The sequence below is a fragment of the Vicugna pacos genome, chromosome 6 (genome assembly GCF_048564905.1).
Source record: "Vicugna pacos chromosome 6, VicPac4, whole genome shotgun sequence".
In the NCBI taxonomy this organism is placed as follows: Eukaryota; Metazoa; Chordata; class Mammalia; order Artiodactyla; family Camelidae; genus Vicugna; species Vicugna pacos.
Genome location: NC_132992.1, coordinates 45,896,493 through 45,968,581, shown reverse-complemented (window position 1 = coordinate 45,968,581; position 72,089 = coordinate 45,896,493). Strand labels below are relative to the sequence as shown.

Sequence of the window (72,089 nt, the reverse complement as noted above, 5' to 3'; positions counted from 1 at the left end):
TTTATAAGTATCAGATACTATATTGTGAAAATGCATGACCAGTGTATTCAAATATATTTCTGTCAGTAATCCTTAAAGGCCTTTTATGCTAATATATTAGTGGAAGGAAATGTGTAAACCTCTTCATTATGTGGTGAGTTTCATGCAGCTTCAAACTTAATTAATAGTCAATCTAATTTCTGTAAATTTTGCCCAAAAGCTAGGAGCAATAGTAGCAGCTGGTAGCTTTGGGGACTCTTCCAGTTTCCATGTGCAAATATGCTAACTCATTGGATAATTTCAGATTTTGCTTATAGTTTCAGAAGTGTTATGAATAGGGTTTTCAGATAGGCTGCTTGTTACTCTCAGACTAGATATTGGATATCTGGATCCTAAAGAACGAATGATAAACTTTGGATCCTACTAGAGGTTTGAAGCAAGTTACCAGGATTTTTTGAAATTAGCATAGCTTCCCACCTTGATTTGGACTTATATTTTGATTAAAATTTTCTCCACTTTGCTACTCTAGAATCCCTTCAGAAGCATTAGAGAAACAAGTTAATCCATATTTTACTAAAATTTTGTTTCAGACATTTTCCTTTCACTCCAATAAACCAATGTGAGGAGTAATATTTATGTGTGGTTATCAAAAGGAAAAAATATGATCTGGATCACAAAATCTAGCCATGTAAATATCACAAGACACACACACACACACAATATCAATGGTTATCGAAGGGACAGAATTATAACCTGAATGAAACAAATGGATTGATATATGTAATTCTAAAGAAATCATTCTTAGGTCCACAGCATATATTTTCACAAGCGTAGAGCACATTATTTAAGGAAAACATGCAACACTTACTAAATTCATTTGAGAGATTAATCACAGAAGTAAGTTCTCAGTAACTGAAGAATTTGAAGACACATACCCGATATAAACTCACATGCACGTGCCCCAGTCATCATATATAAGAATATCTATTGGGATATCAATAGCAATGGCCAGAAAATGCAAACAATCCAAATATACATCTAATGGTAGAATGGAAAAGAAGAATAAATTATGGAATATTCAAAAGTAAAAAATTATATATTAATATCAAATCATACTAAAAAGCTATTCTAAGTAAAACAGGGTGGTACGAGCACATGGATACAAAAAAATACCAACAGAATGAAACTGAAAATCCAAAAATTATTCAAGTCCATAAAGAAGTTTATCATATGATAAAGTGGCAATTCATATCAATAGACAAAAATGGACATTTTTAAAAAATAGGATCAGAAAATGGATAACTATATGGTAAAAATAGAAAAAATTGGATTATACATACGAAAAATTGAGTATGGATCAGAAATCTAAATGTTAATAGTAAAGCCATACAAATACTGGAAAAAATTTAGGATTAATTACTCTATAAACTGAGTATGGGGCTAGGTTTACTTAGCCTGATTAAAAGAAATATGACTACAGAGACTATTTTCATGGCAAAATATATTTATATTTGTATATGTCCAGGAGAAAATATTTGTAACATATACTACAAAAGGGCCAATATCTCTAATATAAAAATAATCTTTAAAATGGAAGAAAAGCATAAAGCAAAAATCTTAGTGAAAATGAACATGGGCAAAAGATAAAATCAATCAATACATTAAAAAAGAAAACTGTAAAAATGGCCCTAGGAAATGTTATTCCTCTTCACTCATAATCGTAAGACTTGCAAATTCAACCCTTAAGTGAGAGAATTTGATAATATCTAACAAAACTATAAAATTACATTTGCATTTATTCTTTAACTGAGAAACCTCCTTTCTAAGTATTTACCCCAACGATACACTCAATCATACAAAAATACATATGCACAAAGTTATCCATTGCAATGATACTTTTAATAGAAAAATGGTAAAAAACCTAAGTTCTCATGCATACGAAATTGTTTGAAAACACTTAGATTTAACCATACAATTGAGCACTGCACATCTGCAAAAAACATAAGGAAGATCTCCATGAAGTGAAATGGAAGGATTTCTAGGATATATTAAGTTTAAAAAGTGCACCTAAATATATATTTATATATAAAATGATGTTTTTCACTATAAAGAAAGAAAATTTAAAAATACAAAGTACTTCCCTTATCTATTCTTATTCAAAAGTAAAAATAACTGCAAATAAATCTAGAACTCTAATTGGTATGTTTGACTTTTGAATTGATACTGGTGTAGCCATTCTGAAATTGCTGTTTTATAGGATTGCAAGTGAGTAATTCTGAGAAGCTGGTGGGAGTCTAGTTCCTTCTATTGGAGAAAGGAAGTTTCTCCAATAGGCAACTTGGACCTGACAAACACAAAGAAAACATTTGCACTGAAATAAGAACTACTTTCACATATTGGGCTGAACTGGTAACATTTTAATCTTTCTTCTCTTTGTCCACAGAAGCAAAAACACTCAACTAGCAATAACTACAACCAGGACACAGATATTTGTTTGTAAATATCGTTCACCAATAAAATAAACACAAGTCTCCTTGGAATCTTGGAGAAATTAGTGACTCCAAGGCTGGAGCAAGAAATAAACACTATGAGCCTTAAAAGTCTTTAAAAAGAAGTAAGAAAATGCTGAAAAAAATGATGGGACCATGTAAAAGAAATGTGGGGATAGTTTGAAAGGGACTACTACTGTCCAATTAGGCAAGATTTGAAGATCAAAATGAATAATGACAGTAATAGACTATAATCCACTGAATAAATTACTAATCCAACAACAAATACTGATAAAAAATAGATAAAGGCAGATGATACATAGATAGGTGGGTAGCTAGACAGATAGCTCAATCAATTGATCAGAGATAAGGAAAAATCTCTTTTTTAAACAACAGAATGCTAAATCATAAATATATACTGAATGACAGCTTTAGAAAATCATTATTTCACAAACATCATAGTAATTGATTCAGGTAAGAGTCATCAATGGAGATCAAGATTAGTGGGTAAATAGTCTAAAAATAAATCTCCCCACATGTTACTTACAAAGGAAGAAATGCTAATTTTACAGTGTAAAAATCTGGTGGACAGCAATTTAACTGGATGATCAAACTTTTTCCCCCAAAGGAGGCTAAGAATAATAAAAGTCTGATACATAGTTATCCTGCTAAAAACATATAATCTGAATATAATCTTGAAGAAATATTAAACAACACAAATTGATGTTCATTTTGCAAACTGGCCTGTACTCTTCAAAATATATGTGTCATTAAAGAAAAAGAAAAGCTGAAGAACTGGTCCAGTTTAAAGGAAACTAAAGAGACAAGACAACAAAATGAAATTTGTGATGATAGGTTGGATCAAGGATGGTGAGAGATTTTTTAGGAAGGCCATCCATTGTTGAAATAATTAAAAAATTTGAATATGGGTTTAATATTACATAATAACATCATATCATTTTTAAATGCCCTATTTTGACATCTTATGTAAACAAATTTCTTTGTTATTACAATATTTATGCTAAATATTTATGAATACAAGAGTAAAATGTTAACTTGTATAAATCAGAATGCAGATCATATGAGTGGTCTTTGCATTTTTCTTGCAACTTTTCAGTGAATTTGAAAATATTTAAAAATAAGAACGCAAAAGATCTAGGTTGAAAAAAGTGGGACTTTTTGCCCACTATTGGTACAGAGGAGACAAATACCCACCAATTTAGGAGTCTCTTTTGGATAAAATATTTTTTCTTTAGGAGAATGGCAAACACTTAAAGAAATTTTTCTTCCAACTACTGCCTAGTACATGCTATAACAATATGTTAAACTGAAAAAAATTATTAATCATAAATCAAAAATCACAAATATAAATTGATAAATCTTAACAGTTAAGTTTATACTGTTTTATTTAAGGGTTGCTTGCCTTGAGAATTTGTTTCTTAAAAATAAACTATATGTAATAAATCTCACTTATAATGCTACATTTTTTATAAAATACTGTCTAAACTATAATAACTTCTAAAATTAGAGTCAATATTAATAAAATTTTCTTATAATCACAAAACACATTTTTTATATTAAAGATGAACAAAAGACACTTTGAAGCAATTTGTATTATTTAACAGGAAGCTTAGTGAGGATTCATAGAGTGGTCACTAGATAATTCTTAGCAGTGTGTCATGATTAAGTAAATGAAGCATAATTGTGGACAGGCAAATGAAGATACAAAGCTGTCTCATTGTGTGCAAAAGCCTAGATATAAAGTATGTTAAATACATTCTGATGGTTGCTGCTTAAGAAATGTATTTTTTTCTGTTAAAAACAAAATTTCATTTTACAGAAATAAAACTCTTTTAGGTAAGAAACAAGACACTTATAACATAACTAAATTCAGTGGTGCCATTTCAAACAGATTACTGTTGAAACATACAACCAGGATAATACCATGCGTAGAAAAGGCTGTTAGATCATGAGCAGGAAAGTAATTTTCACACTGCTTTCAGCACACCTGAACCTTCAACTCGAGCTTTCTGCCACCCAGTCTAAGGAGGATGCTGGACACCTGAATTGTCTGTCTCTGTGCTTCAGGCAAACTGGACAGCACCACTCTTTCAGCCCTAGTTTCAGAGGAGAACAGATAGGTGAGGGGACTACTAAAAATACTGCTGAAATCACTGGCATATGATGGGTAGATATAAATGTTGTCTGTTCTGAAGTTCCAGCAACAAGAAGGATTTCCTACCTGGGGTTTTAAGTTGGTATCAGACCCACAGTAACTCAAGAAAACATAGACATCTGCCCCACAGGGACCAATATAAACTGACAACCAAAGGCTTCCGCCATCATTTTTATTTCAGATCTTTTATTCTTAGAATCTGCAACAAATTGTTCTCCACTATCAGACTACTTGAATCAGATCCACCAATTTATTTATAACATTCAGTTTCCTTCTTCTCCTACCTACCTATAGAATTAAAAGAAGGTGGGGTCCTAAAATCTGCAGTTTTTCCAAACACCCCAGATGACACATGCACACTAAAATAATGGAAGCTGCTCCCTATGCTCTACTGACCACAAGAGGATTCTTTCCTTGGGAACTTATTTACAGTAATTCCTGGGAGATGCTAAAACCTTTCTCAAAAACCATGTGCACACCTCCTAGTAAACTGCTACCTTCACTCTGAATGAGAAGAAAAAAAAATTAATAAAATAATCCAGTGGACAAAGATTGTAAGTCTAAAGAAAGAATCTGAAAGCAAATGAGACAGAGGCAACAAAAAAAGGAAGAGTAAGATCACGTCTCTTTACTGGAGTACTTCACTACAGTCAAGTTTCTGAGTACGAGACAGTGGAAATGAAATGGTAATTCTATAGCTAATTGTATATGCTAGTAGTTGCTTAAGAGAAATATATTATTTCAGGAAATTGCTTACCCTCATTTTGCCTTTTCCAACTCTTTTTTTAATTGGCACTTACAGTATGCTAAATTTATTGTAAGGCACAATTAAAGACTCCAGATGTGACTGTGATTTAGCTTGATGAAAGAAAATGTGAGACACTGATGATCAACGCTAATTTCTTACATTCTGCTCAAATCTTGGCAGTAACACAAGTGAATCCCACACAATGTTGTTGCACCACATTAATTATTTTCTCTTACTTTTCTCAAATATGCCACACATTTGAAATTAATAGTTTTCCTCAGAGCACAACAAATAGAGGACTCTGCCAAATATACGTATGTGATTTTTCTGAGCCAGCGATATACACCTAGGATACATTGTTAATGTAAACTGATTTATATTTTTATAACCTGAGAGCAATGCACCTTATAATACTTTTGGTGGGGAGTGGGTGTTCGTCAGCTTGTCATTGTTGTAAAGCGATCTAAGATAAACATTACAAGTGAACGGGCATTTCCACAAATGAGTATTTTCAATATTAGAAAATGTTCTTAATCTTTAAGGTCAGTGATAGATATCTCAAGTTATGCTTTATATTATGGGGTCTTAACCTGCTTTTTTTCTGTTACTATAACATTGGACATTCCAGATACATTGGACAATAAATCCAATGAGAGACGTGGTACAACACTGAAAATACTGGCTTAGCCGGATGTGAGTTAAACTTGGCCTTGCCACTAATAGCTCTGAAAACTTTGGCAACAAGCTTTGGTATTTTGATCTCTCAATCAAAGTATCAGTGCCTGCTCTATTGTATGTCTATGATGATTAAAATGTACCATGTACCTGAGCTGTTACTTTGAATTTTCCATGTTTAATAACCAGCCAATTAATTTCTATGAATGAGATGAACGTAATTGATAATAGAATAATAGAAGTATCTTGGATTTGTATTCATTTATAGGATATTAGAGACCTAAAGTGGGAAAATAATTTTGAAAATGACCTAGCCGTGACAAACATAAGCCAGGCTGAAAGAGAAGGCAACAAATCAGGGAAGTACAACAGGTACAAACCCAAGCGAGAGCAAATCACTAAGACTCTTCATATTTCAAGATTTCAAAACCTCTATTTTCCTGTTTGTTCTTACCTTAATGTCTAGAAGATACTAAAATTTCTTGGTAAAGTGACTTTAAAAGGCATGAAGAGATATTAGAAGCTGAAGAGTTTTCCATTTAATTGATTGGCGATGAAGCCTTCAGACTTCGTGGTCACTAACACAGATAGGATCGGGTTTAAAAGTTCTGATGATTCTGGTACTGCATTAGCAGGCAAGACACTGTCATGTTGAAAACAAATCATATGATAAAGGGGCATTACTCCATGGCAATGCAGAATGAGAACTCCAAAGAGTATTCAATACCTCTTTGGAAGGATTTTCAATAAGGTATTTGGAACGGAGGGCATGGGATCCTGTGCCATGAAGGATTAGGGCTATTGAAAAAATTGCTACTTCATTTTTAGAGTTCTTTAGAGTCAGAGGAATATCAGTTATTTAACACATGCTCCTGTAATACATAACCACCCTCATCTCTAACCTTAACCAAGTATGATTTTATTTCTTGCGAGATTAAAGTCTAATCTGCAGTGTTGGGGAGTAGATTCACCATCGTCACTCAAGAATCCAGGCTGATAAAGGCTCTGCCATATTCAACAGATGATTTCCAAGGTTTCTTTGTCAGCAAATGTTGGCACTACCCTGTTCACAGCCTCATGGAGCCTAGCAGTGCAGTGCATTTCAGCCTACCCTCCAAGCCCCCGCTTCTGCATCACTTACATGAGAACTTCCTTTGAAAATATGGACCCACTCTGCCTGCAGACACTGCAGGCTGTCAGTGCTGCCCAGTAACGCATGTCCTCGGTATCACCACTCAACCAACGCCTGATGGAACCTCGTGGATAAGCACCCTACTTCTCTTGTCTCTTTTGGGGGGATAATTTGAGGTGCATGGACTACACTGACCCCTCAAGTTCCACAATGGACATTAAACTCCAGGGACTTACAATGTTAACTTGTTATATGCTTCATAACGTGCCTTATGATCTGCCTTCCCTTTCTGGATCCTATGAGCACAAAGGAAAAATACAAAAGAATACATACTAATGTATTAACACAGGTTACTAGGTGGAGAAGGAGGCACTTATGCGGTTTGGGCAGGAGGGGTTCCCATGAGAATGTGCTTCTGAGTAAAATGATCAGGAAAAACTACCAAAGTGAAGCCTGTACAAGATCACATACAAATCTATGTGAAGAAATTAAGTAAACTATCACTTAAATATAAATTTAATATATACTACAGTAAAATTACTGCCTTAAGCCTATTTTGTTTGGTTGTATACAAAGTTAATCTTGTTGTAATCTTATATTTGCAAGAATGTACACACACACACACACACACCCCCCTTATAAAATGTGAAATCTAGATGGAAAACATTGTCTTAACTCTCTAACACTAGTATATAATATCTCTAAAATATGTGCAGTTTGTCTTGGAGAGAAGCTTTTCATAACCAATCCAGAAAGCAGGATGCAGATCAGACTGACCTGTCCAATGTGATATCTATGTGGGCATGCCTAGACCAAGAAGCCATATCATTTTCAAGTGGTAAGTTAAACAGAAATGGAGATTTCATAATGTGCACAATGATGGCAAGTAACAAGAGACATTTATAAATATACTCCCTAAGCACAATCACTTATCTAAGGAATGAGTTTGTTGAAGTCAGTGAGGGATTTTTGGAATCTGCTTCCTGTTATGTACTCACGATGCCTTGAAATCAGATTAAATCAACATTTTTTGAATTAGTGTAGAAAAAATTAGGAGAACAAATGCGTACGTTAGAATGCCAAGTAGATTTATTGTTGCTATTATTTTACTACCAGAAACTAACACATACACACGGTGTACTCTATTATTTACACGTTTCATGAAACAAGATTTTTATATTATATATGAGTGCTTTTTTGAGTGTATGATATGAAAATAAATCACTCTTGCCTATATATCTATCCATCTTTCATTTTTAAAGGGAAATATGTATAGCACATTGTGTAAACTGGAATTTTATGAAGCAAAAAAAGATGTCATCAATGGAACAGTTACAATTTTGAGATTTAAAAACAATTTTGTGCACATATACATGTCTGTTTTACATATCTTTTAAACTACTTTCCTTTTCCTTTTTAAAATTACTTTTTAAGTGTACTTTTATGTTGTTTATCATGCTGTACTTTCCTCATTTTCTGTATCTGTCTTTTTACAAATTCTGAATTCCTTGAGGACGCTGATCATATTTTACTTCAAATAGAGTAAAGGAACTAAATATTCCATCTTGGTTTGGAAAATGGAAGGTGACATTTAGAGAAGTTACACTACATGGTACTCCATTTATCATTCACTCATCCATTTATAACATTGTATTTGCTCTGACTACAGGCTCGCCCCTATGCTAAGAGCTAAAGCTAGAAAATACTAGATCTGGAGCATAAGCTTTATTCTAAAATCAGAGGGAGTCAGTAAATGGTATTGAGCATTAGAAAGATATGTATGATTTGTGTTTATACAGCACATCCTAGGAACAGTAATAAGGGTCTGAGAGCAAACAACCAAAGAGAAATGCATAAGCAGAACACACTGCAATGTTCACAATGAAAAAATCTGAGGTATGAATACTGTGTATATTTTACACAAGCGTTCTGAAGCTCTTCTGCTATAGCTAATCCCCAGAGATGTTCCCCAGTGAATGAAACCTTCTAGTATTCACACAGAGTGTACTCCTCCTCACAGAATCTGGGCTCGCCGTGTCACTCTCTTTGATCAGTGAAGCGCAACTGAAGTGATTCTGTGTAACTCCCAAAGACAGTCCTTGGAAGGTGTGAAGTGTCCACTTTTACCTTTTGGAACCCTTGCTTTGAAAAACCAGTGACCTTGCTATTAGAAGGCTAAGCCACATGGAGAAGTCACACTGAGGAACTCTACGTTGTCCTCACTAATATCCACGAAGGAGCTCCCGGCCAAGAGTCAGCGTTAATTGGAACCACATGAGTTACATGTCCTGCACAGTCCAGCTCAGTGTAGGCTGTAGTTGGCTGAGGCACTGCTGACAATGACATGAAGCACAAGAACCATCCAGCTGAGCCACAATCAACAAACAGAATTATGAGAGGTTTAAAAAAAAATGTTGTGTAATCCAGCAAGTTTTAGAATAGATTTGTCACGCAGCATAGATACCTAAGCAGATACTGGTACCAAAAGTGGGTTGCAGCCATGGCAAAAGGCTGAAACATGTGGATTGGCTGTGGGGCCACTTGTGCCCCAGGCCAATGCTTAGAAAAGAACAGTAGCAAATAAGAATCTTAATAATTGTGCAGATAAGATGAATTGTTCCTTGAATGTCAGTCAACCTCTCTCCAAGCCATCCTTCTCCTTGCCTGAAGGGCTTTGAATAATGTGGTCAGTGGGACAGGGATGGGGTGATTTATGGATTCAGCAATATGGACTGCCACTCACCAAGAATCATATGGTTACGGCTACTGCTGAGTGCCAGACCTGCCAAAAGCAGAGATTAATACTGATCCCACAACATGCCACCATTCCTTGAGAAGTCCCTCTGACCATACTGGGTCAATCTTAGGTAGAGTGACTTGTTCTCACTAGATTAAATATCTACTTTAAATATTGTTTTGCATTCTCTGCTTTGAATGCTTCTGCCAAAAAGAAACAACACAAAACATTATCTAACATACTTATTGCCTGTCTAAATCTCATCAAGTTTATGCCAACTTCTGTTTTCCCAACATCATTGCTTCTCATCAGGGAAGTCATCATTCATAAAAATGAAGTGTGCTAACTAGTTCTTGCTCATGGAATTCACTGTTCTTATCACTTTCCCCACCATCCTGTTAAATAGTTGAATGACTATTTTGCAGACTAAATCTTTGCAGATTTAGTCATGGTGCCGGCTTGATGGTAACACAGCAGAGCTGGGATAATATCCTCCTTGATGTGGTAAATGCTTCTATACTGTGCTGTTTGTCCCATGCCCTGGATTCAAGGGTCTGGGAGTAGAAGGATAAGATTGGTAGCACCTGCTCTCATAGTCAGCCCTAATAGTATGCTGCACGTGTTTTTATTCCCACCTTTGAAACTTCAGGCTCTGCTAGATGGATTAGAGGTGGTGATAGGCAAAATTCTAAAAATCTACCCCTTCTTCCCACTACGACATACACACACAGCATTCTTGTCCCCTGGTTATTCAAACATTAAAGTACTTACATAAAGGAATTAGTCTGTGGCATAATCAAAATTGCAAGTCAGTTGACCTTAAGATGCGAAAGCTACCTGGTTATACCTGACTCAATAAGGTGTGCCTTTAAAAGCTAGCAGTAAAATAACAGGTCAGAAGATTTGAAGCATGAAAAGTATTCAAGGTACTGCTTTTGACTTTGAAGACAGAGAGAGCCACATGCTGAACAATTCTGGTGAACTCTGGAAGATGGGGTCAACCCCTGGACACCAGCCAGGAATCTTAGTCCTACTGAAATCATTGTTTCTTATCAGGGAAGTCACTGTTCACAAAAATGAAGTGTGCTAACTAGTTCTTATTCATGGAATTCACTGTTCTTAGCCTCTAATGTTTCATCTCAGCCCAGAAGGGGCAGGAGGAACTTTAAATTCTAGGCATGAGGCTGAATGGCTTGGCTGCAGAGGAGTCATTAAGGGGGATGGCCAGCACTCCCATGTGCTCCCGAGTCACTGGAGACAGTGTGATCTGAGAGGTGGGCTGAACTGCAGGAAGGAATTAAATAGTCACAACAGTCAAGGGTAAATCAGGAAATCAGAACTACTTTAATTATCATGAAAAAGAGGAATTTATAGTATGAATATGGCCTTACACAGTTGTGGGGAGCTTTGGGAAGTAAAACCCTAAAGAGTTTGTTGGAGGATTATAAAAAAGGTATTTAAGAGACTTCTCATCAGCTTTTAGCCCTAGAGAGGACAGGCAAAGTGGTGCTTGTAAGGGAGCATGGGAAGCCAGGCACAGGTAGCTGCTAGAGTGAGAATGGGAAGAGGAGCTGGGGGGGCGGGGGGAAAGCCCAGTGATAGTTATCGCCTCTGCGTCTGGGGCTGGGCCTGATGTCTTTGTTGGTTAGCAGAGCTAGCAATCATGTAGGAGTGGCCATGGAGCAGTGTAGAGTAGAGGCAAGCTAGAATATTCTGGCACCTCTTTAGCTGTCTTTCTTATCACTGCAGCCTTCGGAGAGCAGTGACTTCTCTTTCACTTCCATTTTTCAAATCTCTAGCAAATTTCTCTTTAGACCCACTTTCAGAAAAGGTGGGGGTTGTGGGGAGCATAGTTTCAGCTTAGGCAAGTCATATGGATAATTCCACATCAACTCAATGTTCACACACACCACTGTTAAGACAGTAGCAGTCATGCTTCTACCAAACTAAGCTTTAGGTGATGCTTACTCTCTCCTCAATAATAGTCTTTAAAAAGCACCGTGAACCACTGAATTCATTTTGGATGATGTCCATTCCCTTCTTGTTGAGTCATACATGCCCTTTGATATCCTGTCACTCAAACACAGATAGATGAATTTAATTTTAATGAAGTTTAATTACATGAATTAAGTGAAATTTAATTAGATGAATTTGATTAAAATTTATTTCAATATATTACATCTCATATAATAGGAGAATAGGAGAAGGGAAAAGAGGAAATATTTGGTATATGTTTTCTAATATCAATGTATGGAGGACTATTATAACCACTGTGGTCCTGTTTATGTCACTGGTCACTGGTATTTAGAGCATTCTTGTTTTAACCCCCACTGCATATTCCTTTTGCCTTCAGGAAGCACCTCAGCTGGTTGTGATTCTTTGCCTCATCAGTTTTCCAAAATTTTATTCCCAAAGGGTCTGAGAAATTATTAATCTATTCTGTATTAGGTTGTTGTAGCTTTCCATTATATTTTCTTCCTATAAGATATGGAATTACTAAGATATGCCTAGAATGTCTTCCAACTAACAGACATACTTCTTATTACCTCTATTTTGTGGTAACAACCAAATGAATCTCCCCAGTCTGCACAGCAAGCTCCTCCTTTTCCCATTGGCTCACTTGCCGTGAACAATGGAACCATTGTTCAATCCTAATAAAAGTAGTTGGACCCTTGGAAACCAAGATTTCTGTATTAGTTTTCTACTGCTATGTAACATATTACCGTAAACTTGGCAGCTTAAAACATTCATTATCACACAGTTTTTGTCTGTGACAAGTCCAGCATTGCTCAAGTGGAGTTATCTGCTTGGGGTCTCCTGAGGCCAAAATCAAGATGTCAGTTAAACTAGACTCTTATGGACAATCTAGGGAAGTTCTTTTACGTTGTTGGCAGAATCCAGTTCCTTACAGCCAGCACCATGACTAAATTTGCAAAAGATTTAGTCTGCAACATATCAAAATTTCCTCTCGATTTTTGTCATTGTATCTAAAAATGAATCACCAGTTTACACAGATTTTCTCATGTCTAATTCTAGAAATTTCACAGATTTACATTTTAACTTAGGTCTGAGTTATTTTTTTCCCTACATTGTAGTCTAAGGTCTTTTTTTTTTTCTTCTGCGTATGGACATAACTGTTTCAGCACAATGTAGAAAAGATTACCCTTTCTCAACTGAATTGCCCTTGTCAAAAAATCAGTTCACTATATTTATATAAGCTTATTCCTGGACTTTCTATTCTATTGATCAATGTGTCTAATATTTTACCAATACTGTCTTCATTTTAATAGCTTTGACTTGAAGTCCTGTAGAATAGATCTGACTTGAAGTCCTGTAATGTGAGTCTTACAAACTTACTTTTTCAGAATTACCTTGAGTGTTCTTGATGCTTAGCTTTACCATATAAATTTTGGAATCATTCTGGTAACATTTACAAAAAAGTTCCTTGGATCCAATGCTCTTTGTTTATGCAGATCAAAGTTCCTTATCTGCATCAGTTGCCTCTTACCTGAAGAACTTCTTTCAACATTTCCTGGTCTGCTCACAAAGAATCCATTCAATTTTTTTTGTTTGAGAAAGCAGTCATTGCTCCTTCACTTTTGAATTATTTCATTGGATAGAGAATTAGAGGTGATCTTTTTTTCCTTTTCTTTAGCACTAATATTCTACTTCACTCTTTTCTTTCAAATTTTTTTTAAAATTAGAAATCCATTCTAATTCTTACCCAAGTTCCTCCATAGGTATTTCTCTTTTCCTCTGACTTCCTTCAATAAGGCTATCTCTTTGTCTTTGATTTTGTGCAGTTACGCTATATGTGTTTTTTTTTTTGCTTTGTTTTTATATTTATCCTGTTTTATTTTTTATTTTTTTGGCTTCCTGGATGTGATTTTGGATCCTATCATTAATTTTCAAAAGATTTCATGCATTAGTTTAAATATGCCTTCTGTTCCATTCTCTCTTTTTCTATTATTCAAATTATGAGCATATCACACTCTTGGATATTATCCCCAAGTTCTTGGATGTTCTATTTTTTTTTTAATTCATATTTTACTCTGTATTTCAGCTGGTGAGTTTTCTATTGACTTATCTTGAAGTTCCTGGATCCTTGCCTTAGCTCATAAGCACATTGAAGGCATTACTCTTTTTTGTTACTGTGTTATTGAGTCCTAGCATTTCATTTTGATAACTTCTTAGGTTTTTCTTTAATGACATTCATTACCCATCTGTTCCTGCATGTTGTCTACTTCTTCTACTAGGGCCCATAATATATTAGTAATTCTTATTTTAAATTCCTAGACTGGTAATTCCAACATACATGTCACATATGATGTCTGCTTTGTCTCTTCAGTGTATTTTTTCTTACCTTTCGGTATGCATTGTGATTTTTTTAATTGAAAGCAAGATACGTCATATAAAGTTATATATATATACATATATGTCTTTAGTTTGAAGATTTCTGGCTGGGATTTGGGCCATGTTTAACATTTTTTATAGCTATAGGTACCAGAGGATTCAAAATCACCTACTGTCTTTGTTTTTGTTTCACTTCTAGGCTTTCAAATTCCCTTATGTATTGCTGCTGAGAGAGTTGTGATGCGGGTCTTTCAATGTAATACACTGTTATTAAGGTGGAGGTTTACAGGGGGTGGATAGAGTATGGGGCAGAGGACATTCTATAATCTTAGGGTTGTGCTTGTCTTTGGTTGGAACTTCACAAGTTTCTGTCCTTTCTTTAAGGACATACCCGTATCCCCACTTCCTTCCCTGGCTGAAGCTACCTCTATTTTCTTAATTTTCTGTCCCCTGATGGCTATGACATTTTTATTTCTTTTACAGACAACATGAAGGCTAAAACTGCCTGGAATTGGGCACAATTCCCTTCCTTCAGATGGAACAAGGTTTTAGAATTGAGAATTCTCTCAAATTCTCACCATGAGAATCATTTGGAGTTCCTGGAGAGAAAGTCTATGAAAATAGTGGGACTCCAAATGACACAGCGCTCAGGAGTGTGAGTTTTTCAAAAATTTTTCAAAATTACCATTTAAGAATTTTTACTAGTTGTGATGTACAGTTGTTTCTGCTCCAGGTAAGCAAACATCCAGTGCTATATCTTATGGAAGGCACCTGTCTCTCTAGATTTCAAGGGTGTATTTTACTTTAAAACCAGAGTTTTCTAAAAGTGTCCATGAAAAGGCACTGGTTTTCACTTCTACAGGTTTTCTGGTAAAGGCAGGAGTGATGACTTCCAATCTTTTTATATGCCAGAATGCTCAGTATGCTTTTTTGCTGTTATCATTTATAATTGTCTTTTAATGATCATTATTGGATTATAAAATTTTGTTTTCCTAACTACTATTCCACTACTAGAAAAAAATGGGTATATTTCTATTCTTATACAGCCATTCAAAAAATATACACAGGTATAATCATTTGTATTAATAAGATGACAACGAGCATTTATATTTTGCCAAAAATAAGATAGAAACTTTAGTATACTATCACTTCTTTTTTCTCCTCATTGTGTCTGCTTTTTTGTTATTTTAGTTCCAGTTCTTTTTAAAATTATTTTCATCAGATAAAACTTTTTCATGAAAAAATGAATATGAAAAGCTTTGTATGCCAATCTTTATTTTACATTATGCCTGTTTCCTTCAATCTTTTTATTAAGTTGTTTAACTGTTTTATGGGTAGTTGTCCTAGAATAGTTCTTTCAGACATTGACTATAATTAGAAGCTTTGAATCTTTGCATAATCCATTTTTAAAATTTTTACCTCTACATTAGAATGCTATTTTGGGTTGGTATTGAATACTAGATTATAAAAAAATCTTCCTCAAAATATTAATCTACTGCTTTTGAGTCTAATTTGTTAATTATGAGAAATCTGTAGCCACACTGGATTTCATTTGTAGGTTGCATTTTATTTTCTTTTGAATGCTCTGGGAACTTTTTGAGGGGGGAATTTTTCTTCACCATAATTTTCTAACTGTCCAATATAATAATCTAGATCTATGCCTTTTTTAATACAACATATGGTAGGTCTTTCCATTTGAAAAATTTGCGTTTTTTATTTTAGCAATTTTTTTCACAACTCTTTATTACTTCTCTATTCTCTTTCATTCATTTTCTGGAGATTCAGATAAAGTATAGAAAGGGGTTTAGGAATTTTTTCTCTCCTTATCCTTCATTTACATGCTGCTTTACTAACAGAATGATATTTTATGGTCCTTTGTGCATGAATGATCTGGGCAGATATTCAGCTGACCTTTTTCTTAGCTTGACTCTGGCTGGATAGTTGATTTCCTGGTTTCTGAGTTAGGTAGGTAGCGTGCCCCTGAACTGGAGAAAGGGTGGGGAGGTAAGTCTCTAGACAACTCCTGCTGTCTGTCCCCATCCTCAGTGGCCCATGAAGCTATTCTGGTCTAGGTGCACTGCATGCATATTTCACAACTGTGCGTTAAAAACCAAACGCAAATGCTTGAATATTGAGGTTAATGTAAATTTTTAAAGCTTACATTTCCATCTTTCCCCCTCATGTTATTCAATGTTTTTTATTCATTATTTTTAAAATGTATATATTAACAGGTATCTTAATGAGTCTGAGAAAATGTCAGGCATTGAAACCTTACCAAGTTATTAACATTACATTAATAATTTTTATTCGGATTTATTAATGAGACCATTTTACTTTTTATTCTATAAAAGGGTGATTTGTTTCACAAGCATTATTTTGATCTATGGGGGAAACTGCAAAGATTCTGACAGAAACAAAGTGTATGAGCACTCTGACGTCCCTTAACAGACTTTCACTGTTGAATATACTTAACTGGAAATATTACCTTGCAAAGACATTATTTCATGAATGAAAGCTCAATATCTATCATTTAGAGAATTGTAACCATTACTCTCAAAGCAATCAAAGTTTGGATTCAGTTTTTTCCTGGCATCCTGGTGAGAAAAGCATTGATGCAAAACTGCTGCTAGTAATGGATGACGGTTGTTAACAGGAAAAAGGTCAAGATGTCAAGGAAAAGTTAAATTACATGGCCATATTAGGGACTTCTGAGAGACAGACTGTTAAAGAAATAAACACCTTCTCGATCCATTTACCTCAAAAACGTTAAAAGAGAATTTTAACATGTTTTTCTTGAGAAGTTGACTTAATATGATCTTCAAAGATTTGTTTTTCAAAGTAAATGTCAAATTTCTGTATACAGAGCACTACTACTCACTTCTGAAGTGAAAATAATGTCAAGATTAAATGGATAATCTTTACAGTATCAAGAGGTATCTGGCTACAATTTCATCATATATCATATGATTTCTTCTTCATAAATTTTGACTACCTTTCCCCCGTCCATTTTCCTTGTTCTCTTCTCTCTATAGTGTTTGACTGACTCTACTTAGCCTTAGGGTCTTCCTCTTCATAAATTTAATATGCCTACAGGTACTGCAACTTCCTCAGTGTCTTGACATTTCCTTATTTAAAAGAAAATCTGACCACTCTCCATTAATTTCTCTTTGCATTACTCTAAATCAGTTTCTCATACGTCTGTTGTTCTGTATTTCTCCGAGGCTCTTCATTTTTCTTTATTCATTTTTCTCTTTGTTCTTTGGCTTGCAAGATTTCTATCTGAACAGCTCAAGTTCACCTTTCCTTTCTTCTGTGAATTCAGGTCTACTGTTGAATCCCTCTAGAGTATTTTTTTTTAATTTTTTAATTCAGTTGCTTTACTTTTCAACTCTAACATTTCCACTTGGTTCTTTTTAATAGTTTCTATCTTTATTGATATTCTCTATTTGATGCAACAGCATCATCATACCTTCCTTTACTATTTTAATCATGGCTTCCTTTTGTTCTGTGAACATGATGGGCTACTTTGAAGTATTTTTCTGTTAAGTCTGATATCTGGTCACCTCTACAGGTGTCTTCTGTTGTCTGTTTTTCATCCAGTGCATGTGTCATACTTTCTTTCTTCTGTGCATGCATCCTATTTTATGATTGTTGTAGTTGTTAGAAACTGGACACTTTATATAATACATCATGATGACTCAGCACTGGTTTCTCATTCTCTCCAGGGGTTTTTATAGTTATTTGCTTTTTTATTTGTTTAGTGATGGCTGAATTATTTTACTGAAGTATTACCTCACACCCCTTACACAAAGTGTTAAGCCTCTGATGTTGTTTCTCTGGGGGACTCAACTTTGGGTTGAGTCACCCTGGGTTGACAGTAATTTTAGTAAGGTTCCTTTCCTCTCCCTGACAATTCCCAGCTATTAAGCTCCACTAGTTGCCGGCCAATTGCTTTATTTCAACAAACACCTTCTGGCATAAATTACTTTATAAGCTAATTAAATCAAAGTATGGCCCCTTTGGGACAGTTTCTGAAGTCAGTGTTTGATATTTGCACTGACCCAGAAGGGCTTCTCTCAGCTATCATATCCCCTATTTCCCTCTGCAAACTACATGATCTATAGTTTAGACTGTATCTTAAATCCCAGTTGCCTCTTACCACATTCTCCAGTGTTCTTGAGAGCACCCTTAGGCTTGAGGTTCCCCATACTCTGACGCAAATGAAAATTCCTTCTGTGAAAGATTAGTATCTCTCTCCTTTAAGGCCAGTCTCTCCCCAACAGAATCACTAAACCAGGACTCTGGAGCTAGGGTTGGTAACGATGGCACACGTTTCTCTGAGTGGCATCTGTGCTACAGAAACTGGGTGCTGGATGGAGGGGGTACAGCAGTCTGAGGTTCTCCTGACTTGTCTCTCCTGGCATAGAACCATAGCTTCATAAGAAAGATCAAGAGTGATCAGGGCCCCAGTGTTCCCAGTGTGCCATACCCAAGGGAGAGCCTCCATCCTGTGAGTGGTGGCTACATGGAAGAGAATCCCTGCCTCTTAACTGAAGTTACCTGAGACTTAGTCTCAGCAACAGGTAGCTTAGGGCAAAATGGGAAACATTGATGTCATGCTCTTCCCGAGAAGAAATTCCTCCAATTGAGAGCAGGGGAGAGAGATCTCTGTTCTTGGCTGCATTAGTCTGGAATGAAGTCCCTGTCTTTTTGAGCTGAAGGGGTCAATGGTCTAGGTTCAAATATCACAGCCTCTCAACTCTCTTACTGAATTTTCCTAAATTTTCTTGAGTAGATTTTCATTATTTGCTGTTTGCCCTTGAGATCATTTCCATAGGCTTTCAAAGTTTTCATTTTTCATTTTTAATTATTTTCACTAGTTTCCCTGGGGAGAGGGATCCTGGAGCACCTCATACTGTTACGCCTGGAGTCACTCTTTACATTATTTATTTTTAGTCCCTGAATTATTGGTATTCTCGATTGGTATCTATGATAATACAGCAAATAGAAATTCAAATTGTCAGGGATTAGACTCACACAATATGTTAAGTAGGTTTTTCTGGGGAACTAGGCATATAATATGTAAACATGCCATTGAATTTTTAGATTAATGAATTATTTATTTTTGAGACATGCTAATAACTAAAACATGCCTTATGAGAGAAATCTCCCTGCATGTTACAGGACTGTGATTCATCAATTAGATGCTATTATCACTACCATTAACTACAGAAAGGCAAAAACCAAGATATATTTTCAATTATACTAGAGAATTACTTTATAAGATTTAAATTGGTTCAAAAATACACTGACCAATATCAGTACTCTCCTAATCTATTCAGATCAGATTTTTATAATTTCCCAGACTATCCCTTCTGATTCAATAAATTTATTATTTTGCTTCTCAAAGGTTGAAAAGGAAGTTGTACACATGTAACTTACACAAGCAAGAAGCATATGTATATTTGAAGACAATAAGCTCATACTATAGTCTTCATTTATCAAAGTATAGTTAATAAAATAACTTCAAATTGTAGATTTTTTTCATTCATTCAACAAATACGAAATTCCTCCTATGTGCTAGGCACTTTACATACATCAAATGGACAAAGCTGACACAGACACCTTCTCTCAAGGAGATCATATTCAAGTAAGCCATAGTCACCACACAGGCAATTCTATTCCTCTTAAACTAGATAATAATCATTCTTGTGGTTGAAAACAATCAACTATTAAGAATTTTGTAACAACATATTTATCTTTTAGGTATTCACTAGAAGAAACAATATTTATCTATTGACTGATAGACAAAGTAAGTCGGATAGAGTGAGAAGTATCATATGATATCATTTATTTGTGGAATCTAAAATCTACCATACATAAATTAGAGAAGCAGTAAGTATTTTCTATATAGTTCAAGGAATTACATTCAGTACCTTGTAATAACTTATAATGCAATATAATCTGAAAAAAAATAACTGAATCTCTGCTGTACACCTGAAACTAACACAATAGTTTAAATCAACTATACTTCAATTTAAAAAAAAGAACTTGAAAGACTTTCATCAAAGATCAATGTGTCTTCCATTAAATTTACCCAGAAAAAGGCAATAAAACAATTCCTTTTCAAAAATTATAAGATGAGTACATGTAATATCTTATCAAATCATTAAAGTCTTAAATTATAACAAAAGTGTTTAACTAAGTAAAAGATAATGACGCAGGTTCTCCCAATTGCTTAGCCAGTCCATGGTTATATACCTTTGAGATGTAAGTTAATCCATCACACTTTAGAAGACTCTTGAACTAATTGCCATCGCTATTAAAAAATAACCTCCCAAGTAACTGAAATAGTGGAAGCAACATTTAACAATTCTCAATTGATAACAGGGCAAAGCATATCTTCTACTAATATGACAGTGCTATGATCTTAGTGCCTAAAACATACATACATTTGAAATTTCATTGGCTCTTCCATAATACAAGAGTATCATAAACTTCCATTTTAGTCTTTCATGAAGCTACAAAAATGACTATCATTTATGAATTCCAAATGTAGGAAAATATAATGAATGGGTGAAAGTTTTTCACCAACTATATCATATATCACAACTTCAAATATTATACAAATGAGGAAAATATTGCCATTACTTCCTCTTTAGCTACTATTTTGCATCAGAAAATATTGCATGACCTTTTTGCATATACCAAAATGTGTACTGCCTTATCAGAGCAAGATAAGAGAATATAAAAATATCAGACAGAACATTAACATAAATCCAAACAATGAATTTGTTTCTTTATTCATAAAAGTAATCTGGATAATCAATACAAATTCAAGTTAGTTTATTTTTAGATCAATAAATATTCCCCCTTTATTTTTAGTTATTTCTAGATTATCAAAAATTAGAACATATTACATATGCCTTTGTGTTTCCTATGTTTTTAAGGTTTTGACCATTAATACTTAAATAATGAATAATATTTGTGATAAGTATAATTCATTTTATAAGTTATATTTATATCATAAGAGATTAAAGTTAAGATAAAAGCAAATGTTATTTAATAGTTTAATAGCATTTGGCCTTACATGTGTAGATACATAGGTATGTGAATAAAATGATCAAATTGGACAATTTTATAATATGAAGTGAGATATATCCAAATAAATATTTAGTAAAATGTTTAAAACCTCACAATTTTAAGTTAAGGACATTTCCTTTCCTTTTGCAACTTAGGCTGTTTCCACGGAAACAGCAGTTAGCACACAGAAACAGAATGTTTATAACTTTGATATTTCAGCTGTACTTGTCAGGTAGATGATGGAAATGTCATTTTTTCAAAGAAGCACCTGCAGCTTTTGGGTTCCAACAGGTTCACAGAATATAACATTTTACCTCCTGAAAAAGTTCTAGTTCATAATGTTGCTGTATAAATCATAACTATGCCTGCTTTTAAAAGAGGCTTAATTACTCTAGATTTATTTTAGAAGATGACTTTTTAAATGTAATAACTGATTTGAGGTAGCTTAGAATTATAATGGTCTGCAGGGCCCCCAGATTCATAATAAGAAAAATTATCATGATAATTTGCCTTACATCAGACACTTACTGGAGGTAGGTTCTGTCCAGAGCCACTCTTGTTCTTTACAGCATCCCTATCCTAGTACATTTCTCTTTGGCTGAAAATTCATGATTCTAGGTGGTTTCATTCTCACTGGTAAGTAACACCTGAGTAGTTGACTGGTTTTCCCCACTTCACCCTCCTTCCCCTCCCGGTAACTAGTCGACAAATAGGTTCCTGAATCTTTGACAAAAATCTGTTGTTCTTGACATATTTCTACCAGTGATAGGCTGTAACTTGCTAACACTCTGCTAGTTCAAAAATCCGGAGAATTACTTATTAAGAGGTTCATCCTCATTTCGTCTTGTCAGTGCATTCAGAAGATTGGCCAATGCCTAAATAACTTCAACAACAAAATCAAGTGTGAAAAAAGGATCATCTCTGGTAAATAATGAAGTTTCTCAAATTAAAGTTTTGAGACTGTATTTTCAAATCAAGAAAACATGAGAGTAAAAAGAAAATAAAATTATGCCCTTCTTAAAATATTACATTCTTAATTTTATATAAAGGACAAGCAAGATGAATTGAAAGAGTTCATCGATTAGGGTAACATTTCAGCATGAAAAAAGGCAGTCAAAGCCCATAAACTTATTACCAAGATGCATTTAATCAAAACAGTCTAATCATCTGGCCACAATAAGCAGTGGCTGTTTTTAGTGGGAAGTTACTTGCTAAGGGCAAGTGATCAATTTTCAGTAATTCAGTGGAGCTTATTGAGCAACTGCCGCACACAAGACATTATTAGGCTTTTGAATAACAGAAAGTAATTAAAGAGAGAATAGCACCAACTGATAACAGCCCCCAAAGTCTAAATCTGAACCTGAGCCATGTCAATAATTTTTATTAAAACTATTGTGCCCAAACTTATGATGGTGCTCAAATCTTAAATTTTGTGTTGGCTTTAGACTACGGCATGTTCTGTTGAAGAAAAACTGGCAAATGGACTAATGAAAAGGTGCTCTGTGGACTAAGAAGCTTAAAACAAGTGGAAATAATAGTGAAAACTAAAAATGCAGATACAATGTGACCAAGCAATCTCAATTTTTGAATTCAGACCAACAGAAATACTGCAGTATGACACTGTATTCAGTGGGGGGAAACGGGACAACTGATCATTGGGGAACTGTATCTAAATAATATTATATTTGTCTTCTCCAAAAATATAGCTAAAAAAATAATTACTTATCATGGTTTCTGCCCAACTGAAATTTTGTTCATGGTATCTTGTTAAATTGTGTCCAAAAGTTGCAAATGAATGCATGTAGTATATGCTTATTATGACGAAAACAAAATCTTGAAGAAAAATATATGTATATACCTATAAATATATATATATAAAGCATGAGAAAAATACTAAAATCAATATAACAAGCTGATAATTTTGGCTAATTAGATAGGATTGGAGGATAGGGAAGGAGCAGATGACTGATATTTTGTGTACTTTTTGTCTCATCCTTATAACAAACACTACTTTGTAACTGAAAAATATGAAATATATAAGAAACGAGGCGAAAGGAGGCACAGCTCACTGTTTTCACTTCACGAGTGTCACAAGCACAGTAGTGTTACTAGACTGTTGTATCTGAAAATGTTAAGGCCATGCATCTATTCATTCATTAGGTAAGTGTTTATTATGTTTTTATGAGTCAGGCACATAGGAAACATCAAGGAATAAACCAGATAAAGGTCCCCACCCTAGTGCACCTTATATTCTAGAGGGGGAAGACAGACCACAAACAAAAATACAATGATATGCAAATTATACAGCATTTTAGAAGGCAACAATTGTTATGGAATAAACGTAGCAAGACAGAGCAAAGGGATCAAGAGTTTCACAGTTTTACTTTGAGTGGTCAGGTTGGTTCACACTGGAGGTATTAATCGAGCAAAAACTCAAAGGTGATGAAGTTGAGAGCCCACTGACCTTGAGGAAAAATATCCCAGGCAAAGGGAGTAGCCAGTAGTACCTTTCACATTAAGAAAAGTATTCTGTATGATACTATAATGGTGGCTATATGTCATTATGCATTTGTCAAAGCCCATAGAATGTACAATATCAAGAGTGAACTCTAATGTAAACTATGGACTTTTGTTGATAATAATGTGCCCATGATGGTTCGTCGATTGTACCAAATATGCCACACTGATGAGGGATGTTGAGGGTAGAGGAGTATATATGTGTGGGTGGGGAGGGTTATGTGTGAACTCTGTATTTTCTGCTCAATTCTGTTGTGAAACTGAAATTGCTCTAAAAGAATAAAGTCGACTAAAAAAAAACTCACAATAAAAAATTAATTTTACTCATTGTTCCACCATCAACTTTTCCTGTGTGCTCAATCCTTTTCTTTAATGTCAATCTATAACAACAATACATAACTATAATGAAGTACAGTACTTCTCATATTTTGAATTTTTACAACCAGAGTTTTGTTTAACCCACATTTTGTGCATGGTTTCTAAGAACCCACTACCAAATAGAAATCTGGGGATATGAAAGTGAAAAAGAGGTCCTTGCTTTGGAGGGTCTTGGTATATTTGAAGGAGAAAACCACATAAACAATTTCTCCCACGTCCCTGGTAGCAAGCATTATGGTCCCTATCTGACACTGGGGAAACTAAAGTTCAAAGATAAAGCACTCTCTTCCATTCATTCACTGTCTCTTAAACACAGGTCAAAATATTACGGTCTAGTTATTAATGCTAATGAAGATAAAGAATGTCAGAAGAAATGTAAAGTAACAATCATATTGAAGATTTTAGACACTTTTTCTTACAGTTTAAAAATGCATTTTTTGGAAATAATATTATCTAGACAAAAACAGAGCTATATCATTAAAGATCTCAAATATCAGTAAAAATATCTGTTTCAATTATCCATCTAAAATAACACACAGTTCTTTATTGCTCTATTCCATATTGAAAAGGCATATATATATATATATATCAGATCAGTTTAATTATCCTGACTAACCTCTTTCAGAACACTAATTCAGTGTCAACCATGTGTTTACCTGAGTGAGTTAAAAGAAGGAACAGAGGACAGAATTAACAATATTTACACTTATCACTCTGTTAACTTAAAATATTCAACATTCATATTTTTTCCTGAAGTGCATTTTGGTTTTTTCATTCTTAACAAGCTATCATAAATTTAATGGCACCCATTTAATAATTCAGTTATGAGCTTCTTAGTTTATAATAAGTGACAATAGATTCTTTGCAAGGGTATTATTCCAGATTTATGGAATTTATGAATTAGAATAGTCTTTCAGTGTAGTCGGGTCTAAGCACCAGCCCAACACAGAACATTTCATGTGTAATTTATCTATCTGAAGATGATTCAGTTTTCCTTTGAACACTTCCACTGTCAGAGAGCTGACTCTCTTGAGTAGGAATCTAATCAACTTGGGAACATTCTGATTGTTTTAAATATCTTCTACTATGTTGAGACCTACAGAATCTCCCAGAACATCTTTGTACCTAATTACCAAAAAAAAAAAATTACATAAATATCCAACTGCTAGAATTACATAGTATAAGTTATTTTTCCATGTGAAAACATTTAAAATGGTAAGGCAATGGCCTAATCTTCACAATTCATATTAACCATTTCCATGCTCTCCAAAAATTATTTATATGAGAGTACCCAGATTCATTCTTCTCATGTTAATGAGGAATGAAACCCTCATTAAGATTCATAGAAAATGTTATTTTATTTGCTTTTCTCACTGTTTTATAAATAAAGATGTGTATTTCTACTCAGTATCACTACTAGACCATGGGAACCTTGAGAACAAGCATACTATGTTGTTTTGCTTTGCACACCTAGATGATGACACATTGGTTGATATACATTAGGTACCTAACACATTTCTAATTTAAAAAGGCTACTTTTAAAAGTTGTTAGCAATATACAGAACTAAATATGACATCCCAGCTGTGGTCTATGCAGATAACAATAAACTACAATTCCCTTAATGAAGCCTAAATTCCTATTTTCTAATCTTAATATATTATTCCTCAGTTATGTGTATATTTTTAAACATAGTGTCATGTAGTGAGATTACAGTGATTGTTTTAATATGAAATAAATCAATTAAACATGGTCTCCTCTATGCAATTAGGTGAGAATTTTTTAAGCATAAAAATAACACTCATTTAATAAAATCAAATAAAGATAAAAACAAACATTGATTTCCTGCTAGACTTGTTCATGTATTTATTTCTACAATTTTAATCACATCAATATACATTGATCAATTTCCAATGGAAATGTGACTTGTTCACTTTATGGGCCCTATGGTTGGTTTTGGCTCATTTCACAAAATGTTTTAAAAAACATTTTAAATAAAAAATGCAGGGAATTTGGCACAGCATAAATTACACTGATTGTAGAGGTGAAACATTTCAATTCTATCTAGTTCTAGTTCTGTTTTGTGACTATGATAGCACTGAAGGCAATTAAAAATCTTACAAATTACCAGCACCTTAATATATCAATGGGGATAAAATAATGTCTTAATGAGGGGTTATGATGCTTCAGTGAGATTTTGCGGACACTTCAGAAAGTAGAGATTAGTTCACAAATAGCGGTTGTTTAAAAATCAACCAGCTTGTTTTAAACATTGTCTTGATTTTTTTCTCTTATTTTTTAATATCAAGTAAGGAGTCTATAGTTTTCTCTCTTTCCATGAGTTTTCTTTTACAATATTCATGTCTTTTTCTCCTTTAATCTCCTCACTTATTTTCCTGGCTTTCTGACATTCAACATGATGATTTGTGATGACAATGATTTGTTTTTAGTACCTGAGAATGTAGTACAACTGAACATGGATACTACTTCATTTAAATCACCCATATACGTTTCACTTTGCTTATTCATCAAGGAATTTAACTTGCTTTTTGTAAAGTGATAACAGTTAATGATTTTAAATGATTCTTCATATTGGCTCTATAAAAGAAGAGCGAATATGTGTGGAAACTATGTTTTTATGCATCTTACACTTACTAATATCAAATCATCTGAGGTAAGCAGTTATTCTTTGTCTTTTTTTTTTCTCTTGAATATCCAAACCTTTTAAAAATATTAGGTTTATTTTGGAAAATAAACTTCCTGACACTACTTTTTTACAAGGCTGAGCTTATCTCGGTAAATTTTGCTTCGTAACAATGTTCTTCTAACTCTAACTACCTCTGGCTGAAAATAATCCACATATATTAGCTGAGGAATCTGCATGTCTGATTAGGTTCACTTATTTATCCTCAAACTGATGCTAGATCATCTGGGATCTAGCTTTTGAAAGAAATAAAGAGAAAATTTCATGATCTACAGCTAGGAATTAAATTTTTAGAATTGACCTCAAAAATGTGTCATAAGTGAACAGATGATAAACTAGACATCATCAAAATTAAAAACTTTTGGTCTGCAAAAGAACTTAGTAGAGGATACAAAGACAAGCTACAAACCGGGAGAAAACATTTACAAACCACATATCTGATAAAGGGCTTATATTTAGAATGTATAAAGAAACATCCAAATTCAACAGTATAAAACCGAATTGTACATTTATAGACAATAATCGCATTGTTTTTAAAAATGTCTAACGGGGGTAAAAATAGTGATTTAAGTGTGAAAAAAGGGGGGATTGAACACTGAATGTATTTTCCTTTGTGTTGGAGGAGGGGATGGGTGGGTGGCATATTTTTTTGTTAGTTCTTACTATGCTGCTAAGAGGTGATTCTACTTAATTGTTGCTCCTGTTCTCACAGTTTCATGAAAGCTCTGAGTTGTCAGCCTATGGGCAAAATTCACTTAAAGACATACTAACCGACCACTACAGGGTTTGATACACTATTATTATTATCCTTCATTTAGTACCTCATATTTTAATTAATTTAAAAGCCTTAGTTTGATAAGTTCTTCCTGTATCATGAATTATGGTTCATAAATTTATAAAGGAGAGAATTATTTTTAATTAATACATATAAGTAGCCATCTGTTTAAAAATATCAGAAAATGCTTTGATTTGCTTACTATGAAGGAGATCTATGTAAAGACAATTTAACAGTGAGCTTTTTGTTTTTGTTCCTTTTGAACTCACTTGGTATTTTAGAAGCATTTTAGTATGTACCAAGTACAGAAATGGAAAAGATTTAGGAAAAAGTTATGTACTCACTGATATATCTAGATTTTGCAAATGCATAAGTGAATATTTATCACCAAATTAATATTATTAAATACAGAAATATGTAACAATAGTTTAACACTGTAATGTCTGCAGTTACATATTGAAACAGTGTAATGGAGGAGATGCCCACCCAAAAAAATGTGTCTCTAATTTAGCTGTCTGTAATTTTGGGGAAAAAAGGCAGAAAAAGGGCAATAAAAGTATTCAGAAGTAATTATCAATTAACAATAGAATATCATCTCTACCAGCTAAAATGCATATTCATACAGTAATTAAGTACTCAGAATTAAGTAAAATGCAGAAGTAAATTTTCACATGATTATGAACTCCAGCCAACTATGTAATTTTAATAAACTGCCCAAATTATAAATGTCCTTATAATAGATGGAATATTAAAAGGAAAGCCTAAATCAATACGCATTAAGAACAGATAATTGTGTTATTTATAAAAATAGGCAATTAATAAAAGAACTACTATAAAATTACTTGTGAAAACTTTTAAAATCTAGGAAGATATTATTTTCAATGTTCAATAAGTCTGAATGTCATTTGAGTCAAGAGGCTTCTGAAAGTCTTATTCATGAAAAAGATGGAATATTAATGCAGCTGTGAAATTATTTTAGTGTTTGTGTATATATATATATATATATGTGCATATAATACCTTACTACTATTACTATAAGTAGTAGAATTATATGCATTATATAAACTGACATTATTTCTTTAATTTCATCCAGGCCATGCCAATATTCTAAGTTAAAGTGGCTGTACTGAATAGAGCTATCTTTTCACTTCTAAGATAAATATCCAAAGATTGATTCTTATAAAAATACATTTTGAAAAATAGTTGGAGGAGGGAACAAGGAGGTAATGTTTAATGGGTACAGAGTTTAAGTTGGGGAACTAGGAAAAGTTCTAGAAGATAGATGGTGGTGATGGTCGCACAAGAATGTGAATGTTAATGCCACAGAACTATACACTTAAAATGATTAAAACAGCACATTTTATGTAATATATATTTTACCACAGTTTTAAAAAAGTGATTAGCCATTGATAGCATGTACTCTTGATGTGACATGATAATGATGACAGAAAAATAAAATAAGATAAGTTGGGAGCCATGAGGAAAGAATTAATAATTCATAGACTTCTATTTCCAAGGTTAATACATTAGATTTCTGTAATTTCCTTCCTTTTAATTACTTTTCCAGTTTCTTTCCAAATTCATCCTCTTGTGTTTTATGTTTTCTTTTTAGTGTCTTATTGTTAAATTATTTCAAATATGTATATACTTAAAAATCATACCATAAAGTAATTTTTATATTAAATTATATCATTCTTGGAACTAAAGTATTCAAGAACATTTTCCCTAAGATTCTCCCTCGCATACTTTTTGCATACTAACGAAGTAACAATTTTCCAAATAATGATATTATTACTAACAGGCTTAGGCATTTCTGAATCCTGAAATTGTGTATTTAAAAACCACAGATCTCGTTTATACATGGAATCAAAAATAGTCTAATTCATAGAGGCATAAGGTAGAATTGTGGTTACGACGGGTTAGGGGAGGGAGAAACTGGGGTGATGTTGGTTAGGGGATACAAAGTTATCACGTAAATGTGCTGAAGATGATTCTTTTTAACATATGAGATTAGGCCTCGAGAGTTCTACAGCTTCTCTTTTCATATTTGAACACTCCCTCTTAGAAGGTACATGCCACTAAGTTGTCTGAATACCCTACAGAGCAATACAATGTGTGGAAGACCAAGATAGTCACACAGAGAAAGAGAAACGTGTGGAGATGTACTACAGAGCCAGTTTAAATGAAGACTTTTTGCATCTTCCACCCAGTGAAGTTACTAGATCAGTGCAGTGGACTCAAGACACAAACAGTGCCACTTGGATCATAAGAACTTACAGAGCTAAACCTTATCCAAATGCTTGGCAAGAAAAAACCGAAGCATTAATAATAAGTAAATTGTTCTGTACCAGAGGGATGTTTTCAATTAACAAAGCCATATTCATTTCTAAAAAATTAATAATATAACATATATAACTAAACACCCTTAAACTCATAGAGTAAATAAAATAAAAATCTAGAGCAAATATACAATTTAGAAATAGAGTGTACTTAAAAATTATTCAAAATTTTAATGGAGATTTTCATTGATCCAATAAAACAAGGAAAACAGATACAAGAACTTAAGAAGAAATATAAAGCAAGCTGCATTTGTGTACAATCTGATTATTTGTAAGGAAAATTTCCAAAGATAGCTTTGAGAACAATGAATAGCACTTAGCCAGGTGGTTGGATATTAAAACACTACGCAAAACTGTTAACATTTCTATACACTAGTAGTAGTCAAATAAAAATGCAATAAAAAAATAAAGGTTAAAAATGGTTACAGAGCAATTAAAACAATGATGTACCTAGAAACAAATCTTACAAATATGTGAATATTTCTATAGATAAAAATTACAAAACATGGTTGAAAAACATAAAATATATTTGGAAAGGGAAAACTAGAGGGTTTTTAAAAAGAGGATGAATGAATACTGAAAATAGTTCATTTCTCCCTGAATCAATTTATTGAATTCAATGAAATCTTACTCAATATTCCAACATCATTTTCACCAAGGTTGACAAATTAAAAACAATATGAACAATGCTCTGAGCAAATAACAATTTATGTAACTATGCCAAACCATATTATTGTAAATCTATACTAACCTGACAGTGTGTTAGTAAAGGCAGAGACCAATAGTAATGATCGAAGGGCCAGACACAAAGTTGGTGTATCAGTCAGATGCAGACAGAAAAGTAGAAACCATTCCAGGTATTTCAAACAGAAGATTTTAACACAGAAAACTAACTAAAATTGTAAGGGATAGAAGAAAAGAGGGGTGGACACAGCATCAGACAGGGACCCAAAGCATAACTTCAAGCTAATCATTAGAAAACACTGACAGATCCAGACTTAGAAACAATCTATAAAATAACAGGCCAGAATGCTTCAAAGGTGTGAAGTGAAGGTCATGAAATACAGAAAAGAATGGGAACTGTCAAAGGTTAAGGAGACAAAATGATTCAATGTGACATGAGATCCTGGATTGGATTCTAAAACAATAAAAACATGACAATAAAGAGAAAAAGACTGGTGAAATCTCAGTAATGCCTGTAGTTTAGTTAATAGTAGTATATCAATCTTACCTGATTTTGATCATTGCCTTATGGTTTTGTAACTATAATGAGATGCTGGTTAAAGAGCATACAAGAATTCCCTATACTATTTTGACGACATGTTTCTAAGTCTAATACTACTTCAACATACAAAGATTCTAAAAATGAATGAACACTCAGTAACTCTGGGGATAGTATCAAACAAGTTAATGTTTGTGTAAGTAGAATCTTGGCAGAAGAGAAGAAAGAGAACAGGACACCAAATCTGCAAAGAAACATGGCTAAAAATTTCCCTAAATTGATGTAAAACATTAACCTACAAATCTAAAATGTCCAGCAAAGCCCAAACAAGTAAAATCAAGGAAGGCCATGCCCAGGTACACCACCACACAGAGGAATACCGAAAACTGCTGAAAACCAAAGCATCTCAATGCAGAATAAAATTTATGTTAGGCTTTCCAATTATTTTCTACAGCCTGTCAATATTGTATGGGGGGAGATGACAAATTGTGTACTTTTAAAACAAGTGCAGAGACTGATGAATTCCTTCTGACAGTTTATGCCTTTTAAAATTCTCATTAGCCACTCAAAATTTTCTAAAGCTGTATGACAGGTAACACAATAGAATCCTGGCTGCATATGCTATACTGAACTTTTCAATGTTTCTTGCACCAGGGATTCTTGTGTTTTTTGTTACTTGGGACATTTATAATTGGATAACTTCATGACATGTAAACACAACTCTGCCCAAAGCATGTTGCTCATATTTCTGCAAAAGTCCCTCTTTGTCTACATTTTCTTCATCCAAACCCTGGAGCCATTATTTCTCCTTTACTTATATCCTGCATCTACCTTGTTAGCATCTTTTATTTCACTCATTCCCAAGGGATTAAAAATATTATTGAGAAGAAGTAAAACAAAAAAGCAAAAGTTCAAAGACTGTAAGTCATTAATTGTGCCCCTGTAAGAAGTTAATTCCTAAATCCATGGAGGAATTATAAACCATATCCATATTGGTATTAAATGAATCTTTTGAACACTGACACTAACTCATTCATTATTCACACTCCCTCCCCTTAAAGGATGTATAGATGCCCAATAAGTTTAGCATCATTCTAATTACTGGCTTTTGTCTACCATATTTTGCAATTTGTCTTTCTCTTAATATTTTCTATCTTTGATTCCATGTAATTCATCAATCTGCTTAATTTCACTCCTTTTTTTTTGTTTTGACCGATTTCTGATCTATAACTAATATTAGTTTTTATTATTTTGAATATTTATCAATTTCATTCTGAGATTTCATCAAGCATTCCTTGAACCAGCAAGCCCTCTCCATAATGTGAGAAGTTGGAGACTTGACTACCTATCTCTAGGCAGGCAAAATCCACAATTAGAGTACAAACACATGGATAACACTTTTGACAAATATGAAAAGGAACAATGAGTGACTCAGCATTTTATGGCAGGTGTATGATCAAGTTAATACTGTCTCAAGCTTTTTCCTTGAGTTACACTTCAATTGCAAATCAGAGTTTAACAATTTATCATACTTAAATAGAAAGGTTTAAACTATTTTTAGATCTACTGATGCAGTCTGAAAGGTAGTCAAATCAGAATTATCTTCCACAAGTAATTAGGGCACTGTAATTTCCTTACTGGTCTTTCAGGAAATGTGCCAAATCCTTAGTCATTAACTCTCTTTCCTGTGGAGATGTGGTGGCAGACTTCAGGAGAAATGCAAATACAAGCTACAGTCATCTCCTCAGATTTGACAAGAGGAAAATCCACAGCTATATGACTCTGGACTTCTGCCATGAGCAATCTCAAATAAGTAACTCTGAACTTAGGATATATGGGCACATTGAAATTCAAATGAAGGCTTGAGAGTTCCAACGTTCATTTAAACACCCCAGGATGAAACACGTTTGGCAGTGCTCACAAACCTTTAACCCAGATTTTCTGGGTCCTCTACCTGTTTCTATCCAGTTTAACCCTAAAGTAACTCAATTTATTCTGTGTATTAGGATTAGGTGGATTAAAACAGTATTTAAAGGAAAATAATAATGAATGAGTTGATAACAGAAAATATTTCTCTTCAAAAAATAATTAGGTAAAAATCTGTAACATAAGGGCATATAAATTAATTTGTTTTACTTAATGACAAATAACATTTCCTTGATTCACAGCTGTTACATCTCACTGAAATTTCTAGTGTGTGTTATAAGCAAAAAAAGAAAAACAAACATGTTATCTCCATTAAGAATTGTAAATAAGGAAAAAAATGTCTATCTATAAAATTCATTGTCTAAACCAGAACACTTTTGAGAGGGATGAAATTTACTTTAGAATATCTCATAAACTGGAACTGTCCTGAGCAAATCAAGACATATGTTCCCTTGGGTTTTGAAGGGTATCTATGTACTGACTTCGCTTTCAAAAAGTAACAAACATTACTCTCACTGGTGATTAATTTGTACAATCAATCTTCCTATTCTTACAAATAGATCACAGTGTTTTAAATAAAACAAATAACATGGATTCATGTTATTTTCACTGATTCAGGCTTATGAAGTTGTTTTAAATTCTTCTCATTTTCTGTGGCTTTTAAAACATATTTGGAAATTATTTCTTGGTTTCTAAAGTTACTCATCTACTTAGATTTTATTCAAGTGATGAAAATAAAGATCATATTTAACAAAAATTTACTGTCTATTATGTCTTACTCTATGTCTAAAAGGTTTTTATTTTAACCATGAATTCTTCTCAACTTTATCTTCTCACCCCAGATCAATCTAATTGTATGAAAAGTAATTTACTTCCCTAATAATTCTAAGTAGAAAACTCCCATATGGTGAAGAATTTAGCATTTCTTATTCAAAAATATAAATTATTATATCATGGCTGATTTTTGCTCAACTCTTTTGGATCCTGTGATTCATATCAAAATCTGTCTTGCAATGAACAATTCTGAGGACAAAGAAAGTATTTTCAGCTTACTTTGGATAGTGCCAAAAGTGCCACTAAGTGCAATTTTGAGGATTAAATATTAGTTTTGGTTCACAAAAGTAATGTCCCTTGAGGACAATTCTATCCCCAAGTACACAGTCAACAATACTATAGGTAGGGTTTTGGGGTCTTTTTGTTTTTCTTTAGTTTCTTGATATAATAGTTTCTTAATGGCTAAACAAAACTGAAATACATCTAATTATTAATTTTATCTTTTATTGAACAAATTAGCTTATAAATTATCTATCTTATATTTTCCCTCAGTTGTAAAATTAAGTTCACTCTTTGGAAAAATGTTCAACAGTTTAATAAGCCTAGAGCATACACAAAGTGGTAGTACAATTCTATGCTGGAAGAGTCGACTTTGAAGCAGAGGATGGCTAATACTTCTGAAGCTATTTACATTCTAGCATGAAAATGGTAGTTAATTGGCAACTTACTGGTGACCTGGAATGAATGTAGTATCTATCTAATGCACCTGATGAATTATGTCTAAAATACGTTATCTCTCAGTAGATGAGGAGTTTCAGTTATACATACCATTTATGCATGTACTGTACTCCCACTGAAAATTAAAGGTAGTTATGCTGCACTCAGCATGAGGCAGTTCATGTACTTGCCAAAATGGATGATACAGAGGCACTTCTTCAGATGTCTTTGTCTGCAGAGAGCTCTCTGCCTGCGTGTGATTTTTCACATCTTGGCTTACACTTCTAAATGCAAATCCAACAGTAAGGGACATTGTGAATATATGACACACGGGAGATCTGTTAATTCTGTGGACAAGCATTACACTTCTTCCTGTATTCATCTTTTTAATAAGGCAAAATGATACAACACAAAAGTGAGAGGGTAATTTAATTAAAATAATGTGTAGGGGGTTTAATTCAATTCTTAAAATGAGATTCTAATACGTATTTTATTTCAGTTACATCTCTTCACATTTAAAATGGTATCCAGAAATAAATTTTATTTAATGAATGGAAACAGATGAATTTCCTCATTTGTCAACTGGCTGGTGATAACTGAGGGGTGGATTAAGTTACGTACTAATGATGCTAAGGCCGATTATAGAATTATTTTCTTAAAAATACATTAATTAAAACACAATGCCTTCCTTGTTTGGCTTGACCTACATTTTTGGAAGTATGAAAATCTTGGTTTGGTAATTGAATAGAATTCCATTAGGTAGAAAAGGCGAGGAGTTCAAATATAACTGGATTACTCAGATTTAAGTAACTATAATGGTAAATTTTAATCCACAGCTATGGTATTTTCTTAAAGAAAATATCTCCATCCAGAATGTGGTAAAACAGTATATTCTGGTAGACTCTGAATTTACATCATTTTTTTGAATTTAATGGAAAGATTATTCAGAGTAAAATTCTACTATTTGTTTTGTTGTCAAGGCATACATCACTCACCCAGTGAGAGACAGGGCTAATTCTCAAAACAAAACTGAGTTTTTTCCTTATTCTTCATTACTGTCAATAGTTCCAAGGTTGTCTACAAAATGGGGCTCCAGGTTCACTTTTTTTTTAAGCTGCTCTATTATCTAACCTTCACATGAAAGCAATCTGAACTTGCCTGAAAGTTACAATGTAATCATGAAACTGTGGGATAATTTAGTAAGCTTTCTTATAGCTATTCATGATGAAAATAACAAGCACAATTTAAAAAACAGTAGTTTGTATATAAATGGATTAATGATGTAGCATCTTTAAAATCCAGATTAGGCTATACTCCTTTTTGGTGTTACTATTTTCATCTTTCTCACATATGCTAATGAATCACTGATAACAGCATAGAAACATGACAAAGTCCTGTTGGAACTCAAACTATAAGCTTGACTGATTTTCAGAAACCTTTTACAAAATTTAGGAATTTTAAACTGCTATTTTAATTCAATTTAACAAACATTGTGAGTGACAAGGTGACTTTGGTGACACAAATATGCAGCTTCCCAAATCATGACTGTTTCCTCTTTTTAGGCTTCCACACTGGTTCTCCCACCTTGGAATGAAATTGGCTCAAAGCTGTTCAACTGTACCAAGTCCTGGCAGCTACAAGTACATCATTACAATGCCAAAATTAAAAATAAAATTACCATACACAAGAGAGGCCTACAGCAATATGAGTCTTAGAACAAGCAAACAGTCCAACAAAAAAAGCCAATACCCTAAATTTGCAAATAGGTTTAGGTGTATATTTTTTGATTCACTCCTATTCTTCACATTTCCTGATGATGTTTCTTCTTACCTTCTCTCCTAGATACCCCTTCTCTCACCCATTCTGTTTATATGTACTTGCATTCATTTTATAGCAGATGCATTCATTTTCATATCATATTGCACTGATGAGATGTATTTCCATAGAGATGATTAAATATTTCCCTGTGTAACTGAGCAGAACCCTGTTGTCATAGGTGACCATCTGATATCTGTAATGGTGTTGAACTGTATAATGGTTTAAAAGATTCTTCTCATGTTCTTGCTGACCATGGTTAGGCTGGAGAGGAGGGAGGCTTGGGTGGTCTGCCCAGGCCCCTCTTGATGCTGTGTGCAAGGATCATGCTTAGTGCCCAGCTTTTGATCTCAGCACTCTGCTTTTGACCCCAGTGCCCTCCTCTTGACCCCGACACCTCAGAAATGGCAGTTGGGTGTTTTGGGCATCTTGTTTATAACTTGTCCCAAATGCATGTGTCTGCAGGTGCTTTTGGCCTCTTGTGGTTTCCTTGTATCCTGTTGTTCAAGCTGCAGGGCTCAGCCTGCTTGAAAAGATAAAAGCATTTATCAACCTGACTTTAAACTGCACAAGTTTTTCTCAAGAGCTTTTTCCCATGGACTCCTTCCTATGCATCCTTTGTTCTAGGTACAAGAATATTATAAGAGTCCCACAGCAGAAGGTGAACTTCATACACAGCAGAAGGAAGGAGACCACTGTATCTGCAAAAACAAGGCCAATTTTGAAACTATTTGTTACCCTATACACCATCTCTATAGAAATTAAGTCCACTACTTGAACTCTTGAACTTTTACTATAAAACTCCCTGTGTTCTCTCCCAAGCAGGTTCATAGTCTTAGAGGCAGTAGTCCACTGTGACCTCGTTTGGCTGACAATGAAATAAAGCTGCCTTTTCTACTTCATCCAAACCTCTGTCCTTGAGTCTCAATTCAGTAAGAGAGGTATAGAGGCCCTGTAGGCAACACCTGGATATTTGACTACTAGGAACTTTGAGAAGGGATTGTATCATTTTGTGATGCTGAACTATCCCTTTAGTCTGCTGGTCTATCTATCCCATTAGTTTGCTATTGTTGTTTGTTACAACTATTATGCATAAGTAATTTATAAATCAAACAAAGAATGTGGTATCAGTAGAACTGTGCACCAAAATGTAAATAACAGTAATTACGTGCACCTTTGTGTTAATTATAATATGACTCACATTTTCATACTCATATTCATAAACCCTTAAAACATAACAAAGGAATGTATAAGGCAACTATACTCACCAAAGAAGTTTACTAATTACAATGTCCCACCTCTCTCAATTTATATTTAGTACTTCTGGTTTTGTCCTCTTTTACATGTTTTAATACTTTCTCCTTTTGTGGGTCAAGTAATTAGTATGTTGGTTTGAAAAAATGAAAATTAGTGTCATCTTATTTCATGGACCTTGATCTTATAGAGTAGAAGGGCTCATACAGAAATAAGAAATAGCATGAACAGGTGGGTTAAAGGCAATGACTAAGATGCAAGCAAGAATTTAGAATAAAGATGGTCCACTTTACCCTGAATTGATCAAGAGGACAAGAAGAGGACTAAGAATAAGTCATAAATTCTGTCAAGCAATTTAGATGCGTGTGTATGGTAAGTGTGGGGATCAGGGCAAGGATATTGTTAGGATGTTTCTTGTCAATGAAAATGCAATGAACTTACATCTCAAGATATGAAATAACAGGATGATTGATCTCTCAAGATTCATTTAATGAGTAACTATGATAGATACCTAACCCATTTTGCTAAAGCTAGAGAATCTGTAGGAAGATTTTAGATAGATAGATAGATAGATTGATTTAATCTAGATTTTACAGATCATCTTGACTACAAGATAGAGCAATTTGGATTTTATTTAGTAGGATTATCTCATGGCGGTACTATACTGCCAGCACTAGAGGGAAACAACTTAAGACACTTCAGTTGCAAATGCAGGAGATAATACTGTATGAGGGAATGAAATGGCTATGGAACTAAAGGAAAAAAGGATTTGGTAAAATGTAAAAAAAAAAAATCAATAAAACTTTATCACTGGCTCTGAAGAATAAAATTGGTATTTGTCGTTCAAGATAGAGCTATATTGTTGCATTTTCAGCTTTCAAGTCACATCAAAGTGTTCCACTGATCACCTTTCCTTCGTTATTTTATTAAATAGTACATGAGCAGTTTATTAAAAAACCTAAAACAACAAAATAAAAGGCTCCTTACTGAATGGGAGAATATATTTGCAAATGATATATCCTATATCAAGTTAATATCCAAAATATACAAAGAACTTGTACCACTCAACCTCAAAAATACAAACAACCCTATTAAAAAGTAAGCAGAAAATGTGAATTGAATTTTTTTTCCAAAGAAGACATATAGATGGCCAATACGCACTGAAAAGATACTCAATATCACTTAGCATGAGGGAAATACACATCAAAGCAACAATGAGATATCACCTCAACCTATCAGAATGACTATTACTAAAAAGACAAGAAATAACAAGTATTGGCAAGGATGTGGAGAAAAAGGAACCCTTGGAAACTGTTCTTGGGAATGTAAATTTGTGCAGCCACTGTGGAAAACAGTTATGGAGATTCCTCAAAATACTAAAACTAGAATTACTATACAATCCAGCAATTCCACTCCGGGGTATTTATCCAAAGAAAAGAAAAACACCAATTAGAAAAGATATATGCCTCCTTGTGTTCACTGCAGTACTATTCACAATAGCCAAATATGGAAGAAACCTAAGTGCCCATCAATAGATGAATGGATAAAGAAGATGTGGTGTATATATACAAACATAACAAAACAGAAACAGAGTCATAGATACAGAGAGCAAACAGGTGGTTTCCAAGGAGATAGGAGAGACACAGGTGAGAGACATTAAAAGCTACCAACTTCCAGTTGCAAAATAAATGAGTCATAGGTATGAAATGTACAGTGCATGTGGAATAGAGTCAATGATTATGTAATATCTTTGAATGGTGACAGATGTAACTAGACTCATCATGGTGAACATTTTGAAATGCATAGACATACTGAATCACTGTTGTATAACAGGAACGAACATGGAGTTGTAGGTCGACTACTCTTCAAAAAGAAACAAATACAAAGAAATTCATAGAAAAAGAGATTGGGTATGTGGTTCCCAGAGGCAGAGGGGTGGGTGAAGGAGGAATTGGAGGAAGGTCAGAAAGTACAAACTTCCAGTAACAAGATAAAAAAGTACTAGGGATGTAATGTCCAACACATGATAAATGTAATTAACACTCCTCTATGTCATAAGTGAAAGTTGTTAAGAGATTAAATCCTAGGAAATTTCATTACAAAGAAAAAATGTATTTTTAAATTTCTTTAATTTTGTATCTATATGAAATGATGAATGTTCACAAAACTTATTACAGCAATCATTTAATGATGTATGTAAGTCAAATCATTATGCTGTACATCTTAAACTTACACTGTGCTGTATGTCAATTATATCTTAATAAAAAACTGGAAGAAAAACATTAACGTGCAAAAGATCAGGTTGTACAGTTGCTTTTTAAAATCTTGTTTCAGGATTGTTGTCCCTTGACTTCAGCATTTTAAAAACCACTTTAATTGTTAAATAATATGGCATGAAACTTACTGAGGCTTCACCTGTGGTTAAATGTTTAAGCTGCTTCTTAATTGTTAGACTTTTCTATCACATTTTTATTACTAAAATTCTTTAAGATCTTTATTACTAAAATTCTTGTGCACATTTCTAAGTTTTCTCTTGGTACAAATATTTAAATTCAACATTCAATATTTCAATTTACATGCCCACCAGATATAAGCTAGAAAGCATCCACATTTAACTACATTCATATTTCAAATATTACTATCATTTTTCAAGATCTCTGCTAATTCTGTAGATTAAAAATAATAGCGTAGAAATTTATTTTCCATTTCTTTTTTTTATTGGGTTGACATTTCTAAATATTTACTGGTGTAATTAATATAATCTGTTTAAAATTTTGATATAATGACCTTTTTCAGCTTCTAATTTAGTTTTGTGAGTTATTTATGTTACATGAATCAATTTTCAGTGATCTTTTGCATAATATTTTCAACTTCATCTCAAAGTAATTTCTTCCATAAATATCATGTTTCATGAAACGCCTTCTTTCACAGTACAATAATTTTTTTCATGCCATTGCCTTCATTTTTATAGTTTCTTTTGTTTAACATTTAATAGGTCATTATTTATAGCTTATTTTGGTATAATGCAACTCCAAAGTTATTGTTTACTACACTTTAGGGTATTGATCAATTTTATATGAAACCTAGCACTAATATTTAATGTTCTTTCTCCAATTAAAATACAACTCCTTTGAAAGTATATATCAAAAATGTACGGAAGTTCTAGCGTTACATGTAACTATCTTTTTTTTTAATTGTTTGTAGCAAGTTACACTTTCACTGGCAGTGCATGAGAGTTCCCTTTTCTCTGCAAGTTCCTCAGAGTACTATAATTGGCCACATTTTATTTTGAACCAAAATGATAAACATGAAATTGTAATTAACAGTATTTTAGCTTACATGAATGCTGGGCATTTGGAGTACTTTCTCCATACTTATGGGCCATTCTGGTTTCCTAATTTAAAAATTTTTAATAAACTTTTACATTAAAATATTGTATTGTATGTCAAGTATTGACTTGTAGAAGATCTGGATAGTTTTGCAACTAGTTCTATGATAGTTATTTGTCATAAAAATATCATTTATCAGCATCTTCTCAAGAAAAAAAAACACAGTAACATTCACATGTGAGAAGAAAGATTTCTAGTTTTGAAAGAATGGAGTGTTTACCATTCACTTCTCTTAAAAGTCCCTTGTACTAAGAGAATATTAAAACAATTATTTTGTGGAAAACAAAAAAGACATTATTTAAGTATAATTTATAGCAGCAAAAACCACAACTCCACAAATACACTAAAGAAGACTATGGTTAACTTGAGAGAAGTTATTCTCATACAAATTTTGAGAAGATCTAAACTTAAAGAGGGCAAAAGAGAGAGTGGACTGTAAATCTGCTGGCAAGATAATATTAAATTTATGAGCTGCCTGTATGTATTATTTTACCAGTTTACTCATATAGTGACCGATGGACCACAGCATTTGTCAACTATACTCTGAGCTTTTCTAAAAATATTAATGATTATGTTTGGATAGTATTCAGTTTTTTTATTGGAGATACAGCATAAAGAAAATAAAAGCTAGGGATAACTCTGGTCACTATAATGAGAACATGGAACAGGGGAGACAAAGTAGTTCTCTCCAGATATAAAGACCATTAAAGTACTCTGTAACTAGAAAATAAAAAATCTCTCCTTTTTAAAAATAACAGATCGCAAATGTAAACACAATCTATGACGGCTACCTATATACTGATGACACTCTTAAATGTGTACATGTGAGTTTAGGCTTAGCATATACTTGAGAAAACCATTAGATACAAGTAGAAAGAAAATAATTTAAAAATCAAATAAATGAGCTAGCCCCATAGGTGAAAGAAACAACATACAAGGAATCATATATAATTAGAAAATAAACTTTAGTTACTTAGAAAGATTCTGAAGTATATTGCCTATGAAAATGAGGTGCTGTGACATAAGCACTGTTAGGGAACAAAAGGTTTAAGTGTGAATTTATAACATGCTTACATGGATAGTTACAGGATATGTGAAGACAATCTTACTAGGGCTTTTTGAAATGAGAAGCCTAATTTAGACATTAGTACTACAAACGGGTCAAGAGTAGATCAGCCAAGACACAAAAATTTTAAATTCAAAACTGTTTATACCAGCACAGGGAAACAGAAAACCTTCAACTTGGACACATACATCCTAACCTAGAGACACTCATCGTTGGTCCCAGGGTCTGAAATTATTCTTCTCTTTTTTTAAAACTTATTTTTTCTCTTTTTTTTTTAAATTGAAGTATAGTCATTTCATAATGTTACGTCAATTTCTGGTGTACAGGAAATAGTTTCAGTCATACATATACATACCTTTATTCATTTTCATCTTCTTTTTCATTATAGGTTACTACAAGATACTGAATATAGTTTCCTGTGCTATGCAGAAGAAACTTGTTTATCTATTTTATACATAGTACTTAGTATCTGCAAATCTTGAACTTCCAATTTATCCCTTTCTACCCCTGAAATTATTCTTTCTTAATGAGGGTTATATAATTCATCTTGTCATAAAGCAAAATAAAAATAAAAATAAGTATGAAGTTCTAGTCATTTCTGGAAGAAAAAGTATTGAGCAGAATACCTGAACTTGAGGTAACGAGGGAATTAGGAGAAAAAAATCTCTGCTTAATACTACATGCAAAAATATTGTACAAGTGCAACTGTTATTTGTAATCATACTGTGTATGGCGATATAAGCAGCATAACCTAGGAAATAGAAACCTAATCATGAAGATGAGGATGTTACAGCAAGAATCAGAAGAAAGGAGAAATTCATTAGATAAGGGAAAACATTCTAGACAGCGGGAACAGTGTATGTAAAGACATGTCAAGTGAGACTGGATATAAGAGGAACACAGGAGAAAAGGCAGGGAGTGGCCAGATCATGTGAAGCCATCCACCGTATGAATGATCTGTCTTTTTGCCCTGGAAGCGCAGCAAACATTGAGGTATTTCAATCAGGTATAGTGGTTATAGGCTTGGGTGTCAGCAACATAATCATACTTATATTTCTAAAGTATAACTCTGTCTGCTTTTAGGGGACTATATTAAAGGTAGAAATGAATTAGGGTTCCATTGCATTGCCAGTTGAAGGTCCTGGAGACAGGGATGCAGAGCTATCTGAAGTCATCCTTCTTTGACATATTCACTAGCTGTGCATGAAGGAGAAATCAAAGCCTTAGATCATTCAGATTATTAGTCATATTGTAACTCACTATGTACTACAAATATGTCCACTTACATCAATCAGAAAATGATAAAATAATGTGCCAAGGAGGACAATATCAAAAACTCTTAACACTTTTATCACTGTTGAATAACTGTTCTACTTGAGAGTGATTTTGAAGAGTGTTCAATTAGATCTGTCTGTATGATCAAATATAATCCTTCCTTTTCCAGAAAAAAAGTCCCCCTATCAGGTCACTGTTTTCTGTAGTTTTGATAGAAGCTCAGTTCCTGATCTGATGCCCAGCTTCATTAAATTCAAACTCTAACTATACAGCCTCTTCCTTTCGATTAGGAAACTGACATATATTTTCGAGTATCATCCTTCAGGGTGGGGATAATTTGGCTGGTGAAAACTTTTAGGTTTTTGGAAAATCCTGAATGCAAACATAATGTTGACAGTTCCAATACAAAACTGGAAAAAGCGAAGATAAAAAACCAAAAACATATCTTGGGGAAATTACTCCCAGAACTAATTTTATAACAGAGATAATATTTCATTAAATAATCTCAAAGAATTTGAGATATTAGAACCCATAAAGCATATTAATGATTTGCAACCAGATAAAACAGCCTGATTGATCTCTTTAATCTCCACTACTCATTTTAGTGGCTGTATTCTGATTTTAGGCATGGGAGTATAACATTGAGTTGCTCCCAAAACTTCAGAGGCTGAGAATGTTATAAAGTAATTCTGACCTAATTTTCTCCACTTGTCCCTTATTCACTGTTTTTAGAAAATAGATAGGTAAATTAGAGAGAGAGAGCTTATGACAAAAAATTTGAATAATATCCCTAAGGACACATGTGCTCATTGTAGATCAGTATATTCCATGTCACACACTTAAATACCATCTGTAAGAAAGTAACTGCAGTGACAATTTCCCCAAGAAGATACAGGTGCCTGCTGAGATGGAGCCAGTGCTGGCTGGTGTCTGGCCCATGCGATGCTCCCATGGGGTGGCTGAGGAACCACAGCCCATTACCACTACTGCTGCAGGTAGTGTCCCCCCTTCCCGCACTGATGATGATCCCTCCCACAGCTGTGCACAAGCACAGCTGAAGACGCTTTTGCTGTTCCTATGGCAAAATGATATGGCAGCAGGATGAATTTCAGCTTTTTTCAAATTTTCATATTGTCTTTTATTCACAGCGAGGAAACTATTTTGAAATCCTTAGGCAGGATTAAGGGGAAGGCCACCCTGTGGCTTGTGCGGCAGACACAAGCACTAAACTAAATCCAAAAGACCATTTGAGCCTGAGGGATGCATTGCAGCATATGGGCTTCTTCCTCTCATTGCTTCTTAAGTACTTTCAGGCAGCTCTTCTAGGTTCAGGGCTCACGCAGCTTTCTAGAGGACGCTGATTAAGAGCGTGTTTCATTCTGATCTGGATTTTACTGGTAGCCTGTGTTCTGCAGACACACACTTTTCTTTGTACCTTTATTTGATGTCAAATTTATTCATATTTAAACCATATTTTTGGACACTCCTCACACATTCCATTTTAAATCACATTTTGATAACTAAAACTTTAATGAGAATGAAAAGCTCTTGCTGTAGAAAATCTATTGTACTATTGGGTAAAAATCTGTACCAGCAAACTTATATTTTATTACAAATAACCTCATGTAAAATATTAAACCCTTTCAGTGGCTTAATTTGCCTTATTTAATTTTGTGAAGAAATAAAAGATATGGCAATGTATTTATTTTTAGCCACAAAAACAACTTGCCTATTTCTATTTTAATATGTAACTGCCTTTCATCAAAAGTGGCAGCAGAAAAATAACTTTAATCTTAAAATATCATCGGCTAGAATCTGGATTTCTTATTATTTGAAGAACTGTCTCACAACCAGTTAGGAAGTAAAGCATCCTACATCATTTTATGCAGAAGGAATCTGAAGCTCAGAATGACTAAACACCTTTCCTACTGGTTACAGAAAGAAGTCAAATGCAGAGCTGGGAAAGTGATTCATGAATCCTGGTCTCTTCCTCTTCCCATCTGAGGCTGTTTTTTCATTGTTTTGGTAAGAGACACTTCCATATGAATTGTTACTAGAATAATTACCTAAGCTATACTATATTTTCTAGTCACATCTTAGTTATGTAATCACTTCTAGATTAAGCGGTTCTATGCCCATGTTGGTGCACTGTTAACATATTTTAAGGCCATATTTCAAGTAATCTCATAGAACATATGCCCTCTTAAAGATTTTCACATATTTTCTTTCCCTAAATTGGTCAACAGGGAGGAATTAACAAACATAATCTCTTGTTGGTTCATTAAAGTGTGATTACTTTCGGTCTCAATAAGTAATATTCCCTGGTTTACTTGTGCTATTTGTAACTAAATTAATAATAGTGACAGAACAAGAGGCCACAGCCATACAGCATCTTCAAAAAACCAGGTCTAGAAAATTAAGCTACAAGTCTGAGGAAAATGCCAACCATGGACAAATTAATAAATATGTACTCACCTAAAACATTTATAGAATTTACATGCACTTGTATACGAAGACTGACTATAAGAATTTTATAAAGAGATTTGATTTTATTTCTATAATAACTCCTTCAAAACTCACTACTTATCAGTGATGAACCATCAATAATATCTATTCACATTCAAAATGCCTTCAACGTATAACTGGTTAATAACTGGATGGCTCTGGCAAAAATAAAACCAAAATAAGCAAACGGAACACAAGTGTTCCTTGAAAAGAAAAGGTAAAACATAACACTGCTTCATAATAGTCAGTGTTATAGTAAATAAGGATATTTTTATCAAAATAAATGAACATAACCTCCCCACACACAAAATAGGCAATAATCATTTACATGTCTTTTTCCACTCTCTAAATAAAAAATAAAAATAAAAGTGTTCTCAAACACAACTAGAAATCTGTAAAGTCTAATTTTTCCTAATTGATATTCATTAGGAATATTCTGAGAATTCTCTGCATCTCAGCCATAATCCTCAACAGGATTTAAATATGTACACATTTACATAAATTTAAAAAGCACTAGGGTGGCCAGTGAAGAATAATTTGAATATATAGGATGGTAAATTTGCATATAAAACGTAGGAGAAAATCCATATTTATGTATGTTCTCTTCCTTTCACATTTCTTTTTTGAAGATAAAACCACTTCAGTATATCAAAAATAATCTATGAAACACCCACATAGCAATCACAGAATGGAAAAAAAAGGGAATGTAGTGTTCTGAAGCTCATATACATTCTCCAAATACTGTATCATCGCAAAGGTGGTTCATATGTTAAAATAAATCCTTTAACTCCTATTGTGCACTACATAATCACAATTTCTTTCAAGTCCATGATTATCTTTTACTGAAACTGATCTCTGCTCAGAAAAGCAAAGTTAGACTGTAAATTGTAAAAAAGTAGGCTGAGTTTTTTTGTAGATGAGACTTGAAAACAGGGCTCTACTTAATAGAAATGCTGAAAATTAGCTAGCCAATCAGTTCACTCCAGAATATACACTCGGAAACAATAAGATAAATGGACAATTGGGAGCAAGGGAAAAGGAAAAGGCTGAGTGAATTGGTGATGCTGTGGCAGACATCATAGTGCTCATTTAGACAGAGAAAATAGGAGAGAAATATATCTGAAGAATTGCCAATGGTCAAGATCAAGTTAAATATTCCATCTTAAAAAACAAGTACTTTGTTTTATTTTTGTATTGTTTTACATTTATAAGACATCTATATAAAAAACTGAGAGAAGACATAAAGCATTCCTCTATCTTTCTCCTCCTCATCTTCCTGTTCCTCCTCCTCCTTTTTGTCAACCCAGTAAAAATTTAGTACAATTTATTGAGCATTGTATCTAGGAATGGTCCTTGAAAGCAAAGGGAGATGTAGCTGGTTCATCTGACTTGCATCTCTTTCAGTTGCTTTTGCCCTTGAATGGAACACATGGGATTGCTGAACTTCCATGTTATCCTGAGACAACTGGAAGGGGAAAGCTATATCCTTGAGAATGGCAGAGCAGAAAGCTAGGAGGAGGCTATGTCTCATTGATAATATTATAGATGAGCTATACTACTAGACTTGGAATATCTAACTCCATCTGTTTTTAATTTGGAAGAAAAATAAGCCTCTAAAATATTACTGATCACTAGGATTATCACTGAAATGCAATTCCTAATTGGTTCACCAAGTACAGTTATTCAAACTAGATAGCATGTTGCACGTTTATTTCCCACTCTCACTTTTAACTCCCTTTCTGTGTTGATAATTTGTTAAATTTCTTAGCTAAGGTCAACTTTGGCACCAGATTCATTGGAAGACTATAGGAGAGACCATAGTGCATGCCAGCAGGGCAGAGTCACTCACACATTTATCTTCAATTGGAATAGGTCTTGGAGCAGTCTACAGAGCTATTTTCTATGCCTCTCCAAATGATGGTTTCAGAAGCAATGAAATAAAATTTATAAGGCAGGTGTAGGAATAATATGAAGCCACATGGTCCTCAGGAACCAATATCACTTGTACAATTCCTAAATGGGACATATCGGATATAAGACTCACCAGATACAGAGACACCCAAAGTTATGTTCTACCCAGTATTTCTATTTCTCCTGGTCGAGATGCAGACTACCAAAGTTGGGTCATTTTTTGCAATAACTATATAATGTAATAACATAGTTGCCATCTCATTTTTATCAAGTTTCTAGGGAAGAAAAAGAGCTAAAATACCCAAGAAGAATGGGAAATGATTGTTTTTTTAATGATTTACCCAGAAGATATTGTGGTAGAAAATAACAGGCTGACTTCAGATGGAGGAGATTCTTAAATGATAGAATAAGGATGCTCCAGTTTATTCTGTGTACACTCTGGACCCATGGAAAATTAAAGGCATCTTTACAAGAGAAAAGAAAACTGAATCACCTAATATATGCTGGTCTGACCTAGAAAACTCCAGAAACTTCTTGGATTTAGGACTCTAGAAAATGTCATTTTCACATATCACTTTAAAAGTGTTTAATCTTAAGCCTTTGTCTTTTGGAACCAAGCTAGGTTATTTATCAGCCAATGGGAACTCACATTTTTACTATATTTATTTCATAAATACTTCCCAAAAATTGAGAAAAAGACACTATTTTCCAGATAGCTACCATGTTCCCCTATGGATTCATTCAGTGATTGTTAATTTTATCTGTCAACTTGACTAGACGAAGCAGTGCCTAAATGACTTGTAAAATATTTTTTCTGAGTATGTCTGTGTGAACATTTCTGGAAGAAAATAGGATTTGAATCAGTACGCTGAGTAAAGGAGATCTGCCCTTATCAATGTGGGCTGGTATAATCTAATTCATTAAAAGACTAAATAGAATGAAAAGAGGGCAAATTTGCTCTGCCTGCCTGAGCTGGGACATCCATCTTCTCCTGCCCTTGGGCGTCAGCAGCACTGGATGTTGTGCCTTTGGACAGGGACTTACACCATTGATCGCCAGTTCTCAGGACTTTCTACTAGGACTGGTACTAACACCACTGGCTTCCCTGCTGCCTGAGCCTTTGGACTCAGACTGGATTACACCACTATCTTTCCTGGTTCTCTACTTTACAGGCTACAGATCTTGGGACTTTCTTGGCCTTCATAATTGTATGAACCAATTCCCATAATTAATTAAGTAAGTAAGTAAGTAACCCACTCATTATTTCTCTGAAGAAATACACATTCTCTGCTCTTCTCCACTTTACTCTATATCCCAGGAGACTGACCTGCATGAATTACATCAAAAGGCTCCTTTGCATTCCGGCTTCCGACTACATAGGGAGTTGGCAGGAGACTGAAGGGAAGGAGGAGAATGAGATTAGGTATGAATTTCTTTGTCTCTCTTCCCTTTGAGTGGCCATATACTATATCCTTTGATTGAAGGTCACTTCTCTCTGAATGTCTCTCTGCATATAACTCTCTCTTGATTTCCAGGAATGAGACCCACCTCTCATTCTTTCCAACCCCAGGCTGGTTACAATTCCACTACAGCACAGTGATACCGATTTATTCTCTGGAGTTTCCTTATAATGGGTCTACACCTTGGTACAACAGTCCTTTTATTAAAATTTCCCTCTAATTTGCCTTTGTTGAGTGTGCTTCTGGTTCCAGCTGGGACCCTGACTAATACACATGGTAACAGAAATCCCCTTCAATTGCTCTCTTTGGTTTTCCTGTAGTACTTTATTAATGATGATGAGGCCATTTAAAACTCATCCTTTCTTAAGTGATACAGGAAATGGGCTTATTCCATTATTTACATGAGTTCTCTCACTAATAAAGGGAGGTTAAGAAAACAGCTTTTGCCCTAGATAGATCATTTTCTACCTATTTCCTAGTTGAAATTAAAATAATATCAAATTTCAAAGGATTTTTATATTACATCATTTGGTTTTCAGGAAAAAAAAACTATCAAGAAATCCTAAGACTCTATCAGACTTTCATTTACTTACTCTAAATGAGAACACAAATTTAATGAATAATTAAATTATGTTTCCCCAGGAATAATGAATGAGATAGTGATACAAAAGGGATTAAATGTATTTCAATATTCAGTAGTTTCAGCCTCCAGCTACTCTTTAATATGTCAAAAATACAAATACATGTATATGCCATGCAGATTTAAAAAGCAGTATAAAATGTGGTTCTAGCGTAACATTGGAGTTTATTTCATAATTAAAACACATCCATTTTGCTATTTTTACTATGGAATTTCACTTTCTGCTCTATAGTCATATAAATTCTCTAGCTTACAAAATTACTGAAATTTTTCCTAATACTAGCTTACTACTTATGGCTTTCAATTAAGTGCTTAGATTTAAATGATTATTTTTTCACCCCTGGTAGAAGCTGTATATTTTAAGCTTTTAGTCAATTTTGTTTCCTGCTAATATATTCTTCCTACTTGTATTTCACTAATTCCTTTAAGGAAAAATGTAGAGCCTTTATAATAAAATATGACATTTTAAAAATAATTGCTATGTCTTATTTTGTATACTTTTCTTTTTTGTAGTTACTGACACAGTTTGAAAACAGAAATTATGCTCCTTGAAATAATGGGTGCAATTATGTAATTTAATATGCTACATTATAGTATTTATAATGTATTTGATTGGATTTAAAATGATCATTTTCTGAATTCACACACTACACTTAGCACTGGGTTAATATATTGATTTTTCTTTTACTTCCTTTCTTCTATCTTATCTGATTTTAAAAGTGAATTACCAGTCACAGCCTTGTTTCTGAAACACTTTTTCCCCCAAAATTTTCTTTATTCCTCTGATCCTTTTCCATTCAATTGCTGTAACCATTCTCTTGTTGGTTTGAAAAAAAAAAATCTTCAAATAAACCACCCATTACATCTATAGTCACTGATACCTTGTTTTCTTTATTTTTCATCAGTTTTTTTTTTGTAAGTTCTACTTATTTTTTTCCTAATACAGTATACACTGCTTATTCTATTTCATTTCTCACTTTAGATTTCAATTATACTAAGAATCATAATTTCTCCACTTTATAGTGGAAATTAGCAGAGAATTTAACAGAGAATACAACAAATAAGTAATAGCAGATATATTACCAAGTTTTCATTTATACAAATATGGCCAGAAAGGAAATTGGCTCGACTGTAATACTGAAGCCATTTAATCCTGGTTTTAGTAGATGCTATGAACTGAACTATGTCCTGCAAAACTCATATATTGAAGCCTTAAATTCCAATGTAACTGTGTTAAGAAATAAGGCCTTTAGGGAGTTATTAAGGTTAAATTAGTCTATACGGGTATGCTTTTAATCCAATAGGACTAGTAGTTTCAAGAGAATAGAAAGAGAGATCTCTGCCATGTGAGGGCACAGAGAAAAGGCAGTGTCTGCAAACCAGGAAGACATTTCACCAGGAATCAAATCAGCTTGTACACTGATCTTGACTTTCCCAGTCTCCAGATCTGTGAGAAAAAAATTCATTTCTGTTGTTTAGCCACTCAATCTGTGGAATCTGTTATGCCAGCCCAGGCCTAATGCAAGAGATAAATGAAGAATATAGAAATGTTTTCATATATTTATATGTATTTTTGAAGCGAAGAATAAACAATATGGAGTGTTTGCGACAACCTCTAATTTTAAATTTCTGAAATGTTACATTGGGATAAGATTTCCCTCTTATGCATTTGTTAATGATGAACTAAAGGCTAGGTTTTATTGAAATTTTTATGTGAAAGAATCTATTTTATAGCTGTGAAGAGCTGATCTTATCTGAATATGGGTCTAGTTGGAAGTATTGCCATTTTGAATGTGAGAAGAAGAGCTATTCCTTAGACTGATTGGATGTCATATTGCTTGAAAAGTAATATTGAAGAAAAATATTAAGTTTTTAAATATATATCCTTATCTTTTTAAGAAATATAAATCTGATTAAAAATAAATCTATGTAATTTGCTTTCAAACATAACTAAATGGTATAGGATTATTTCTTGTATGTTTTATGAAAGCCACCAACAGCAAACTGAATAAATTGAGTTTTCACTGAATTGCCACAAGGAGAATGGTAAATATTAAGTGGTCTCTTTGTTAGAAATTAAGAACATAAAAGATACCCAGTGTCTCTAGCTGGAGTTTTTGGTTGAGGTAGTACTAGACTGCCATCTGGAGACTACTTAACCCAGATACACCTTGAATGACTGTTGTTTTTCACATGTTTAGGGCTTTGTTGTTATTGTTTGTGTATTTTTAATTTTGTTTATGTGTCTTTCATATTTTATTGATCATGATTTTGGTGATTTGCATTTGGCTTTATCAAAAATGAACATGAGAATGAAGAAATCTGAGCATTATAAAATTTTTGAAGTATTATTTCTAAATTGATACACAAAAATAACACTACTGCCAGTAATAACATTTAATTCTACAGTCAATGTAACAGACAAACACAATGTGTCATGGTTCAATCTGTTTCAACTGTTGCATAATTTAGATTTATATTTTGAAATAAAGAAGTTAATCTTTCACATATATGTTGTTTTCTAACATATATATTTTTTTGTAAATCTTTCTCTGGTAATAATACAAATTCAGTTTAAAAGACCCTAATTAAATTAATAATATTTATTTGGCACCATAAAATATAATTCCTAATATCAAGATATTTATAGTTTATTGAAGATATAACATGAATCAATGGATAATTTGTAAAAGGCAAGTAGTTACCTTTTCCTTGTTTATAAGCATTTTTATCTGAAATTTTTTTAAATTATAATCTAGTTAAATTGGTCTACCTTTCCTTTATGCCTTGTACATTTAGTGTCTGCTTTAACAAATCTTTCACTAAACTGATGTATTGGAGATCTGATCAATTCCAAACTTAGGAGTAAAAAACCAATTCATTTAAAAAAAATTTTTTTAAAAAGAGTGTTTCCAGAATCTCCAGAAAGGTCAGAGAATCATAGAAATTCTAAAATTTTCCCAGATTTTTCCTTGGGTTCCATCTATATGGTTTTTTATATTACCTAATTTTCATGGTAGAAATTCTCTTTGACCTTGATAGCCAAAAATCTAACATTCAATCCAATATCAGTTCTCCCTATTTTTGGCCATGTTACAAGAAGCAGAGGTGACTAAGCGGTGGACACAACTTCCAACCCATTTGGATTATTTACTGATAGAAGTATTCCATTTTTGGATTCTATAAGTTCTAAAAAGCAAAGCCCAGAATGACAAAGAAAATTCTCAGAAATGTTGCATATGGTCAAAGTTTATTTTTTCCCTTTGTTTATTGAACTTGGAGTATATGTTGCCATATGATATAAAAAGCAATATTTATTGGTCACTGTTTCAGAAAATATTTTTCAATGATTAGAATATTACCCCAAACTTCCAAGATGTCTCCTCTGGACCACTACTTTTAATTAATAATAGATCATTATAGTCTTCCATATAGCCAGTGCTTTGGGGGACTTAGGGGAATATAAAAGCTATGGGCTTTAATCAACTATCTTCACATTAAATGGGAAAATAATTTCCTTGGATAAAAGTAATATTGTATGAGAAAAAATAATGATGAACAAAATATTCAGAAAATCCAAGAATGGGAGTGCTGATGATGTAAGCATGTTTGCAGATAAAGAAAATGTAAATGTAAGTTTCTATTTCTATGGGGACAAATATATCATCTTTACATAATGACAAGTGTCCAATGTAACCAACATTTAACCAACTGATTAGCTAGTTCTACTGGAATGTGGTACCATACTGTAATGCAGGAGTGGATGTCACTGCTTGTTAAATGGGATGTCAGCAGAATAGTGGTTTGGTTCATGCTGGTGGTCATTTGTTGACCCTGTTTGTTATTTCTTTTCTCTCTCAGGGCCATATAGCATGTCAATACTGTTTTTCTAAAATGATGCATTTACTTGCCTAAAAAGACTGGTATCTCTACTATAATTGTCTTATTAGGACTTGCCTCTGGGTCTATACACTTTCTCATCAGCTACACACATGTCAAACACCATTGATTCTTTAGGTAATAAGCTTGCACTACAGCATACATGAGATGGAGGGACATTTATTCTAAGCACCACTAAGAGTTGACAGAGTTTGAGTCGATTGTGCAGTAGGTCAGAATGTTTTTCATAATTATCACATATGAGCATGGATACTGGAAGGTATGGATGGTTGGGGACCAGCTACCAAACCAGTTACCAGACAAGCTATCAGTGCTGAAATGACTTTTTCCTTTTGGTTTTGACTTGATCTTTATCTCCCAGTGACATGTTGAAATTCTGACTTTAGTTAGAGATCTACAGATAAGAGATAGTATCATGGTACATGAATATAGTTGAATATGTGAAGTCAAAGTGAATTTTAAGGCAGTGAAACTATTCTGATTGGTATATAATAGTGGATACATGACACTATGGATTTTTCAAAACTAGTAGAGCTTTATAGCACAAAAAGTGAAGCTTAATGTATACAAGTCACATAAAAATCATTTAAGAGATATAGGGATCCCAGGTGGGAATAAAGACTGTGACAAAAGATTTACTATTTTTCCAGAGAATGAAATAATCTCACTGAAGAAGGTAGAGGAAAAAGGTGCTTTCGAAAATAAATTTGGAACTGAGTGAAGACTAACACTAAAGGCAAAAGGAACTGTATATAGCACTGTGTACTAGTTGATAAAGTTTTTTCCCACAGTGTAATGGTTAACAACTCTGAAACCATTATACATGCATACTGAAACTGAACAATTAATAAATAGATGGCAGATGATGAAAGCCCAAAATACTCTGAATTTCACATTTTGAAAAAGTGGATTTCTTAATTAAAATTAAAATTGGTAGATTCAGTGGAATCTTTGATAATCAACATATCAGAATTTATTAGAGGTACACAGATTTATATAATTCCATCAAGAACTAAGAGAATATTTGGGAATAATAAGGGAAGAAAGTGTTAGTTATAAGAGGAAGAATATTGTTTTTAATTTAACTATTTTTAGATTTCTTTCCTAAGGAAGCCTCTATAATTATATTTGTGACAACTGAGTAATTAATGTGCTATTTTAATTAATTTTATATGCTCTTATTGTGAAGAAAATCTTTAATATATTTATAATACCAAATAATTGTATATTTCCAAATAAATGAGGGAATTACTTGTTCATTTTACTTACCCATAAGAAAATCTTTGGCACTGTATATTTACATATATTGAAGCACCTTCCCCACCCCCATATTATCAGATAATTTTGTGAGCTCAAAGATTTAAAGTTATCAAGAAGGATTAAGAAATTAAAATCTGAACATTATTGCCATGACTGCTTAGAACTACTCTTGTACATACTACCATGCACTAACATACCAGTCAAGAAAATAGCCTTGTGTACAGAATGTTCTTAAAATAAAAGATTAATTAATCAATATATTTACAAAAAAAAAGGATAAACTTGCAAGAAGCTGCATGCTACTTCTATTCTAAATCTTCTTCTCATTTTAAAACAATTGAACTTGGTTTCTAGTCATCCATAAGAAGACTTATTTATATAAGTAGAAGGCTGAAAAGACTGATGTCTTCTTATATAAGAAAAAAAACGTTCACAAAACAAAAAGTGTGTTGCATTGTGCCTGAATTTATGCCTTAAATAGACAAGCAGGAATCATCTTTTTAAAAATTGTACTCTAACAGAGAATGGAAATTATGCATCTTAATATCATCAAGGTACATTTCGTTTTTACAGTATTTGAATTAAACATACTTTAATAAAATCTAGTATGTTTCTGTATAAAACACTGACAGTAAGTATTTAAAATCATTATTAATCTTCACACTAAGAACTGTGTTATGGCTTATGCAATCATATTAAAAGCATTTATAAGCCGATTTTTAAAATATATACAGAACAGAAACAAAATATGGACTATAGAAACAGAATTTTTTTAAGAAATGTCTTTAAAAGATCAGTTATTAAAATTCTGGGAAGATGTATATATATTCATTTATGTATGTCCTTATATATTCCAGATATCAATATTCCTTACAGACATATATTGCAAAAAATTTCTTCTAATCTGTCTTGTCTTTATTTTTTTTAATTATATATTTTGATGAGAAGTTTATTTTTAATTTTTATAAAGTCCAATTTACCTGTCTTTTCCTATTAAGGTTATTGCTTCTTGAGTCCTAACTTAAAAATATTTGTAACCCTAACTGCACAAAGCAATTCTCTTATGTTTCCTTTTAGAAATTTTGAGGCTCTATCACTTACATTTAAATTCATGATCGAGTAATAATTTTGTATCTGGAGTAAGGTAGGCAGGGATTCTTTTATCTTTTATATATTTATACTGTTATTACAAAACCATTTGTTGAAATGACATTATTTAACCTTTTTAATTGACTTGTTGTCTTTTACAAAAATTAATTAAAAAGGTATGTTTGTGTGTGTTCAAGGAGTATCAGTTTTATTCCTATACATTATTTGTATATTATGTCACTCGATCTCGATGTCTGGATAATTTGATTTAGATTTATTCCTAGGTACTAAATATTGTCTTGATGATACTATAAACGGTATATTAAAATTATTTTCCAACTGCTAACTGATGCTATATAGAAATACAATAATTCTTCTCCTTAAAAACTATGTATCCTGTCACTTTGTCAAAATATTTTCAATAGGATTTTCTACTTACAGAATCGTATCATCTATGAATAAAGGCAGCTTTACTTTTTTAATAACTTCACTGAGATATAATTTAATACTATAAAGCTCATCCATTTAAAGTGTATACTTCAAAGGTTTTTTGAATATTTACACAATTGCACAATCATCACTACAATCTAATTTTAAATAATATCCCTTTTAAATTTTATGTCTTTGATATCTTTTTATTTCCTTACTACACTAAGATTTACATTAAATTATTTAACAGAAATGGTGAGAAAAGATATTCTTGATTTTTTTGTGATCAAAGAGGGAGGAAGAGTTTAGTCTTTTACTATTAAGTATGTTGTGCCCTGCAGTTTTTCTTTTTAATATCTTTTTTCTGGCTTTTGATGCATTTATGTTGAAACTTCTTATTTCAATAACCTTAGATGTTATGGATAATAACTATACTCTTTAAAACTTACCGACTCTAAAAAGAAACTTAAGTTTGTTCTTTTTTTGAAAGGGCCTATAATTCTTCCATTGACTATAAAAACAACATAAAAGTATACAATTCTGTCTCCACATATATTAATTTATATAATACATATATGAATTTATTTAAATAATTTATACATTTGATGAAAAAATAGTATTGTAGATGGGATAATAATGAAAATAAGTGTGTATTGGCCCCTATACTATCTAGTTTGTAAATTTAAAAATATTTGCTTTTTAAAGAGTATTTTATTTAATTTATAACCCCCAAACTTATGTTCAAATTACTGTTTTTTGAGTTACCCCTTTAGGCATATTCTGTTAATTCCCTGATACAATATTTGAGGATTTATCACAAACCATGTCTTTCTTCCACCTTCACATAAACGTTATATCATGACTTTTAATTATTCCATGTGTTTTATCTGTAATTACAAAATGTTAAAGATTTATTTTTTTCCATCATTTCTTGAAAGCATGTATAGATTCCTTACTTTATTATGTAAAGTTAACACCTTTCTTTTATTTGTAGCTTTTCTTCTTACCTACAAATTCAGTTATTTCTACTTCTACTTTTATATCGTAAAGTTTGCTATCTTTAATACTCACTTCTATAATATTAGTTAATTAATAGTATTCTTTGTTTATGGGGCACTATTATGTGTTCACAATACACTCAAATTAAATGTTTTTATGTCAATTACCTTTTGATATTAATCATTGCACAACCAAGTAATGTGCTATAACTGCATATTTTCTAATACAGCATTTGTGTTTACTGGAGTTTTAAATTCTCTTTTTTTTTAAAGTTAGAATTGACATTTTTATCACCTTTTTGGGTCATCTCCTGTTGTTATGGCTGACATAAAAATCTCTGGACTCCCTTTTGCTCCTTGATGCTTGCATCATGGTGCCCTAAATCTTTGTTTCTATCTGAGGCAATTACATTCTTCATGACTATTAAACATCTCTTATGGATTTCTTCCCCATGTTATGTACTTTCTTCTTTCTTGGTTTACACTTAGATCTTGCAAAAGAACACCCTTAAGAAATCTCCTTATAATGAGTGTATGGGAAGTAAAATTTCGGAGACTCTGCATGTCTGAAAATACTGTTCATTTTCCCTTACATTTGATTAATATATTAGCTAGGTATATCATCCTAAACCTAAAATAAGTTTCCTTCAGTCTGTTGAATTTATTGCCCCATTGTGTGCAAAGATTCTGAAGGCCATTCGTTTTCAGATTACATTTTTTACTTTCTAGAACTTTTAATATGTTTATCATTGATGTTTTGAAATTTTATATAATTCTAATATAAATCTTTGATACACAGATATTATTCAATTTTGGGGGCCAGACATTTACTGAGTTCATTATATAGACCACTACTTTCATCCTTTAGCTCTAGGAATTGCTTTTACTTTTTTTTTTTTTTAATTCATCCTCTCCATATTTCTACACAGAAATCCTGCCAGTCGAAAGTTGGATTTTTAGGTTGTATTTTCATGTTACCTATCTTGGTAATATATATATATATATTCATTTCTTTTTCTTTCTGTTCTCTTTTTGAAGATATTTAATCAACTTTAACCATGTATTGTATCAGAATTTTAGTTTACAAGATATGTTTGTATTTAATATTCTTCACCTGTTACAGATACAATATTCTTGTTAATATTATTAAGGCTATCTTAGGGTTTTTTAATGTTTGTTTGGAGATTTGTTTTGTAGGGCTGGTCTACAGATCTTTACTTTTGGGCAACTGGTCAATAAATGGACATTTCATTGGAAACTCTTAAATGTCAAAATGCTGAAGTTTTTGTAAGAGGCTATTATTTTTTGCCTGACCACAAAGTGTTCTTCTAAGGTATCAGGAATACAACAGCCTGCTATTTTATATATTGATTTCCAGTTGATTCTCTGTCCTTAATTTCACATCTCAATTCCACATTACATATTGCCTGTTCATTTTCTCAAAGTTCTGAGTGCTTTCAGTGGGTCACATATACAATTTACTCCTTTCTGACATATAGCAACCATTTTTTGCTCTCACCTGAAGAGCCTTACTTCCACCTTATGAATCCTTTTAAATGTTAGTGTCTGCTGATGATACAACCCTTCTTTATGTTCTTATGAGCTTATACTATATAAAATATTACCATATTATTTGTGATCTGTAGAGAGAATTTCCTACCATTTTGAAAATAAAGTTAATTTTTATTTTTTAAATGGAAGATTTTTCTTTTATTAAAAAAGCCATAATTATGGAAATAAAGAACTTTGTGACCATGTTGTCCACAGTCTACTATTTATATTTTCATTCAGAAATATTATCAATATTAATGCCTACCCACTCAATATTCCTGGTTATTACTAAGATTTTTAATTATTCATATCTCATCAACTTTGGATTCTATAGGCTTAAAACATTTAATGTCAAGAATGCTGCTACTCTCAGCATATCTTAATAGTTAAAAATATATATATATAAAAGCAAAACGTGTCTGGAAAAAAATACATTGGGTCTAGGCAGCCTATTTTATGAAAATTTCTAAGTAATGGCAGCTTTAAATTACTGAATGTTTTTTGAATGTCAGACACGCTTAGTGTTTAACATTCATAATATCACTTTAATTTCTATACTAGAACTGAAATTAGGAAGTATTATTCTCATTTGAAGAAGCAAAATCTTAGTCTCAGATTAAAAAAATCATATTCCAGGTTACAAAGCAGATAAAGGTCAAAGCAAAAAGTGGAATACAAGATAACAGCTTCTGCAACTTCTATTCATATCACTATATTATATTAAAATGTATTAAATCTAAAAAACAACATCCAAATAAACTTATATTCATTTTCTAAACTAAAAAACAGAATTCTAAAACAGCATGCAATAAATGTATTTTTTAAATGATAAGTTACAACATATGGGGCATATTAAAATAATTTTTTTATTTTCTAATTTAAAGAATATCCCTACACTAATTAAACTGATTTTGAATCTCAGTTGTGAGTCATTCTATCATCTGACCAATTTCAAACATGTAACAATGAGCAACATAAATATAAAACAATCAAAATATTTTATTTAAAAATCAGACAACTATAAATACACCAAGCATGGAAAAATACATGTCTCTATTACAGCAGAAAAAGATACTGTGTGACTAAAATAAAGTCACAAAAAAAATAAGAAATGGATTCACAACTTAATATAGTAAAGCCATCAGTTCTAGTTCATTAAAACAAATAATGGTAACAAACATTGAAAAGATATAATGAAAGTGTTTTACTGTAGCCTGTGCCAGAAACATTCATAGTAAACTGATTTGTTTCTGGAATTGTAAATAAGGTAATCGGGCAGAGTAGTAACTTGATACAGAACACAGCCATGTTGGATTTTTGATTGCACAATTCCTGAAGTGTTGCTTTAGAGAACAAACTTTTCTGCAAGTGATGTGTCTCCCACTGAAAAATGCTCATCCTTTTCTGCATTCATTATATCCTGAGATTGTTGAATTTTTCAGGGCTTATTTTTTTCTATTTCCACTCAACTATGATCTTTTTTGTAATGTGGTCACATTAGCAGACACAGCTTCACACTCTTCATGCTGACAGGGATGCTGAAAATATTGTTGCTAAGCAACTGGATGCTGCACATTGGAACTCCATTTTTTCTGATGAAAGTGACAGGGGACAGATAGTGACATCAATAGCTTTCTGATTTTTTTTTAACTTAACAACTGCAGTAAAAAGAGAAGATGATGGGCACAATGAAAGAAAAAGTCACGGAAGACTAAAAGGAGGAGGTCTGGACATAAAAGAACTGTGAAAGGAAACCTAAGAGAAGATCTGATTACAGAAATGGGCATAAAAGTAATAGAAACTAATCTAAAAGATAAATGAGAACTGTGTATGTAGAAACTGTCTTTGTAAATTAGCCTACTAAGGAAGAAAATCAAAAATTAAATACAGTGTCTTGATCCTGAAATCGAATGAATTAGTGCATTGAAATTTCCCTAGCCCTTCCAGATTCCATCTCTTTTCTCTTATATTATGCTTCCAGATATGACTTTTATCTTTAGAATCAGAAAACATGTCTGCGGTGAACATTTTTGGCCTTTGAAATTTACCAGATAGTAAAAAATGAGACTCTGAAAAATAATAAAATGGTAACAGGGATAGATAGCTTTGAATTTCTCCAAGGAACTGAAAATCTGCACTCTTATTCAGCCTAATAAAGAGACCATCTATGTAGTAATGGCTTAGAAGAAAGAAAGGAAAAGCTTTTGAATAGTTTTGAATGCAACTGGACATGTATTGAACTGTGGAAAACAAAGAGGTGATAGTGATGATAGACAGATGACTTCTTTTTTCCATTTCAACTTGAATGATTATAACATGAGTTTTTTTTTTAAAAAAAAGCACAAATACCATTAACAGTAAGCTACAAGTTATCTGCTTGAGATATTTTAGGTATAAAATTTGATTCCTGGTTTTCAAACTTTCTGTATGTTATTTAACTTCTCTGAACTTCAGTTTATGCCTCTGTAAAATGGCAATGATACCTAAGTTTTAGAGTTTGAGTTGTAAATGAAATAATATGCCTAGCATTTACCACATACCCTGATTTCTTTCACCAACCAGTGCAATATATTCACTAATGCTTATAGTATAAAACGAAATATTGACTACGTTATGTGTTAATTTTTATTAATTTTTCCCATCAAAGTTTTCACACACTTTACCGCTATTGGTTGAGTTCAGCAGCTAAGAAATACCATTCATTGCTAGTCTAAAGTTACACTTTTTAGTGAAAAAGTTCATCCTATTCTTCATTGGCAAAAATGGAGGAAAAAAGGCAGCTCTAAAATTTTAATTTATGAAATATTACATTCCCAACTCTTCCATTTTTAAATATCTGGATTGTAAAGATGGTTCAGGGACATTATCCATTCTGGTCAGTCCAGTCCTGCCTTGAAATAGTGACTGGTCCATGTCTTTGATAAGGTAAAAGACAATTAGAAATTTGAGGGAGAAAAACAGTAAACCATTGATTCCATTCTGATTATCTTTGTGCCAGTTAGTTCTTGGCTTGGGTTGGTATTAACTGCCCCTTGTACTGGTATTGTATGTTTCTGAGACATGGCTCTCACCACTGACATTCTGGAAGCCAGTTCCTTTGTATGTTACTATAAATTTAAAAATTGCCTACCTCTTCAAGTTTAGATTTAGATATATATATACAATAAATAAGGAAAAAAAAGAAAAAGAGAGGTTAGTATATGGGCAAAATGAAAATAACAGGTTGAAAAGTATTTAAATTTTTCAAAATTATTTATAATTACGTAATTCATCTTTGCTAATAGCCTAGAGATGTAAGGGATTTTTTTTTTTAACTTTAGGCAAAGAAAGAAGCCTAAGGAGTAAACTCTAAGGTTTCTGCAAGCCTTTATTTTTGTGTTCTAAATCTGCTTTGTTTTAGCTGCCTAAATCTACTTTGCATTTGGTAGTTTGTGGGGGTTGTTTAGTAGTTTATTTTCCTCTGCTCAAGATGTAAGCATAAATTTTTCATCGATCAATTAACACACCTTTCTTCCATTCTGCTAAACAAAATCACTGTTTTCAACTCATTTAATCCTCATATCATCCTTATAAATAGTAATTATTATTACTATCAATTGATAAGTACCTGAGAAAGTAAGTCCTCTAAAGACAATTAGAGGGGAAAAAAAGGCAAACTCATATAGCCTGCCCCTTCCCCTACAAAAGCCCATGTTTTTAGCTATGCTAAATAGCAACTTAAGAGGTTGACATGACTTTTATTCATTTTCACATCATAATGTATTCATGAGGTTGTGTTTGTTTTTACCAATATGAGAGATTATTATCTTCTTGTGTAAGTAACTGTACTCCTTTCTATTAATTAATGTTAATATTAAGGTCAATGAGTGATATGGTAGCCACTGAAAGTGCCTGGCTCCCTCCCTGGAATATAACATGCACTTTACTTTATTCCTGTTTTCCTCACGTACATTTAATCAAGTGCTTTGTCTGCATAATATGCTCACATCTTGGGGAGTATGAAGATAAATGTGTATTAGGATGTATCCCTAATTTTGAGGAACAACTCAGCTTGTAAGGAGCAGTAAGTTTGAAAGCAAATAAGTACAAGATACAAATAAGTATATTGGGATATAATCATTGAATATTTAGATGTAATGATTAATTTTATGTGACAACTTGACTAGGACACAAAGTACCCAGATATTTGATTAAACATTATATATTTCTCATGGGGGGAGGGTATAGCTTAAGCGGTAGAGTGCATGTTTAGCCTGTACAAGGTCCTGGGTTCAATCCCAGTACTCCCTCTAAACATAAATAAGTAAATAAACCTAATTATCTCCCCCCAAAATAATAAAAATAAATACAAATTTAAAAAGATAAACATTATATATTTCTTCTATTGGTTCAGTTTCTCTGGAGAACTCTGACTAATACAATGGAAAAGTAATAACACAGATAAAGGGAGGGTCAGTTCCAAATGTAGGAGAACAATGGAAAATGATGAGGTCAGTCTTTATAAAGGAAGCCAAAAAATGAATTAAATTTTATAGCAAAGTATTACCAGAATTTAAAATAAAAATATTAAAATTCTCATTAGTCTTAAAATCAAATCACTTTCTGAACCTAGCTGGCAGACACCCCACACAAATAAGAAAATGCACTTTATCATAATTGGACAGGTAATTGCTAACTAAATAAACAAAATACATTTATTCCAATAAAAGGAATCACCAAAAAAGGCCTATAGGACCCTTTGGGAAAGGCTGGAAGAAGGATTAAAAGTATAAATATCTGTCAGTATGGCAGTATTCTTTTTTAAGGGAACATGACCTCCTCTTTACTCAAGGAATTCTGGGTCTGTGAACCGATTCCAGTTTGAGGATTTACTGGAACTACGACTCTCTTATCTGGTGACTAAAGTCAGAATTTACTAGAATTTGGGAGCTCTTCTGCTTAAACAGATCCAGTTGGACTTTGGTAAGCTGCTCAGTTCTTGGGACACCATTGGAAACTAGCTAAAGCTAAAGGTCTATGAAAGTCAGATTATCTCAAACTGCTTTGCTTTGTGGAAACAAAGGAAGATCAACCAAATGAAAAAGGCAAAGTCGATTTATTGAGAGTGCTAGATCAAAAGAGCCACCCGTCACCACTCATCTATTGGCAGAAACTCAAAGGAAGGCAGAGGAGAGGGAAAGCTTTATGTTAGAAAAAGGGGAGATTTGGGGATGGCCTTCATTGGAGGTGTTGGCGTGGGGAAGCTGGAGGTAGGCTACTTAGAAGCAGAGTATTCTGTGCGATTGGACAGGAGGGCATAGTTGACTTTCTCTGGTTGGTCTTAGGTTGGAAGCAGGGACAAAAATTAGGGAAGCTGTCAGTCTTTAATCAAGTCCTCACTATTTGGGGGCTGACTGTTACATAAGCTATTGTTTAACTTCCTGGATTGTTACTATAGATAGTAATTTAGCTTTCTGCAACTCTGATTGGTTGGTTCCTGGATTGTTTATTGTACATAAGGGGTTGGTTTCCAGGGTAGACCACTGCACAACTTCAGGTTGTGGGTTAGAGTTATTTTTATATATGATCTGACCATTGTCCATTTGTATGCTCAGTCTCTCTGTTTCACTTTCTATAATGGTAAGTAAGCCCACATTTTCCTTGATGATTTAGTGTGGATCCTGCTACCCCAGGATTCTAACATTCCCACTGAACTCAGGGATCCTAGTATGATGGAAGCAGATCCCACTGTAATTCTTGGCCTACAGAGAAAAACCATCACTGAGATATTCGAGGGTCCTGGGGCTCCCCTCACGAATTTCTTATAGCTGTGATGACGTGTATGTCCTCTGGACCTTCCCAGAGGACATAATAAAGGGATAAGTAGAGTATGTCTTGCATGATGAATCCACTTGCATATTCCAACCCCCTAAGACTTTGGATACTTTTCTAAATACTTTCTGAGATTTTAACTTATTGTAGGTCATTATTGGCTTGATAATTCAGTCACCGAAGCAAACTACTAGAGTCATTACCAGCTTCTCAACCCTAGCCACTGAATTCAAACTTTTTGCTTATGATGCCATATCAATAAATGTGTGCCGATTCAACCTATATATTGTTTATACTCTGATCCTACATCCCTGGCAACCACAGAATTCTGTCACTATAAATTGGCAAAATCATGCAATTCTCTTATAATGTAGCACATCTTCTCATGGGTCACATCTTGTATGCCACACTTTAAGGCATGCTGGGAATTCAGTCTAGTTAAAGAAGGAGGAAGATGTAATACAGATGGATAATGAAAAGGATTAGCAATCTATTGTAATGATGTCACCACTGGTGAATCATTACATGTCCTTCAGGCAAGTAGACAGTAGCCTTCATATGGTGGGGATGAAAAAGCCTACTTCTGCTGGCAAAGAAAGTTCCATCGGATTTAAGAGCTCAAGGTTTCCAGCTTCATTGGAATCTGTCCATATGGTCACATTACAATTTTTGAGATCTCATTCCTTCCTGAGGGGCACTGTATGCTTAGGAATATAATTTGCATTGCAATTCAGCCACCTGCAGGATTAGATTTTGAGTAACATTTTCAGAAAGCTCAGTCTTTTGGCTATAAAAGATAAGTAATTCCTTTAGTGTAGTCACAGAAGCTTTGGGGTCCCTTATGTGGACCTTAAGTTGAGTGCTACCTTTTAAAGGCTTGAGCTTAACATTTTGTTTCCACTTGTTCTCCCGTGCACTTATGAGATGTCAATATAATCCCTCTATTTGCTGACATTCTCTATGGCAACAAATGCTCTGTCACTAAGAATTTTGCCTTTTATAGACACTTGCATTAGATTCTAGTCTTTCAGAAATACTATCTATCAAATTTTGTATTACAGTTCAACAAGAGAAGCAGAACCACTCCAAAATGTGAAGTGAGAGATATACTGCAAGGATTTGACATTCTGCGATTGTGGCAGCTGGTAAAATAGTCTCTTTACTGCTGTTGCCTTTGTGTCTGATGCTGAAGGGTGAAGTCCAAAGGGCAGAAAGTCAAGATGTAAAGAAGAGGAGAACAGAGAGAAGCTTAATCCCATGAGATTAAACTAAGACCCATGAGCAAGAGCAGGCTGGAGTCTGCAAGAAAAGACCGGAAATTCACGTACATCCTACCATCTCCAATCTTATTTACCAGGCATCCTAAGTGAGACATTGGAGTCTGTCTTTACAGAGCTAAATATGCACCTTGTCCAGGAGACAGAGAAGTGGAAAGAGGTGGACAAGTTGCTGGCCCAAAGCTTTCCCACCCCCATGAAGTAATGCAGAAGATAAGCAAAGACGTGTGAAGTATAAAAAACACCTTTCTCAAACTTCCAAGCCTAAAAACAAGATGGCTGTTGTTTCACTACTGATCTCTGAATTTCATGAAAAATGTCTCTTGTCAATGTTCAGGGGAGAGAATTCAGGGAAATGTAGTTCAGTCAAGCCAAGCTGACACATTACAGAGAAAACACTATAAAGAAGTAAGCTTAGTCATGCACAATGAAGTACGCCAAATAACTAGCCAATTAATCAGATTTACAAATTACCAACATGTTTACCAAAACCTGTGTTCATAATTGCATACTGCAACCCTTCCATCTGAATTCATTTAAATATAACATACTAATATTTTCTGGTATTTTTTATAGAAATCTTCTGTCAATCTAATCATACAATTTGTAGATAACCTCTTTTGTCTAGTATTCCTTCTCATTTTTCTCACTAATCTATTTTACCACTGTGTATTTAGGTATGAAATTAATTCTTATTAATTTTCTAGGTTGTAAGTGTATCTTTTCAATCTGGACATATGTGACTTTCATCAGATTATTGAAATTGGCTGTCACTTTCTCATTTCACATGGCTTCTATCATGTCCTGAATTAATTTTTAGGACTGTTCATAAATATACTTCTCCTCCTTTCTGTATATGTTAGAATTGCACATCACATCCCTCTCAAGTTAGGCTTAGATGTGGTGAATGTACTCTGCCAATAGTTTTTTTACATTGAGTACATGTTAAGATGATAGTTTAGATATAATGGCTTAAATAAAGTATATAATTAACATTAATTTCATCTGTTTCTATTTTAGATTTTTCAGTATTTCTGTGAGAAAAAATTAAAATTATGTACTTGACTTACATTATATTTCTCTTGAATAGCATTAGTCTAGACTTTAAAGCTCAAATATTTATTTCTATTATCTACAGAATGATTTCTACTGAATTTTCCATTACATAATCACCATACCAAAGTTCTAAAAGATTTTGTCTCCTTAAATGCAATTCCTTTGACATTTATTTTACTATTGAGAATAAATTATATTTATATAATTTTTTAATTCTAAGAGGGTTGGGTTTTTTGCTCATTTTTTTAACTTTGACCTATATATATAATATATATGTATTATATATATATATACACACATATATGCACATACACACATGTATACACATATACACACACACAACTGAGTTACATTTACAAAGTATTTGTTAACAGAGATAATGCTTGATATTTTATACTAGACACCAGAGAAACTGCTCTGTTTCAAAGTTTTATTAAAAATGGGATTAAAGATATCCAAAGTCAGATTCTATGTCTAGAGTTTCAATATCAGACTTTTAAGATGTAAATTTCATTCCTTGTCACTATAATATATCTTTCAATTTGACTTAAAATTTATGACTTTCAAATTTGATCAGATGGCTGAAATTGTTTCTTATCCTCCACTGAACTTATTGTAAGTCCATACTACAAAGTTAGTGATATAAGTAATTGATCCAATTTCCTCTCTTTCTCAAGCACCTTAGCCTGTATAACCTAAGTGCTAAATTTGAATTTGCTAAGAGTGTCATCTTAGGAAGAGCAGGGACAATGTAAAAAGTGTCTTCATCTGATAATAAGTTGTAAAATGTATGAAGACATTTTAAGATTTTTTGATGTTACATACATTGTATATATTAATTATATGTATGTAATGAAAATATTGAGAGTTTTCAAAATTATTCTAATGCTGGATAGAGACGAAAATATGAATAAATAATCTAGTCTACTGAAAACAGTATCTTCTAGAAAACAAAATGATGGCAAGTTTTACTTTTGCATGATACTTTCTGCTTTTTCAAATTACTTTCACATATTTTCATAAAACAATTCACTTTAAAAACAGCATTATAAACAAGATAGGTATAATAATTTATAATAAACACTTAAATAAATGACAGGCACTCTCAAAGTAGTTTACATGTACTAACTCACTTAATCCCCACAACAATTTTAGATATCATAATTATCTCTCTTTTACAGGTAAAGGAACTAAGGAAGAGAAAAGCTAAATAACTTGCTAAAATTTCCTTAGCTGCATATAAATGGCAGAACTAGGATTTGAAGCAGCAATTTAGTTCCGTGGTCTATGCTCTTAATGATGCTAATTTCATAAGGAACGGTTAAGTACCATGCTCCAAGTCCTATGACTTATAGGTATATTTAAGACCATAATCCAAATTATCGGATTTAAAATTTATTATTCTTTTCAATACATGGGAATTTATAGTCAAGAAAGTATAAGACAAGAAGAGACAGAAGAGAAGGAAGGATCAGAGGAAGGAGCAAAAGCATAAACACTTCTAATAGTATATTATTACTAGGCAAGTGTTTATATTTCTAAAGCTTTAACATCAGCATTGTCCTTCTTTTTGAGGTTAGTAATTAAAACATGAACCAAGTACATATAACCTGCTAATAGACTGTTAGGTTCAATTTTAAATTCTATACAATATCATCAGTAGAAATGCTTTGATATTAGATTTGTAACTCATTCTGTTTGTGGCACTTTGGATTCAGCCTATTTGGAGAACACAGGAGAATGACTGAAAATTACAATGAAAGCATTTTAGGTGTAAATGTAGCAAGTTTGTTCACATTTATTATATATCCAATCACAGCCCAAATCATAGCAGTTATGGGTGTCTGTATGTGGACACTGACACACTGATTCTAAAATATAAATGGCACTGCAATGGACCAAGAAGAGCCAACATGATCCAAGGCTACCTTGATGAAGATGGGTAAAGTTAGTACATTTAAACTATTTGATAATTAAGGATTTCTATAAGGCTGAAATAATGCAGATAGAGAAGTTTTGGCAAAAGGATAGGCAAATAGATCAATGGAGCATAACTGAGTTCAGAAATAGACTCACAGACATACAGCAATTTAACTTATGGCAAAGGTAACCCTCAATAAAGTGGTGGTCTTTTCAATTAATTATGTTGTCAACTAAATGTTCACATAGAAAATAAGATAAATCTTGGCTCTACTTCATACTGTAAACAAAAATAACTTCAGGTGAATTTTTGACAAATTAGAAAAGGCAGAATACTAAGTTTCTAAAATAAAACATAGGAGAATATCTTCATGACTTTAGAATAGGCAAAGATTATTTAAACTGGACATAAAAACACTAACCACAAAGGAAAAGATTTATACTTATTAAGCATTAAACTATATATTCTTATATATGTACATATATACAAATTTGCAATATATATATTTGTCAAAGGACCCCTCCATAATATACTTAATATTTCAAAAATAAAATTTTTAAAGTTGAGCTAAGTACATTTTAAAAAGCAATCACAAGTCTTGAAAAGGTACTTCACAAAAGATAATATTCAAAGACCAACAAACATATGAAAAATGAAAAATAAACTCATCAGGAAAGATAAAGCAAAGCCATGAAGCAATACCACTATGCATCCAAACAGAAATGCTAAGAACAACACTGACAATTGCTAATGAGGGGCACAAAAGAAACTAGCATTCATATTCTGCTAATGGGAGTGTCAACTGATACCACTTTGGAAAACTATGTGGAAAATTTCAACCATATCTGAAAATCTGAATATTCTATTAAACAAGTCCCCTTCTAGGTGCATACTCAAGAGAAATGCATTTATTTTTGTGTACAAAAAGTTACATACAACAATATTCATAACAGTATTACTCATAATAGTCCCAAATTGGGAAAAAAACAAACTACTACTATATTCAACAACTGAGAGGAAACTCAAAAAATAAGACATTGAGCTAAAGAAGTCAGTTGTGAAAAAGTGTGTACTCATAATTTCACTCATATAAATTTCAAAAACAAGCAAAAATCAGTGATGGAAAATGTTATATTGGTTATCTTCTAAGAGAATGATGTGAGATGAGGAAGACTTCTGACAATGTTCTATTTTTTGGTATGAATGATGCATGTTTAAATAGCTGTACTTGTGCTTTTTTTAATCACAAAAGGTCAAAATCTATGGCTCTTATTTTCCTCCTGTGCAGTCATTTTCCTTTTAATTTTTAAAAAGTCTCCTCCAGAAAAAGAAGAGTTGACAAGGAAAAACACAGTATGAGGGATTAGATGAAGACACAGTAACTCCAGCTATGCTTCAAAATTATTTTGTGCAAATATGTTGCAAATTTTTAAAAACAAAAACCTAAAAGACATGATTGAAAACTTAATACAATGTTATTGTATAACAATAACATTATTGTTATCTTTGGTCATTTCACAAATGGAATAATACATCATTGCACTATCCTTTCTTATATGAGCTTTCTCCATCTTGATCACTCTTACTCTCATGAAATTTCCCTTAAATTCATATCAAACTTCACTACTTCCTAAATTCTTCATTCAGTTTCTCTCTCACACTTCTACATTAACTGAAACATGATAAATGCTGGCTTGCCACATTTCCTAATAATAATGGTGGTAACTAGAAGAATTGCTATTCTAGCTCATATTGGTCCTTTCAGATTGTATCAGTTTTCCATTGCTGCTGTATCAAATTATCACAAATTAGTGGTTTAAAACAACATAAATAATTGTAAGAGTTATCTTCCAATTCACAAAGTCAAAAGTCTCACTGAGCTAGAGTCAAGGTGTCAGCAAGGCAGTGCCCCTTCTGAGGTTCTGGTGGAGAATCTGTCTCATTGCCTTTCCCAGCTTCTGAGGCTGCCTGCATTCCCGGGCTCATGGCCACTTCCTTCAACCTCAAAGGCAGCAGTGTAGCATCTTCATATATCTTTCTCTAACTCTTACACTCCTACCTTCCTATCATAAGGACCGTTGTGATTACTCTGGGGCCATGTATATCACTGAGGATAATCTTCCCAACTCAAGATTCTTAACATTTGCAAAATTACCTTCACAAGTAAATTAACATACTGACTGGCTCTGGGTACTGGGGCACTGAAATTTAGGTGGACCATTATTCTGCCTACCACACATATCTTTTAACACGTGAAAGGTCTTAAAATGAGTTTTTTGTGCCTAAAACATACTATTCCTCATATATTACTATCCTAGTTAATACCATTGCTATCCACACAAGGAATCAGTTTGAATGTAATTCTTTCTCTCTCCCTCTCAGTGTATATCCAATAAATCATCAAATAATGTAAACTGTAACTTCTGTTCTAGTATACCTCCTCCTCTCCATTGTCTATGCATTATTCATTTCCATACCATCTCTGGTTTGATCTAATGCAAAAAATATCTTAACTAGATTTCCTATCTCTAATACTGTCTTCCTTCCTCTCAAATATATTATTAATTATGCTGCTAGATTTCTCTTTTTAAGAGGAAAACACTCTATGTTACTCTCTAAATCAACCAGTTCAGTGGCTAATTATTTGCTAGAAAACAAAGTATTTTTCAAGGGTTACAAGGATCTTTATGATGCCAGCTCAACATACCTTTCACTATCACAGACCACCTGTACTATTTAAATTGTTACCTCTCAGCTCCG

At 33.1% G+C, this 72,089-nt stretch overlaps 2 long non-coding RNA genes across 2 annotated transcripts; both read left to right on the top strand.

Annotated features, from left to right (window-relative positions):
- Nucleotides 1-14,887: 14,887 nt before the first annotated feature.
- Nucleotides 14,888-66,968, top strand: LOC140697119 (uncharacterized). The gene is made up of 3 exons (XR_012073940.1): nt 14,888-14,944; nt 45,460-45,546; nt 66,137-66,968. It is a non-coding gene; the product is annotated as an uncharacterized lncRNA (long non-coding RNA).
- On the top strand, nt 22,224-23,090 carry LOC140697120 (uncharacterized). Its single transcript, XR_012073941.1, has 2 exons — nt 22,224-22,296; nt 22,818-23,090. It is a non-coding gene; the product is annotated as an uncharacterized lncRNA (long non-coding RNA).
- Nucleotides 66,969-72,089: the final 5,121 nt, after the last annotated feature.